Genomic DNA, 72,089 nt, shown 5'->3' on the forward strand with positions numbered 1-72,089 from the left:
GTAATAATCGGTGTTTTCTAAGAAAGGATGACCCTTGTGGATTCACTCTTGTAGACTTGGGTCATTTGCGACGAGCCATTTATACTTGCAACACATGCTTAGCAAGTATTCTATGTAAGAGACCGTACTGATCATAAGTGGTGTATTGTTGTACCGGGAAAAAGAAGTATCCTTGGCATTGGCGATGTTGATGATGAGGAAGAGTATGATGCTTTTAAGGACAACCCGCCTTTCATCAATCCCAAAATCGATGTAACACGCGATGTAGATGTCGACACAAATTATATGCATGTAGATCACACAAAAGGGATACTTGTCGACTCCTAAGAATGATATATCCACGAGGTATTATATGTACAAGTTTATGAATGTCTTTTATTACTTGGGAGATATTAAACATATTTTTGTGGTTCCTATTCTCATATTATGTATTTTCTATCTTTAAATCTCTGTACGTTACTTTGAAGTTTTCATATGATACTTAATATAATGAGTTTGTTTGAATTTTTAACGTTGACACCTTTGATCTTTTAAAGAACCCCTTATGTTACCTAGTAAAGCATATGTACATCATGTATAAACAAGTCATAACAGTCACTCTAGCGTTCTAGCATCCAGTTCGCAGGTAACACATTATTACTCATTGAAATTGCTTTTTTTTTTATTATTATTGATTTATAATGGTCTATTTTGTTTTTCCTGATTTCAACCAATATTGTTATTACGGTTTTTTCACCATATACCCCTGACAAATTTTTCTTTGCACCGTATACCCTTTCAATTTCCAAATTTACCATATACCCCCCACGTTTCAAAAAATACATCAACATGCCCTTTTACCTAACGGTGTTAGACTTCCGTTAGTCATTAGCTCCTAATCTCCCCTTAAATCCTAATTAATTATCCTAAACCTGCTAACTAATCAAAAAACCTAACCCTAAAAGCCCATTAGCTCCTACCCACCCCCAACTCACTACCCCATCCCCAGCCCCAACCCACAGCCCACAGCCCACCCACCCCCTAGCCCACCCTAACCCTAATTAGCACCACCACCTGACCCACCACCACCTGACCGGATTTTCACACCGACCACCTGACCGAATTTTCGCACCCATCACCTAACCGGATTTTCACACAGCCCACAGTCCACCAGATTTTCAGACTCCATCTTATTTTCGCACAACCCACATCTCCCCCTCCCCCCTTCCGCCACCCGTAGCGCATTTCCCCCTCTCATTCTACCAATTTCAGCCGGCACTCCGGCAGCCATCGATTACGATGCTGCGGGAAGGGGGGGAGGGGATGGGGGATGCGCGATGAATGGGGAAGGGGAGGGGGGCTGCGCGACGACGGGGGAAGGGAAGGGGGGATGCGCGATGACGGGAGAAGGAAGGGGGCTGCGGGGAGGGTGGAGGGATGGCGGGGTTGCAGGGGAGGGGTGGAGGGGGTGGGGTTGCAGGGGAGTGGGGAGGGGGTTTCCGGGGAGTGGGGAGGGGGATTCGGGGGTGGTGGGGAGGTGAGGGGGGTCAGTAGGGGAAGGGAGGGGGGGACAGCTGGAGAAGGGGAGGTGGTGGTGATGAGGGGGTGATGTGGCAGTGGGGGTAAAGGGTGGGGGTGATGGGAAGTGGGGGTAAGGGGTGGGGGTGATGTGGTAGTGGGTTAGAGCCAAAGTGTATTAGATTAGAGTTAGGGTTAGCGTTTAATTTAGGTTAGTTAATTAGGGTTAGAGGGGATTAGGGTTAATGACTAACGGAAGTCTAACACCATTAGTCAAAAGGGTGTGGTGATGTATTTTTTAAAACGTGGGGGGTATATGGTGAATTTGGAAAGTTGAAAGGGTATAGGGTGCAAAAAAAAATTGTCAGGTGTATATGGTGAAAAAACCGTTGTTATTATTAATTAAAGTTGAACATAATTGGCCTAAGGCATAACAGACATAACAACAAAATAAACCTCTTATTTTCTCTTGTTAACCTCCACGCCTGAGGCATTAAAGAACATCTGAAACCCCTAAAGCATAGTGTAAATAAACTTGAAGTCCCCATTACAGAAGAGTAATAGGTCATCAGCAAAGCAGAGATGCACCAACTTCAGATCATTACATATGGCATGAAATCTGAATTCAGTTTGCTCACTAAAATTATCCAAGTATCCTATCCAAGTAATCCATACACAGGGCAAAGAGAAAAGGAGACATGGGATCTCCTTGCCTTAGGCCCCTATGAGCTTAAAAAAAACCACAAGGAGTGCAATTTAGCATGATAGAGAACCTGGGAGTCCTCACACAAACCATTATCAAGTCAACAAACTTTTTAGGAAATACAACCCCCTCTAGCATCTGTTGAAGAAACTCCCAATTGACTGTATCATAAGCTTTCCTAAGATTAAGCTTCATCAAACAACTAACTCTAGTACCCTTCCTTCCATACATTTTCACCAAATCTTGGCAGATCATAACATTATTGAGTATGCTGCTACCAGCAACAAAGGCTCCTTGATAAGGAGACACCACATTAGGAAGTATGCTATTCAGCTTCTCACTAATAAGCTTAGTGATGCATTCATAGAGGACAGAGCAATAGGCAAGAGGCTTGAAATTTGCAACACGTTTGGGGCATTTCATTTTAGGAACTAGAGTTAAGGTAGTGACATTAATCACTTTAAAAAAAATTCCACGCTTGAAAAATCAAGAATGGCATTTGTGACTTCCTCTCCTACTATGTCCTAGTAGTGTTTGTAAAACTTACTGTTGACCCTATCAACTCTAAGTGCCTTATCATCTGGAATGCTAAATAGAATTCTCTTTACATCATCTCTAGTGAATTCAGTGTTGAGCCTTTGAGTGGCCTTCATTCACTTTTTCCCCTCTGTTCATAAGGGCCTACAACATAACTTGTTTTCACTCCTTGCGTGAGTATAAATTTTGATAGTAGTTATGGAAAGCTTTCTCCACCATATCCTTCTCATTCACCTAAACTCCACTAGAATCAGTTATGGAGTGGATTTTATTCTGGTATCTCCTAGCTTTAATAGCGTGATAAAAAAGCTTGGAATTCTCGTCCCCAAATTTCAGCCAAGAGAGTTTAGCTTTTTGTAGGAGAAGAGAGTTCTGATTAAGTTTGACTATTGTGAGTGCATCTTGAGCCTTTTTCTCTCTATCAATCACCATGATATCATCAGGATGATTGTGCATAGCATTCTGAGCAATAACTAAGTCTTTCTTAGCCTTAATCAATGCAACATCCACAACACCAAACCCATCTTTATTCAACACTTTTAGAGCCTGCTTCACACACTTCATTTTTTCATAAACCCTGTACATAGGGCAGCCAGAAATCTGCTTACTTCATTCACCTCTAACAATGGCAAGCAGAGAGGGCCGATTGCACCACATATTGAGAAACTTGAAAGTTTCTTTTGCCCAATTTCAGGTTATACACATAAAATTGCAGGTGTATGATCATAATTCCCTTCGGGAAGGAAATTAGCTTCTGCCATCACATTTTTTCTTGCCATTCACAGTTTGCCAACACCCTATCAATTTGAAAAAACACTCTCCTCTCACCCTCCTGCTTATTATTCCACGTGTAATATCTCCCAAAAGCTTTAACATCAGTCAAGTTACAAAAATTCAGGTAATCAAGCATAGGAGCAATTTCATAATTCCTAATAGGAGCCCCAATTTTATCCTGCAAACTACTAAGGCCATTAAAATCTCCCATTAAATCCATGGAAGACTATTTCCAACAACAATATTTTTTAACCCACTCCATAATTCCAACCTACTTGCTTGATTATTAAACCCATACACAAAGGTGCATATGCATTGCTCACAGTAACTAGGAGTAACACCACAATGCATAAATTGACTAGTATTAGACACAATTTTAACTGTGAATGAGAGGGGACACCAAACCCATTACAATTCTACTATTACCATGGCAGCTATTATTATTATGTGTCAAACACCATCCAGGGCACAGATTTAAGTACACATAACCTAGATTTGTGCTTTTGACCATAGTGATCTCTATGAGGCTGAACAATTTAATATTATGAGATATAATATAGGATATCACCTTATTCTGCTTTGTTCTATTGTTCAAGCCTCTTATATTCCAAGCAAGGAGCTTATCCAATTTAGGAGAGAGGGTTGTCACCCCTTGCCCTCGTTCATTATTTACACCACTATCCTTCTCTCTATGATCACCAATAACAACACCCATGTCACCAGTAGCTTTATCCATATCACTAGCAGCTTCATCCCTATTACTTGAGTCATCACCACCCACCTTCTCCGCTGTTGTAACTTCCACATCACTGCTATTGTCCAAAATATTGAAGCTATTATGTACAGGGACATCACACACTACATCAACATTATCCTTCCTAGCATTCACAGTAATAAAGTCATCTTTATCTAGCACAACTTTCTTTTTCTGGACTCAACCTCTCCTCCCATTTCCTGCCCTACATTCAATAGCATCATATCCATAACCAGAGCATACAACAAGAATAACGCTCGTCAACGACGGGAAATCCTGTTGTTAATAAAGCGTTTCTCGTCGCAAACGCCTTTTACGACGAGATTTCCGTCCCGTCGTCCCTGGTCGCAAAATGCGCATTTTGAGCATAGAATAGGATGTCGTTCATACTCAATCTTCTACCCCACCATAGAGCCATGCTCACTACAAAATATAACACTATCATGAAGCGATTGTTGAACGCCTACTTCCACCATAACACGAGCAAAAGCAAGCTTATCCTTGGACTTTGTAGCCTGATCCATCTTCACCAGAAAACCTACAAGGTCAGCTATCTTAAACAGGCTTCGTTTCCCCCAATATTTGAAAGGTAGACCAGGGAGTCTGATCCAGATAGGAATATTCCTCAACTCATTCTTATCGACATTCATATCAGGATCCCATAATTTTGTAACTAGAGTTTTTTGGTCAAAAACTTATTACCCATCATTTGTAACCTTCAAACTAGACATAAGTCTACTAAACTTGACAATGAAAATACCCTGTCCAATCAAAGCAAATTTGTCAATTCCTAGTTTCCCCCAAATCCTCCTAAAACACCTATCCATAACCGTGTGAGGAGGATTAACTCCTAGCACATAACAGACTACAGTCGAGGACTAATATTCAACTTTATCTAGAATATCCTCAGAGTCAATTACAATAGTAGGATTTTGCAAGTTCACCTGATTAGGAATGATTTCAGTTCCCGGAGCTTTCTCTTCCACTTGAGGAGCCCAAGACATTTGCCGAGGTGTATATGCTACCTTTGATCCACTCCGAAGAACATTAAGCCACTCCGATAACACAACCTTTTTGGTTGAATGCTGAATCTGTTCGTCCATTGTTGGTGGTAGAATAACTTCCGTTACATCCTCCAAGCTAATTTCATCAAGACCTTATTTCTTTTGAATAAGACTAGAAATTTTCAATCCCGAAACACCAGTGACCTCATCAACTAACTTCGTCTTTTTCATCGGCGACGATGATGGTCCCGTCGTTTTCCATTTTCCTTTCTGAGCACTCTTCTTTGCACAATCTCTAGCCATGGCGTCAGCGTAGTTAAGACGAATCGCCTTATCGTGCGCTGAGAGAGAGAGAGAGAGAGAGAAAGAGAGAGAAACATGACACATTTTTTACATGTTCGACAATATGTTTTCATCTATTTCAGTGTATGTGAATTTTTATATTTGGTTTTAGCTTATTTATTTATGTTGTATAATATGAGCACTATAAGAAGGGGGGTGAATTATAGTGAGAGAATAAGCTGTACTTTTTGCGGAATTAAAAGTAAACTTGGGAACAAACAATGGGAACACGAGAGATTTTACGAGGAAAAACTTCCTAGGCCTAGTAGGAAGAAACAACCTCGACCACAAGGGATTTTAAACAACTTTCCACTATAATAGGCCAAAACAACTTGATTACAACCTATTACTTTTCTCTCGATTCTCAACTTAAGTCACTCAACTCAAGTTCCCAACGAACTGACGTTTCTCTCAAACTTCACTCGAAGTTCCTTTCTCTTTCTCTTTCTCTTGCTTCACTCAAAGCTTTCTCACACTTACAAGAGTTCACTCAAACCCTTTTTCTCAAAAATACACTTTGTAAAACAATGGAAGAGTAATAAACTCGATTAATGTAAGTATGAATTCTCTTAAGGAAAAGGCACTGACACTTTAGATAACTTAAGACAAATTAACTAAGTCAGACACATTTTTCTAAATGAATTAGGCGCCTATTTATAGACAATTAAGACAAGACATGTTCTCCACTAATTAGACCATTATCACATGTTCTCCATGATTTTAATTAATTAATTAAATTAAATTAATTATTCCATGAAGTAATAACCCACTAATCCACTACTTCACTTCATAAGAAGCAGTAACATTACGTGGTTTTCAAACTTGGAGAATAATTAAACTTATTTAATTAATTAAATACTTGGAGGATAATTAACTAAGCCACTAAATCCACTAACTACAAAAACGTGTAGCAGTACTTTAGGCGTTAAGTCTAGTTTTAGGAAATAAATAAATAATACTTTAGCTAGTTTTTAGGAAAAATATCTTTTTACAAATCTTTTAAAAACCGGAAAAACAGTTTTATATTTTAAAAATCCGAAACTTTAAAAACCGGAAAATATTATATTTTCGAAAACAAATCTTTTAAATAAAATATAAAAGATAAAATAAAATAAAAAGATAAGATTTGAAAATCAGTTATTAAAATCAGAAAATTTTTAAAATCTTTTCCTAACAAACTTAAACTAAATTCCTAAAATATGGATCTTAGTAAAATACCCTAAAAACTCTAACAAATATTGGGCAACATTACTTAGGCGCACAATTTAGAGTTCTTTAGTAGTTTTCCTAAATTTTAAGTCTTGTTCCTAACCTTGTTCCTATAGTGCCAGGTCTGTTCCTTTCATGGGAACAGAACCAAGTTCCTTTGAGAATTCACCACGAACTTAATTAAGCTTTTACTCAACCTTAACAGAAGATTAATAAATACCCTAATGTATTCTAATCTTCATTCCATGCTTGATTTATCATCTCGAACATCTTTACTTCGATCTTGATTAATTCTCCGTTTAATCTTCAATCAAGTATTCTCTTAGCTCGAGCATGAATTACCTTGCAACAACATAAATAAAATATACTATGTCTTTTGTGGTTAGGTCATCTTCAAAACTCAAGGGTCAACAATTTCCCCCTTTTTGAAGATGGCAACAAAAGGCATATATTAAAAATAATACACATAAGTCATATAAAATAATTTTAACAAAGTATGTAACCAAGTTAAATTAATATTATAGACTCGTTATTATTTATTTTGTAAGTGAAAAGAAACATAACCATGACAAAAATTTACTCTGATTGCCTTATCTTTCCCCCTTTGGCATCTTCAAAAACATAGTCCACGATTTCAAAAAGATGAATTTATTCACTAAACACATCACACCACCAAACTTGTGAGAAATAATTGGTTAGTATAAGCAAATAAAGCATTCAACTCTCAAAAACCGCAATCCAAGAATATTAGCCATTCATTGAGACGCACACATGCAAAAAGATTAAACTAGAATTAGCAAATTAACAAGTTCCATTGTAGCATGATTAAAGGAGAAGGATAGAAAAGACAAATATTAAAAAAGTTCATGTTCCCACAAAAATAAACTAAAGAAAAGTTTAGATTTAGGAGAGGGAGGTTGCTCATCTTCTTCCACCACATCATGAAGCTTTGCCATCACTTTTGATGATTTTCGGCCAATGTATCATTCTTGAGCAATTCTCTCCAACTTCAACAACCAGAGTTCATCATTGAATGGAGGAAGAAAGTTCACCAAGCAGCCATTTACTTGTTGTCCTCCAAGGCTTTGTCAACTTTGTCATACCCCTTTTACCAACCCATTTAAATCCTTAGCTTCCGTAGCAAACTCCATCATTGCTTCCGAATGACCCATAACCAAGAAAACAAAAATCACCTCTAGCATGAGCTAGAGTATATGTAGAACCAATGGTAGGATTTTGAGAAGACGAGGGAGCATTTGAGAAGGATTGGTGCGCTGTTTGTTCCTTAGGTTTGGGAACAGCAGGTTGTTCCTCTGAATGGGAACAACACTGTTTCCTTTGCTTTAGGAACAGAACAGGAGGGTTTTGAGGTAGAGGGAGGGATAGGATCATTTTGTGGTGCTAGGTAGAGGTGAGGCAGATTTTTGTGGAGATGGAGGAAAAGGAGGATTGGTTTCCATGGAACAGGAGTCGGTTCCCTAGAAGGAGGTAGGTTAGATTCATAATCTTCCCTATCAATTACCTAACTTCATCTTCCTCAAAACTTTCCTCGGTATCAAGCAAAGGAAAATTAAGCACTTTCATGTTTTGAACTCTTTGACTAGTCTAGTGCTTTTAAACCGGTTTCACCACCTCTCAACCACCTTCTTCCCTTTTTCTTAGCTTCTTCTTTTTCTTTTTCATTTTCTTTTCTTTTTCGATTTTTCTTTTTCTTTTTCTTTTCTTTTTCTCTTTCACTTCTTTTTCTTCTTCTTCTTCCACATCATCATATCATCATCATCCTCATCATCATCAATTAGCCTTCCCTTGATTACTTCTCCATTCACAACACAAACTTTAATTATTCACACGCACATTCAACATATTTCCCGTGAACACCAATGGTTATGAGTTCCCGAAATTTTCACATTGAACTTAAGAGATTTCGGTTACTAAGCCCATACCAACAACAAACCATTTTCAATACAATGACTCATGTTGAATCATTAAAGAGGGAAAGTTTATGTTTTATGAGAGGCTAAACAATGGTATAATAAGTCCAACATGCTAACTTGAGCACGTTTAGAAGAGACGAGGCAATAAAGCTTTCTTTAGAATGTGAAATAAATTTTGTGGTAGGAGAAAGAAGATTATGATCAAGAAATGTTTTTCCCTTTTGACCACCATATTAACAATCAATTGATCAAAAGAATATCCGAAAATGGATAGGACCACGTTGTTCTTAAATAAACATCAGTTCCTCTCACGGGAACACGCAATTTACCCAAATTTTAGCATTAAAATCAATTTGATTCCTTTCACCAAGTGAAACAATTTCCTTCTTCATCCATGGAAAAGTTTTCACAAAATTCATCCATAATTTAGGAATCAAACTATTTCCATAAAATTCACAAAGAATGTTCCCAACCTTGAAACTTGATCATTGTTAGCAATTGACGAAAATTTACTCTTTTCACCAAGAAACATCAATAAAAAGTCCATGAACATACCTAGTTGCCGTGGATTTTTTCACACAACTCTGTTGTTCCTCTCTCGGGAACATCGATTCCCCCTCACTTGTTGCATGTGTTCTTCAACCTCCATTTCAACGTTCTTCATTGTTCTTCCTTTTCTTAGAATTCTTGTGATGAATTGGAGAAATATCCATGGGTGTAGGTGATTCAATTTAATGGAGGAAGGAGAGGGTTTTTCGGCTTTGTGGGAGGAGAGAGAGTGAGAAGTGTTTTTGGATTCATGTTTTGTGGAGGTTTTCGGTTTTATGAAGAAGAAAAAAGAGTTAATTTTTTGGTTTAAGGAAAGAATAAAAAAAAAAAACCGTGTATGTACACGTTTTAAAAAAATCTTCACTAATTAAAAAAATATCTTCAACTAACTTGAGAGATATAAGGAAAAAATCAGATTTTTAGGAAAAAATCTGAAAGAATATTTTTGGTTTTTGATATTTTGAAAAAAAAAAAATCTAACTTAATACGTGGGAACAGCGTTTGGGAACAATGAATGGAAACAAGAAATTTTGCTACTTTGGAACACCATTAATTCTTTTAATCCTTTGTCATCACTTAAGGCATAGAATTGTCTTATGAACAATAAGGGGAATATTATTGGACATTGGTGAGCAGTTTTCAGACATTTTTACTAATACATGAAATAATCATATAAGATTGTGATGTATTTAAGCAAATAAAAACATCGAATTGCACATCCAAGACATAATGCCAAAGAATTAACACAAAGGGGAAATTGTAGCAATCATTTCAACTTGATCAAGCCAAGTTCAAGTCTCAATTTTTCAAACCTATCTCTATTTAAGGGCTTTGTCAAATGTCTGCAATTTGACGTTCAGTCTCACAGAATTCCATTTTAATAAGACCCTTTTCAACATTATCTTTCAGAAAGTGATGCCTAATATGGATGTGTTTGACTCTTGAATGATGCACGGGATCTTTAGAAATACTAATAGCACTAGTATTATCACAATAGATGGGAACACATTCAAAGTAAATTCCATAGTCACGTAGTTGTTGTTTTATCCATAGCATTTGGGAACAACATGCTGCTGCTGCAACATATTCAGCCTCAGCTGTAGATAAAGCAACTGTGTTTTGCTTCTTGGTGCTCCAAGAAACTAAACTATGACTAAGGAACTGAACCATACCTGATGTACTCTTCTTATTGACCAGATCTCCTGCATAGTCAGCATCCGCAAATCCTTTAATTCAAAGGTATCACTTCTCGAATAGAATAGGCTTAAATCATCTGTTCCCTTGAGGTATCTTAGGATTCTCTTCACAGCTGTGAGATGAGATTCCTTTGGATTGGCTTGAAACCTTGCACATAACCCTACACTGAAAGCAATATCAGGACGACTTGCAGTTAGATATAGTAATGAGCCAATCATACCTCGATACTTGGTTTGATCCACACTTGTTCCTATAGAATCTTCATCCAATCTGGTTGAGTTCCCATAGGTGTATGTTTACTTTGGATGCTTCCAAACCATACTTTTTCAATAGTTCCTTTATGTACTTTTGTTGATGGATGTAGATTCCTTCTTCTGTTTGCTTGATTTGCAACCCCAAGAAGAAGTTGAGCTCACCCATCATACTCATTTCAAATTCTTTACTCATGAGATTAGCAAAGTCCTTGCACAAAGATTCATTAGTGGCACCAAATATAATATCATCAACATATATTTGAACAACTAATAAATGTTTTCCTTTTGATTTTAAAAACAAGGTTCGATCCAATTTTCCTCTTTTAAACTCATTTTCAAGAAGGAACTTAGAAAGTCTTTCATACCATGCTCTTGGAGCTTGCTTTAACCCATAAAGAGCTTTGTCAAGCTTAAAGACATGATTAGGAAATTCTTTATTTTCAAAACCTGGAGGTTGTTCTACAAATACCTCCTCATTAAGATAACCATTTAGAAAAGCACATTTTACATCCATTTGATACAATTTAAAACCCATGAAGGCAGCAAATGCTATGAAAATTCTAATTGCTTCCAATCTTGCAACTGGAGCAAAAGTTTCTTCATAATCAAGCCTTCCTGTTGATTGTATCCTTTCACAACTAACCTGGCCTTGTTTCTTATTATAGTTCCGAACTCATCAATTTGTTTCAACACCCATTTAAACCAATAACCTTGTTTGTTTAGGTTTAGCTTTCAAGGTGCCAAACTTTGTTTCTTTCAAATTGATGAAGTTCATCCTGCATAGCTACAATCCAATCAGCATCAGTGAGAGCTTCTTCATGTTCCTAGGTTCCAACATAGAAAGAAAAGCATGAAAAGCACAAAATTTTTCAATTGAGATCTCGTTTGAGTTCCCTTTTTATGTCACTGATTATAGTTCCACAGGATGGGAACGATGAGTTTTCCAAGGCTTTGGTTGGAAATCCTGGATGGAAACTTGGTTTCCTTGATCATCTTCATTTCCCTGTACTTGGGAACCAGGTTCAACAATAGTGGATTCATTCACTTGTGTATCATCACCTAGTTCTTCTTCTTCCTCATTGGGAACAGGAACAGGATGTTGTTCCCTTGGCTTTGTTCCCATGACTTCGTCTTCCAAAGTCTCATCAATAAGACTTAATTTTTGTCAATCCTATTTCGAAGTCATTTCAACCTGTGTGCTTGCATCAAATTTATCTGTTTCATCAAAAATAACATGCACACTTTCTTCTACACACATAGACCTTTTATTATAACTCTATAAGCTTGCTACTAGAAGAATATCCTAAGAATACAGCTTCTTCACTTCTAGCATCAAATTTTCCAAATTTTGTTTCCCATTATTATGAACAAAACATTTACATCCAAATGTTCTGAAATATGTAATATTGGGCTTTTTACCAAAATACAGCTCATAAGGAGTTTTATTTAATAAAGGTCTTACCATGGCGATTTTAATATGACAAGCAGTATTCACAGCTTCTGCCCAAAAGTTTTAGGAAGACCACTAGCTATCAACATAGTCCTAGCCATTCTTCTATGTTCTATTCTTCCTTTCAACAACACCATTTTGTTGAGGTGTTCTGGGGCGAGAAATTGTGATCTAACCATTGTCTCTACTAAAGTCATCAACTTAAATTTTCAAATTCTTTCCATGGTCGGATCTAAGGTGTAGAATTTTGACCACTCAAATTTTGAACTTTCTTTGCAAAGACAAGGAACTCATCATAAGTCTCGTCCTTGCTAGAAAGAAAAATAACCCAAGTAAATCTAGAGAAGTCATCTACAATTACAACACATATTTCTTTCCACTCCTACTTTGTATCCTCATAGGTCCACATAAATCCATATGATTAACTCTAAAGGTCTTGTGGTACTTACCACATTCTTGGACTTGAAAGAGGACCTAACATGCTTACCTTTTGCGCATGCATCACAACATGATCTAAATGAAACTTATGAAGGGTAAACCTAAAACTAGTTCTTTAGAACGAGTTTGTCAAGCAAGAAAAGCTAGCATGACCTAGACGCTTGTGCCATAAAATGAATCATCATCAATAACACTAAGGCATGTGAACTTGTTTTTGGGAACAAGGTTGAGATCCACAACATATGTGTTCCCTTTCCTTGTTCCTTCCAAAATGAATATCCTTTGTGCTATTGTTGACAATAAACATTTTTCACTATTAAACTTCACACAGTTCCCTTTATCACAGAATTGGGAAATACTTAACAAGTTATGCTTTAATCCATCAACTAGAAAACATTATCTATGGAATGTGACGATGACTTACCAACTTTCCCATGGCAACTATGTTACCTTTCTTGTTGTCACCAAAAGTCACACTTCCACCATTATAGGCTGAGAGTGAGAGAAATCTTGATTTATCTCCAGTCATATGCTTAGAACAACCACTGTCTAGGTACCATGTGTTGTTCCCCCTCACTCCAACCTGCAAGAAAACTAATTGTTAGAGTTAGGAACCCAATCTTTCTTGGGTTCCTTTCCTTCAGGAACAATAGATTTCTTTTTCCAAATTACTCTACTTGTTTCCAAGTTCTCATTAATGCGACCAAGTCTTTTAGGACAAGAGTTCCTAAAATGACCAGTGTTCCCACAAAACATACAAACTTTATCACTTGGTAAATCAACTCTCTTTTTAGGTTTTTCAAATTTCTTTTTGTGATTAAAACCAAGACCTTCGTTTCGTTTTGTTTGAGGGTTCTTAATCCAGTTTGGAATAGGTAGCATTTTCTTTTCATTTCTCATTTGGTGCAGTTCCCCTACAAGTTCATTTTTCAATTTCCAAAAATGAAACATGATTTTTCAATTCGTTTATTTCAGATTTGAAACTTTGCAAGGGAACTGACTTAATGTCAAATGAACTTACTTCAGGAACAAACTCTTTTATTGTGATAACTCAAAGCTTAACAAGTAGTTCTCATTTTTAAGATTTTCGAAATCCTCTTTTAATTTAAGATTTTTGTCAAACAACTCGAAAAATCTTTTCTCAATATCAATTCGAACACTTTTAAGCCAAGAGGTATGTTCCTTTGCAACATTAAAGCATTTGACATTGTTTTAGTTTAATAGTCTCATCTTTGCAATCATTTACAGCGTCAACAATAAACTCAAATAACTTTTCTTTACTTAAAGAATTAAGACGAGTTTTGATGGTGTCTAGACTTGCCTCAAGAGATTCAATCTCTTCATCAGATTCGGAATTGTCAAGAGCCATAAGACAGAAGTTTGCAGTCTCCTCATTTGGTTGAGGATCATCTTCTTCTTCGGAGTCAGAGTCTCCCCATGCAGCAACCATAGCTTTCTTCATGTCAGATCGAGTATAGGATTTTGTATTCCTTGTTCCTATCTCTGCTTCGTTCCCTTCCTTTGCCTTTTTCTTGTTCCCATTGGGGACAATCCTTGATGAAGTGCTCAGAACTGCCACACTTATGACAAACAAGTTTGTTAGAATATTTCTTATTCTTACCTTTGTAATCTCCATTCTTCATGTTCCTAAACATTCTTTTGAATTTTCGGACCATGAGAGCGGATTCTTCTTCATCAGTTTTTGAGTCTTCACTTTCATCAGCTTTTAAGGCAATCGATTTTTGCTTGGACATGTCTCCATTCTCATTGTCCAATTGCAACTCATGAGTCCTAAGGGAACCAGCAAGTTGTTCCAAATTGAACTTAGTAAAGTCCTTAGTTTCCTGTAAGGCAGTTACCTTAGCCATCCATCGATCCCTAGGAAGGCTCCTTAGGACCTTTCGTACCTGTTCCTCAGATGTAATCACTTTCCAAGAGATGTTAGCTCATTAATAATATTAGTAAAGCGTGTAAACATGTCTTGGATAGACTCTTTTGATTTCATTTGAAAAAGTTCATATTGGTTCATCAAAAGATCTATTTTTGATCTCTTAACTTCACTCGTACCTTCATGAGTGACTTCAAGAAGATCCCAAATTTGTTTTGCGGTTTTACATCCCATGACACGATTGTGTTCATGAGGTCCAAGACCACAATGAAGCAGTTTTATAGCAAGAGCATTAATTTCCATCTTTTCGAAATCAGCTTTATCAAAATCAGATATAGATTTAGGAATTACCTCATTCTTGTCATTAGTGGTAGTGACTTCAAAATCACCTACCTCTATGACTCTCCATACCTGGTAATTGTCGGCTTTGATAAAGATCTCCATTCTGTTCTTCCAGTAAGTGTAAAACTTACCATTGAACATTGGTGGCCTCTGCGTAGAGTACCCTTCTTCCAGTTTCTCTCTAGTATTCATATTTTTCAAGATCTTGAACTCAACAGGGTTTCCTGAATTATTAGAGTTCCCGCTCTGATACCAATTGTTGTATAATATGAGCACTATAAGAGGGGGGGTGAATTATAGTGAGAGAATAAGCTATACTTTTTGCGGAATTAAAAGTAAACTTGGGAACAAACAATGGGAACACGAGAGATTTTACGAGGAAAAACTTCCTAGGCCTAGTAGGAAGAAACAACCTCGACCACAAGGGATTTTAAACAACTTTCCACTATAATAGGCCAAAACAACTCTGATTACAACCTATTACTTTTCTCTCGATTCTCAACTTAAGTCACTCAACTCAAGTTCCCAACAACAACTGACGTTTCTCTCAAACTTCACTCGAAGTTCCTTTCTCTTTCTCTTTCTCTTTCTCTTGCTTCACTCAAAGCTTTCTCACACTTACAAGAGTTCACTCAAACCCTTTTTCTCAAAAATACACTTTGTAAAACAATGGAAGAGTAATAAACTCGATTAATGTAAGTATGAATTCTCTTAAGGAAAAGGCACTGACACTTTAGATAACTTAAGACAAATTAACTAAGTCAGACACACTTTTGTTCTAAATGAATTAGGCGCCTATTTATAGACAATTAAGACAAGACATGTTCTCCACTAATTAACCATTATCACATGTCTCCATGATTTTAATTAATTAATTAAATTAAATTAATTATTCCAGATGTAATACATCCACTAATCCACTACTTCACTTCATAAGAAGCAGTAACATTACGTGGTTTTACAAACTTGGAGAATAATTAAACTCATTAAATTAATTAAATACTTGGAGGACAATTAACTAAGCCACTAAATCCACTAACTACAAAAAAATCGTGTAGCAGTAGCTTTAGTCGTGTAGTCCAGTTTTTAGGAAATAAATAAATTATTTACTTTAGCTAGTTTTTAGGAAAATATCTTTTAAAATAACTTTAATAAAATCGAAAAACAGTTTTATATTTTAAAACCAAAATCTTTAAAAACCGAAAAGATATTATATTTTGAAAACAAAATCTTTTAAATAAAATATAAAAGATAAAAAGATAAGATTTGAAAATCAGTTATATAAAATCAAAAAAAAATTTTAAAATCTTTTTCCTAACAAACTTAAACTAAATTCCTAAAATAGTGGATCTTAGTTAAAACAACCCTAAAAACTCTAACATACATATTGGGCGCATACATTGAGTTAGGCGCACAACTTTAGAGACACTTAGGTGTTCCTAAACCAATTTTAAGTCTTATTCCCTAACCTTGTTCCTATAGTGCCAGGTCTGTTCCTATCATGGGAACATAACCAAGTTCCTTTGAGAATTCACCACGAACTTAATTAAGCTTTTACTCAACCTTAACATGAAGATAATAAATACACCCTAATGTATTCTAATCTTCACTCCATGCTTGATTCTTCATCACTCGAACATCTTTACTTCAATCTTGATTAATTCTCCGTTTTAATCTTCAACCAAGTATTCTCTTAGCTCGAGAATGAATTACCTTGCAACAACATAAATAGAATATACTATGTCTTTTGTGGTTAGGTCATCTTCAAAACTCAAGGGTCAACAATTTAGAAGGTGTCTTAGCACCCCCGGGAATGCATCCATGGACTCACTGACCTACAAGAACCTGAGTCATCATAACAGTTGATGGGTTACCGCTGATGCTCATATATACTTAGTTTAATGTGTTAGATTGTAGATTTAATTGAAATTACAAAATATAGTTAATTTAGAAACAAATATAGGTCATTTAACTCATTTTAGGCCATATTGCTTGAAAATGCATGAATATGAGTAGGTTTAAGTTAGTTTGAGTTATAAACACATCAAACATCCTATATATACTTAGTTTAATGTGTTAGATTGTAGTTTTGATTGAAATTACAAAATATGGGCAAGTTAGAACCAAATATAGGTCATTTAACTCATTTTAGGCCATATTGCTTGAAAATGCATGAATATGAGTAGTTTTAAGTGAGTTTGAATTATAAACACCATAAAAATCCTATATATACTTAGTTTAATGTGTTGGATTGTAGTTTTGGTTGAAATTACACAATATAGGCAAGTTAGAACCAAATAGATGTCATTTAGCTCATTTTAGGCCATATTGTTTGAAAATGCTTGAATATGAGTAGCTTTAAGTTAGTTTGAGTTATAAATACCTCAAAAATCCTATATATACTCAGTTTAATGTGTTGGATTGTAGTGTTTGTTGAAGTTACACAATATAGGCAAGTTAGAACCAAATAGAGGTCATTTAGCTCATTTTAGACCATATTGCTTGAAAATGCATGAATATGAGTAGTTTTAAGTTAGTTTGAGTTATAAACACCTCAAACATCCTATATTTACTTAGTTTAATGTGTTGTATTGTAGTTTTGGTTGAAATTATACAATATAGGCATGTTAGAACCAAATACAAGTTATTTTACTCATTTTAGGCCATATTGCTTCAAAATGCATGAATATGAGTAGCTTTAAGTTATTTTGAGTTATAAACACCTCAAACATCCTATATATACTTAATTTAAGGTGTTGGATTGTAGTTTTGGTTGAAATTACCTAATATAGGCAAGTTAGAACCAAATAGAGGTCATTTAGCTCATTTAGGCCATATTGCTTGAAAATGCTTGAATATGGTAGTTTTAAGTTTGTTTGAGTTATAAAGACCTCAAACATCCTATATATACTTAGTTCAATTTGTTAGATTGTAGTTTTGATTTAAATTACAAAATATAGGCAAGTTAGAACCAAATATAGCCCATTTAACTCATTTTAGGCGATATTGCTTGAAAGTGCATGAATATGAGTAGTTTTAAGTTAGTTCGAGTTATAAACACATCAAACATGCTATATATACTTAGTTTAATGTGCTAGATTGTAGTTTTGATTGAAATTACAAAATATAGGCAACTTAGAACCAAATATAGGTCATTTAACTCATTTTAGGCTATATTGCTTCATAATGCACAAATATGAGTAGTTTTAAGAGATTTTAAGTTATAAACACCTCAAACATCCTCTATATACTTATTTTAATGTGTTTGATTATAGTTTTGGTTTAAATTACATAATATAGGCAAGTTATAACCAAATAGAGGCCATTTAGCTCATTTTAGGCCATATTGCTTGAAAATACTTGAATATGAGTAGCTTTAAGTTTTTTTGAGTTACAAACATGTCAAAAATCCTATATATACATAGTTTAATGTATTAGATTGTAGTTTTGATTGAAATTACAAATTATAGGCAAGTTTGAACCAAATAGAGCTCATTTAGCTCATTTTAGGCCATATTGCTTGAAAATGCATGAATATTGCTTCTATGGTACACACCGCCGCCCTTTAAACCTTAAACACCCATCGTCATGAATCTTAAAGTCAGCTTCCTTACCTTGCCTAATTTTCTCCTTGATCTTATCTAGGTGCTCATCCCCAACTTGACCCTCATTGATCTCATTGAAAACTGACAAACCCAAAGATAGAGTACTAAGTCTTGCCTCACCTTCCCCAGGATTTAAGAGTTCTAGGCTCAACCTTTGCATATCTCGACATAAGTCCTCAGGGACTATCAAGGTATTCAAGCTATGTCTCGATTTCCTACTCAAGGCATCAACATCTACATTTTCTTTCCCCTCATGATACTTGATGTCTAGGTCATATATAGTCGTTAATCAACTCTAGCCATCTTCTTTGCCTCATATTCAGGTCTTTTTGGGGGTGAAAATATACTTCTAGCTCTTATGGTATGTGAATATCTTACAAGTCACTCCATAGAGGTAATGTCTCCAAATTTTCAATGCAAACACTATGACAGCTAACTCTAGGTCATGGCTAGGGTAATTAGCCTCATAAGGTTTCAATTGACGCAACGCATACACAATTACCTTCCCCTTCTGCTGTAATACACATCCTAGACCATTTTTCGAAGCATCACTATATACCTCAAATCCCTCATTCATATCAAGCAGGCTCAAAACAGGTGCAGAGGTTACGTGATCTTTTAAACTCTGAACGGCTTTTTCACACTTTTCACTCCACTCAAATTGGGACTCCTTTTTCATCAGGTTGGTCATAGGCATAAATATAACAGGAGCATTGGTAACCCAAATGGCATTATAGTGAACTCATAGTGACCATAACGTGTTCTAAAGGCAGTCTTAGGTACATCCTTATCAGCTACCCTCAATTATTGATATCCTGAACGTAAGTCAATCTTTGAGAACAAACTCGCTACATTCAACTGGTCGAATAGGTCATCTATTCTAGGTAAAGGATATTTGTTTTTGATGGTTACATTATTCAACTCAATATAATCAATACATAACCTCATGCTACCATCCTTTTTCTTCAAAAAAAACACAGGAGCTCCCCAAGGTGATGCACTAGGCCTAATATAACCTTTATCCAATAGTTCTTGCAATTGCATTTTCAACTCACTCATCTCATAAGGTGCCATTCTAAAGGGTGCCTTAGATATAGGTATAGTTCCAGGTGCTAAGTCTATGGTGAACTCAACAACTCTAGCAGGTGGCGTACCTGAAATCTCACTCGAAAACACATCCATAAACTTATTCACAATTGGAACATCCTCAAGCTTTACTTCAACTCCCTTACTCACATCCTGCACACTACAGAAGAATAACTGACACCACTAGTGGAAAAAAGCCCATCTGATGCGGTCAAAACGGGCTTACGGATGTGGTTTTGGTCCGCATCAGATGGGCCCGCAACAGCTACTAAAAAATTTGATGAGGTTGAAAACCGCATCAGTGTAGCAAAAACTGATGATGCAGTTTTCTAGAATAACCGCATCAGATTGTGTATTTTGAAAAAAAAAGTTACACACAACAGATAAAGGCAAGCCAAAATCTGTAGAGAAATTGAACAATATGATAGCGAAAATCTGAACATACAAATTTAGTATAAATTAGTAGAGAGATTTACAAAATCACCAAACCCGAAATTTGTAGAAAATGTTAACTAAATTACATTATAATTACAAAAAAAACAATGAAAATACAAACAAAATTCCAAAATAATAACAAAAAACAACACGAAATAAAAGAAACAAGAACTAAAGAAATTTTAAAAGAAATCTGATTATTACAAATGCTAGGTCATGTTCGTTAGATATTGAACAGAAATCCAGGAATTAGAAAAAAAAAATGAAAAAAAACCTAAAACAAACGGTAGGTCGAACAGAAATCTAGAAATTAGAAGAGGGAGTTCAAATCTGGTTAAGCAATTTCCCAAGTGGCGGAGAAGAGTGAGTTCGTTGACTGGCTAAGACACAAAGCGACAGCGACAAAGCGTGATGCGTTGTCGTGTTCGTTGGTGGCGCGTATTCGTCGTTGTTCGTCGTTGGGAGGAGAAAGGAGGGCGGAAGATTATGGAGATGGTGTTGTTCATCGTTGCAAGGAGAAAGGAGGGAGGAGGGTTGTGGAGATGTGAACCGGACTAAGGGAGGAGGGAGCATGGAGGAGGGAGAAGGGAGAAAGGAGGGTTTAGGGTTGTGGAGATGTGAACCGGACTAAGGGAGGAAGGAGGAGGGAGAAAGGAGGGTTTAGGGTTAATGAATGTTAAGGATGACGTGTGTTTTATTTGGGGACGGGGACTAGGCCTTGAGACGAACTGAGCCATGAGGGATTGGGCGTGTGTTTTATTTGGGCTACAATATGATGCGGTCCCCCTAAAACCGCATCGGTTTATATAATCTGATGTTGTCCACAAGAAGACCGCATCAGATTATACTCCCAACTTCCCTCCCATTTTCAGTGTCCATTTTCGGATGCAGTTTTATAAAAACCGCATCTGTTACTAAGTGACATATAAGGTTTTTTCCACTATTGCACCCCTTTTTCATCAACTTCCGCACTTGCTTGGCAGAAATAATTCTAAACTTCATAGGTTTCCCAAAACGTCTATAGGAGGTCAATTTTCCCAAAGGGTTTCTCAACTCTACCTTCTGGACCTCACAATCGATATTGGCCTTGTAATGACTTAACCAATTCATTCCAAGAATCATATCTAGGTCTCCTGAATTAAATTTTATTAAGTCAGATGCAAAAACGCATTATCCTGTCTTCAAAGGCAGATTTCTAAATAACTTGGTACACCTTATGATCTTTCCAGTGGGAATACTAATAGACAAGTCAATTTCTTCATAATCTACTATCCGCAGACTTTTTAGGACAGATGATGATGTAAAAGAATAAGTTGCACCTGAATCAAATAATATTTTAACAAGGATTGAGTTAATAGAAAAATTACCAGAAACTACGTCGGTAGATTTCTCAGCTTCCTTTGGACTCATCACGTACATCTTTCCCGCAGGCTTACTCTGGTTGGGGTTCTCACTTGCAGGCTTACTATAGTTTCCATGATTATTCTGCTGTCCTCCAGGCTTAGGACCTTGGTTTCCTGATTGGTTGAATCCTGATATGACCTGATTACCACTCCCCTGGCCTTTCTACTCCTTACCATGCTTAGAGTAGCACTCGTACTCCCTTATGACCCTTCTTTTGGCAGTAGTTAAAAATCATTAGATCTCCCTTACAGTCTTTCCCAGGATGGTTTTTTTTACACTTCTTATAGTGATAAAATCTTTCAAGTCTACCCTGATTACGGTTATCCTGGTTGTTTCTCCCTTGGAAATTCCCACTATCATTTCGATTTCTCTTGAAATTCCCTTGGTTTCCCCAGCATGAAAATCTTTCCTCTTTTCACATACTACTCTATTTTTCTTATCTCTCCTTGATTGTAGACCATAAATATGAGATGCTCTCCCATACACAATATCTAGGGATGTAAAGGTCTGTCCTCCTAATCCCAACTATCAGTTAAGCCTTACTCAAACCTCTGAGCCTTAAGTTCCTCAGTGGCTACAACCTCAGGTACAAATCTAGACATGGCTATGAATTTGCCGTAGTACTCAAAGATGGTCATACTACCCATTCTAAGGTTTTTGCTTCCTAAAAAAGGTAGGGTAAATCTTCCCTCTCAGGGCAACCACAAAGGCATCCCAATTGAATCCTTCAACAACACTCAATCTAGCTCCACTCTCTCTCCACCATAAATCAGCCTCATCTTTCAGATATAGCACAGCTTGACCCACTCTCTTATTTTCAGGGCATTTTACAACCTCAAAAAGTTTCTCAAACTCTCTAATCTAGTTTTCTAAGAAGTTTGGGTCAGTTACCCCTTATAGTATGGTGGCTTGACCTTACCTAGTCTTTCGAACATTTCCCCAGCAGTCTCAAGACGCTTAGCTCTCTCCTGAGTCAATTTCTCGGCCAAGAGGCGAATAGCAGCTGCCATGTCGTTGTTGTTAGCCATTCTACTTCGGGAACTGAAAGTAATATAACTCTACTTTAGATTTCAGTATAACTTACATGTCCAACTAAGAAGGCAACATTTGATTTGATCATTAAAGACCGCATCATCAAACAATTTCTCAACTAGTTTCAAGTTCAACATGAAATGTTCTCTAATAATCACATAATCATCGATGTAAAATATATTCACATCAATATGCAAGTAAAAACAAGCAAGAATATAATCACATATAATAAAAATATTCCCATCACGTGCCCAGAGGTTTGAGAACATAACACTTAGCAGGCGAGAAAAATATAAACAGTTAGCAAAGAAGAAAAATAATCATGCATCGTTAGCAGTGAAGAAAAAATAATCTTCATGTTGAACTAACTATTCAATGTAGGCATATAATATTTCTATTCTATATGCCCTTCCTATACTACCCATTCTCACAATGCAACAATTAAAACTTTAAAGGCATGAAAATAAATGCAGACACTTTTATAAGATAATAATAATTAAGTGTCTAAAAAAATTTCGACATAAAAAAAAATTCGGGCTTATAAAAGTCGAAGGAAAGAAAAAAAAAATTCGATTCTACAAAAAATTTCGGAAATTCGAAATTTTCAAACTATCCAAAAAATTTCAAAATAATAAAAAAAATTCGAACAACAAATATTTCGGAAAAAAAAGTTCGGACTATTAAATAATTTCTAAAAAATTATAATATGATATATTCCTACAAGTTTTTCAAAATGAATAAGTATGAGCAATTCTAATGGTTTATTCAAATAAGTAGTAAGTTAGTTAGTTAGGTGCCTAAAAGCTTTGAAAATAACTTAAAGCTCCCAGATACCACTTTGTAACACCCCGATAATTCTCTCTTTTCAGAAATACCCTTATAATATAAAAGTAGAGAATTACCCAAGTATTATTGCCCGTGTTATAACGTATTGGCTTATTCAGAATTCTGCAGCTGAAAACATATAACTAAACTTCAACCTTTTATTATAAGTAAATAAATGAGTAATTTGAAATCAACCATTCTAAATAAGTCAACTCAAATAAACTTAATAAAGTACGTTCCTACTAATGCAGAAAATAAAATATACTAGTTTACACATATACTCTCCATTCCCATATTTTCAATGATGCCCATCTACGAACCTGTAATGTCAATTCTTTAAAGAATCTACTCACTAAAATTGGGTCATCACAGGATCAATAAGCAAAGCCATGATCACAATCACAAAGAAAGCACGTAATCAGCAAAGCTGAGTACTCCATACTAATACATAAACATTCCTAACATGATACTAATAAATAACATGCAAGGATAAATAATAATATAATCATATAACATTATGCGGAGAACTTAAACTGAATTAAACTCTAAACATCTTTTTATTACTCAAATGGAATTGGACTTGAGTTGTCCTACCACTAATGCCTTCACTAAAGAAGACGAAATACGGGAGCGTATTCCAGAATGACTTGCGATATTGAGGAACCTTTGAAAAATAATAATAGGGATGGTCATCAATCCATCTCCCAAAAAAAGCCATGGGCTACCACCATGTACTCTAAATCCTAATGTCTAACTCTAGACGTGCACCAGTCTAAAGTCTATAACTATCCTCGTTACACATTATGTTATTTACATGTTATTACTTGTTATCACGCACATACAAGCAACACATAAATACAAATCAAACATTCACAACTAAACTTATTTTATCTTCGGATTTAATAAGTGATCACAACTTACAACCAAAGATTACTTCCTTTTAAAACTCAATCCTTCTTATTTGTTGAACCTAGCCAACAATCCAACTTACCTTTAAAAAGGCCCACAATCCTCATAAAGTAGTGACAATAATACTTGTAAGGGAACACATGAATAACACGAACCAATCTCAATAACATATATCAATTCCCCCATGTGAATTAATAAATAAAGTTTCCATTCACATACTTGCATCAATAAATCCATACAAACATGACAATCTTTAACTCATAATAAATCTCATAATGAACATACTTGCACACATGCATAAAACATGTAAAAATCAATCATACTAGAAATTACATATGAACTTATAAAGTTCCTATACATGATACTACAACTTTTTCTCCTTAAATCATGATACTAATCACGTAGCACACAGGTATGTACGTACCTTGTGTAAACTAGTTGGCAGGCCGCTTTTAATTCCTTAAAAGCCCCCTATTGATTATTCTCGACCTAGAAATCAATATAAATTAAAATCAATACTCTTAAATAAAAATAAAGGAACATTAAAATATTTAAAATTCCCTTTAAACATATTCAAAAGTTGATTTTACTATCAAAACTTCAATTAGTTTTAATTCCTAGCATAGTACTACCATACTAGTATCAAAATTCTTAAAACTCCATTAATAAAATCTTTTATGGAATTCCAACAACTTATAAAATCATAAAACCCTATTTAAACATATGTAAACATGTTTGAATTCATAATCTAAACCAATCTCATAGTGTACAACATACTACTATGATTTTCTAATAATTAACACCCTAAAAGTCTAGGCTTTAATGATTAAAACCTTAATCTAACAATAATAAACAAATCTGAATTTTTATTCTTATACTATATAATATATATTGTTATTTCCCTAGGAACACTACAAGAGGGGGGGTGAATTGTATGTGTATAAATAAACGTAACTTTTTGCGGAAATTTAAACTTAAACAAATAAACAAGCTAGAGGAACACAAGGGATTTTTACGAGGAAAAACTTCTTGGGCCCAACAAGAAGAAACAACCTCGATTACTAGGGATTTTAAACTCAACTCTTTCACTAATTAGGCCAAACAACTTTGTTACAACCTAATTCTATTCTCGAGCCACACCTTGAGTTCCTAAACTCAAGTTCCCGAGCCACTATTCCCTTAACAGTAGTTCCTCTCAACTTCACTCGAAGTTTTCTCACTCTTACTAGCTTTACTCAAAGCTTCTCTCTTACAGAACTTCACTCAAAGTCCCCTTACCCCAAAAACCAAAATACAATTGATCGAAATAAGCTTAATGGAATTAGAGTAAGTAAGCAAAGAACAAATGGCTATTATGAGAGAATGAAGGCACTGACACTTAATTAGTTAAACTCACTTAATTACTTAGTCAGACACAGCTTGAAACTTATTTAGGCTTCAATATTTATAGTAATAATAATGTAGAACGTGGGAAATAAAAATGTGTTCATGTTTAAATCATTATCCCATGTTGTTCCTTCCCTTAAGGAACACGTTCCTTAACACACCCCATGATCCCATGACCTCTTTTTGAACGTGGGCATGTTGTTGTTACTGCTCCTAGATTATAGGAGTTGCTTGAGCTTTTATCCGAAAATCAGTTCAACTTTAAAACAGATTTAATTTAAAACGGAAATTAAATCTTTTAAGAAAATATTATCTTTAAATAAAATCTTTAAAAACCGAATAATAGTTTTCTTATCTTTTTCAAAAAACAAAATCTTTTTCTTAAAAGATTTTCTATTGAAACTGATTTTTACTTAGAGAAAAACGGTTACCTATTATTTAGGCATGACTTACTCAACATCATAATTGAACCGTTTATTCTGCTTCACGCATAAGTCTAGTTCCTCTTTAATTTTCAAGTTCCTTTAACAGATTTGATTAGTGCCATTTAGTTTGTTCCTTAGAAAGGAACAAACTCTCAGTCTCAAATAAGACTACCAATGTTCCTTACCACAACAAGAATGTCACCCTTTTCCGTCCGCAAAAATCGGACGCTAAAAACGCGGGATCGGACGCTAAATCTATTAGCGTCCGTTAACGGACGCTAAAAGGCTGATAAAAAACCCCTAGTCGCTAATTCTTCAATTAGCGTCCACTAAGCGGACGCTAAAAATTTAGCGTCTGAATTTTCAAATTTAGCATCCGACTTCAGAGACGGACGCTAATTAGCATCCGACTTCAAAGTCAGACGCTAATTAGCGTCCGACTTTAGCGTTTAGCGTCCGCCTCTGAAATCGGATGCTAATTAGCGTCCGACTTCAGAGTTTAGCGTCCGCCTATAGAGTCGGATGCTAATTAGCGTATGACTCTAAAGTCGGATGCTAAATTTGAAAATTTAGACGGTAATTCTCTTTCTTGGCTTGTATTTGTATGGTGCAATGTTGATACTTGTTAGTAACCACTTTTCATTGGTTATTGTGTTGGGTTAGACTTGTTACTATCAAATATAATAATGCAAATTTAGAGGAAAAATTATAATTATTATTATATGTAATAAAAGTAATTACACAATATAAATAGAAATGATAAATCAAAATTTGTGAATAATTTACAACCTTACTTAAATAAATAATAATAAAAAAATCTATCTAATACATTAGAAAGAAATCATTTCTTCTTCAATATACAAATTTTCAATCTTCAACCTTTCCAAAGTCATCCTATCAAACCCAAACAAACCTGCAAAAGAAAAAAAGAATCACAATTAGTACAATATTCACTATATTAAAGTCATAAATATCCTCACATACTATGTCATAATGCTGAGCTTATTTTACACACGATAAGTTTGGGAACTTTTTTTTAATGCTCTAATTGAGATATTAATTTTTTGGCTATTAGACGGTTTCTATCAATTTGCCTAACTTTGAATCATTGACATGAGTTATTATGTTGTATCCAATGAATGTGAATCTTTTTAAGTACTAAACTGCTGATCCTAAAAGAAGAAAAAATTCATTTAGCTAAATACTCCTACGAACAGATAAAAATATCTACTGTGATTAGGAACTCATAAAAGAAAGATACAGAAGAAACTGATAAATCTGGCAACCACCAACTGATGGACAATCAAACATTAATTATGGATTCACCAGAGGCAGTGCCTCAACCTTCAGTATTAGTTCCACCAGGCAAGCTGGAGATACAAAATTTTACAGGACACATTCATTAACCAATTCATAGGCATTACATACAAAATTATGCCCATAATAACAAGGCAAAGTTTATTCAGCCATAAAACCACTTTTATATGAGATTCAATTCATCTGTCCAAACAAACATAATAAAACTCACAAACATGAGAAGATAAGATTTCAGTACAGCACTTACGAAACAGATCTACTCTGATGAAGACTCACTCTGTTTCGTTGGTGCAGACTTCAGAAGAGGAATACTCCAATTCCCAACTCCAACAAGTTCATTCTGCCAATAATGTTTCCACCCATCAAACACATATGTTGACATCAATTGAAATTATAAATTTAAACAGAAGCATAGTGCTCGACCAAATTCATTTTAAGTTCCCTTCTAACTCGCCAAACTGTTATGTTGAAACTATTTAATGAATTCATTTGTTTGCATTTATACTTAATGACTGATCTCATGAAAAATGATATTCTTTTTATTAATAAAAGCATGTTGATTTGAACATAGTTTTCCTTTGATTGGAATAAAATTCTATCTACATATTGAATATACTCAATTTTGGTTTTTAGACAGATTGATTCCTATGGAAAAAGATTAGTTTTTGAGTAACTCTATGATGTAAAATCTATATTGTACAAAATCTCCAAATTACCGTGTGGTTTTCTGTAAGTGTCTATTGTTATCTCTCAGTTAATGATTGTTAATCGATGTTACCTAGTTCTTAACAAAGAAAATTACAAACCATTTTAAAGTTGAACGACTCACTCTATCCCTAGATAAAAGATAAGTTTCTTTCTACTAATTACTGGTTAAGAAACAAAAGGAAACCAGAAACTGTTTCTTTTTACCTGTCTAGTATCTTGGAACGCAATTTCCGTACTGCAGTTTTAAAACTGCCTGGTTTCTCTTTAGCATGCGCCTTGGCTTTCTGAGAATCGCCAAGCTTCTCAGTCCCAATCCATTCATTTGCCCTGCCAGCTTCGAACAACCCAAATTAAAATAGATGAGAGAAAAATGAACTTCATTTGTCAAAACAATTTAAAGTGCTCAACCTCTCCAAACGACTATTATCAGCATAGTTTTCCAAAAGACTCTTGCATCAACCACTCAGTGCACCCTCCAAGAGGAAATAATGAATCTGCACTACCTTACTGATTTGATCCCATTCATAAAAGATATATACATGTGCACCAAGTCAATCATCACCTCTAGCAACAGCCCTTAGATATTTACAGATTCCTAACTCAAAATCTAGTGATTCACTTCAACTTAACAGAATGCATAATCTATAAACACATTATAGATCTGTATACAAATAACTTACATATTTGATGAATTTCTGTTCACATTATAAAAGAACAGATTTGGAAACATACACATTGGCCATCCCAAACCTGAAAAGTGAATCAACCCCTAAATCAAGAACAAGTAAACGACCCTCTCGGCGTTAGTTAGCGATTGGATGTTTCCCAAATAGACAATCTTTAGCATATGGCACAGTTGAGCTAATTGTGATGAATTAAAGTGATCTTATCAATAAGCCGACTACAACTACATAGAACTACTTTGAATAGAAAGGTTACTAATTCATCGATAAACTTAGAATAATTTCACAACCAGCATTACAGTACTAGTTGATAATAATCACCAACCTTCATCTATATATACAGACAGATGCAATCATACAACAAATGGGACATTAAACATCAATGTTAATAAAATCATATATTTTCATAATTAAACACTTCATACAAGAATAAGTAAGTTGAAGCTATGGACACGCATGAGATGTCGTACAACATTGAAGTAAACACTCTAATGAACCTACACTGTATGCATCTCTTTCCTCCTTATTAGGGGCAATATTAAAAACATGATTAACCAGATAGGTATCATATGCCCCTGACAACGTTTGCTCTAAGACTCTATTTGTAAAACAATTTTGTCGAACAACAAACATATGTAACATTTCCAATTCCATAGAAATTAATGCCAGGTGAAATAAATACAAAAACACAGTCAATTGATGCATATTCTCTAATTTCAGGAACTTGTTACTTATTCTTGTTGCACCAGATCAAAAAGATTAGATCAAATCTTCTTTAGCTATACTAAACAAGTCAAGATATTCATAAATACAAATTGAAACAAGACAGATTAGCATGATGATGATCAAATATCAATCAGAGAAAACGAAAAAAAAAACGAAAAACTAATTTCTGATAAGGGAATTAAGAAACCCTAAACATATATCTTATAAGGGTTTAGAATTAAACAGTACATCTATATCTGATATTTTTCCAAAAATAACCCACCCCTAAATTGATTTAAAAATAAATTATACAGATTGATTCCTAAAAAGCGAAGAACGAAAAAAAAAACGAACAACTGATTTCCAAAAAAGACGAAAATTCATGCCTCAAAAAAAATAAAACCAAGTAGCCGAAATTAAAAAAACAAAGAAAATCGAGAAAATAAACTGCATAATCAACAATCAAAACTAAAAAAAAACAAATTTATTAGTTAAATCTAGTAGGAATACCTGATTTCGTGAGATTTGAAAGAAAGAGAGAACGAAAATGTGAGATGAGAGTGAGGAAGAGAGAGAGAGAGGCGTGGGTTAGGGTTGATGAGAGTGAGGTCGTCTGGACGTTTTATATATATATATACCTCTTATTTAGCGTCCGTCCCTCGGACGGTATTATAACTAGACGGACGCTAATTAGCGTCAGTTTAAAATAACGGATGCTAAATCTCAAAAAGCGGACGCTAATTTGCATCTGTCGTTTACCGGACGCTAATTTTTAATTTACCGTCCGCTTTTATCGTCGGACGCTAAATTCAGACGCTAGAAAGGCGGATTCTTGTTGTGTACCAACATTACTTGTTCCTTTTACAATGGAACTAGAAAATAAAACGCCTAGCTTTTATTCTTCTTGATCCAATGCCGCTCCAGTATCAACTTCTAGAAACATTTTTACTTAGTCTTTGAAATCCTCTCTTGACTTCTTCCTTCACTACTACAAAAAGGCCAAGGAGACCATCTATAAGAGACCGGTTGAGGTTATTAACCCGTTTCTTATACATATGAAACCATTGATTATCCAAAACCAGTCTCTTAAGTTTAACTACTAGACTTATTGATAAAATTGTTATGAGATAGGAGACTACATATAAATAAAACCGGTTTCCTTGAAACATTAAAATTTTTAATTCTATTTATTTTCGAAATACCTAATACGTGCTAGCTATTCATATTTTTTTTAAATTGTTTTTCTTCTTGAAGCAACAATAGTGAGCATTCCTATAAAAAAAATACCACGATGCAGTATACTTCCCCAAAACCTCAAACCAGTAAACTACCCTCCCCATAATCTAAATTCTCTCAACTCCATTAACTGCCTCTTCTTGCTCATCACAGTCCACCTAATTACCCTAACAATTCAAGTGAACAACATGCTTATAATAGGGTAAAACCGACAAATTTCTTCTTCCAAAAGGTCATCCAAACAAATCGCACAAACTTCGGACCCTTTGAATCCCGACTTTGGGAAGGTTTTAAGCAATTCTGAAAACCCTTATGATAAATAATATTTGGGTCGTCATTGGTTTCGCCGGTGCCGGAGAGCTCATCAATGGCGAGGCGTGGAGTGTCGGTGATCACTTATAAGATCCTCACTTTGTCGATCGGTCGTTCTTACTCTTTTCTTCTCACTATCTGTTCTTCACTGATAATGTTAATTACTCTGCCATTATCGCATACTCGCATCTATAAGCATTTCTCGTTATTTTTTTTTATATCTAATTATTGTTTTTCTCATGATTTAGATCTATTTGATGTTTTTTCTGTGTTTATTTTGATTTTATATTTTCTCGTTTTTTTTTTCAATCTTATATTGAAGATGGATCAATTCTTTTACGCTAATTTCTGGTGTAATTCAATTGAAATAGTAGAGTTAAATTTCACTTAAAATCGCATTTGATTCTTTTTATTTCGTGTTCATTTTTGATATAATACGACTGGTTTACCGATCCGATTGAACTTCTTAGGTTTACTTACTAATGAAATGACAATTGCAGTTGATCTTTCTGTGATTTGGTGATGTATTTAAAGTTTTGCATTGTCTTGTTTACTGATCAAATTTTCCAATTTTGATTAGCGGTTGTAATAACTTCTGTTCCAGACATTGATTGGGTCTATCCAAGTTAGTCATGTTCTCTGATCAAATTTGCTCGTGTATATTTGTTGTAGACCGTAGTATATGACTTTGCTGTTTAAGAAAATACAACATTCTTTTTCTGTCTTTTGTTTGGGGAGTTGGGGGAGGGGTGTTGTTTCGCTGGAGTATAAGCGTAGGTTATAAGGTACATGGTGTGTACGTAGAGGCTAGAGCTAGGTACACCTGGAGCTAATTTTTACTCATTTCAGAAGACGTTGCTCATTTGATGTTTGAATGTTGCTTTTGCTTATATCAAAATTATAATTTCAAAGTCACTTTTGCTGATTTTAAACATTTCATATTTATTTTTACTCATTTCCAAGTTATTTTGATCATTTGACTAGGTTTACCCAGGGCTAGAGCTACGTACGTGTACGGTATATGTGTTGGGTGGAAGTAGGTAGTAGTTTTATGGTTGCTTACAAACTTATGGCAATTGCAGACATAGGTAACAAAATTTTAATTGTTATTTGTCACTTATGTCATCATCAAGAAAATAGTACATATTCCTAAGTGGAGCTGGAGTTTACCTGCATGCATATGTGCAACTAGGGGTGATAATGAGCCTGACAAGCTCGCGAGCAGCTCGGGCTCGGCTCGGTCAAAGCTCGGTTAAAGCTCGGCTCGTTGAAGCTCGGCTCGAGCTCGGGCTCGGCTCGAGACTTAAACGAGCCGAGCCGAGCTAGGCAAAGCTCGGCTCGTAAAGCTCGTGAGCAGCTCGTTTATTATTTTATATTAAAAAAAAAAATATTCTTATTAAAAAAATATTTTATATTAAAAAAATTTAATACTAATTTATATTTTAATTTAGATTACAAATTATATATTTTAATTTGTGATCCAACTTCACCTCTACTCCACTAGGCACTAAAGTCCCACATTGGTTAAGAAAACAAGGATCAACCTTATTTTCTTTATAAATAGCTAGTATTCCTTACTTCAACTTAAAGTTTAATTTTGTATCTCCTTGGTTGGGAAACAAAAACTATACTTTATTTTCTTCATAGAGGGAATGAAGTATAATTTTAAATAGTTTATTAATTTATCCTTAAAATATTTGATAATTTTTTCTTTAGCAAAACATGGAGTCCCACATTGAAATTTTAACAATGCTAGGAGGGATTCCAAGTTATAAAAGCATATGTAAACAAAACAAGGGTATAATGAGTTTGTTTTCTTAACAAAACATGGAGTCCCACATTGAAATTTTAGCAATGCTAAGAGGGATTCCAAGTTATATAAGCATATGTAGAATGAGTTTGTTTATCTTAAACAAAACTAAAGTTCCACATTGAAATGGGGATAGTGAGTTTGTTTTTCTTTAACAAACCATGAAGTTCCACATTGAAATCTTAGCAATGCTAAGAGGGAAATCAAGTTATAAAAGCATATGATGGGTGAGTGAACAAGCTCACCTACTTCGAGCCAAGCCGAGCTCATTAGTCGAGCCTAAACGAGCTCGCGAGCCGAGCCTAAGCGAGCTCGCGAGCCGAGCCTAAGCGAGCTCGCGAGCCGAGCCTAAGCGAGCTCGCGAGCCGAGCCTAAACGAGCTCGCGAGCCGAGCTCGAGCCCCAAATTTCCATCACGAGCCGAGCTCGAGCTCGGCTCTCCCAAGCTCGGCGAGCTCACGAGCCGAGCCGAGCTTGGGAAATTATAAACGAGCTCGAGCCGAGCCCAGTGCTATTCGGGCTCGGCTCGCTCGATAAGCACCCCTATGTGCAACTTGGAATTTCTTGGTTCAAAGATTTATATCGATGCTTTCATGGGGTATATGATAAAGTTCAAAAATGTATGCCAAAGTATATGCACCTAAAAAAAAATTGAACATTAAGGTGAAACTTAATTGATGATGTTGATCTTAAATAATGGACAGCTGAAAAAAATGGTTACATGTTGATCTTAAATGATTTTTTGATGGCAAAAAAAAAAAAAAATCATTTAAGATCAACATGTAACCATTTTTTTTTTCAGCTGTCCATTATTTAAGATCAACATTATCAATTAAGTTATGGTAATTCTTCTTTACACTTGAGTATTAAGTATTATGTTTCGTATGGATTAGAGTATTCATGATTGTTGCTTGGCGATTGAGAATGAGTTTGAGATTCAAATTGCTGCAATTGGACAAGTGCACATACCGTGGTCAACGGAAGTGACTTTAAATGGAAAGGGATAATTGTTATGGTGGTTTTGGTATTTATTTTTCAAATAGTGAAAACAAAACTTGTTCGATAAAACTTTTTTAAATAACTAAATCTATGTACATTTCATAAACTGGAAACTTTGTTGTTTTTTGAATGAACATAAACTGGAAACTTAAAAATTAGGAATCGTTTAGAAAATCGATTATGGTTTAGAAATTCGATTATTCTTGCTTTGATTTTTTCTTGCCGAGTTTGTATATATGAAATTTATAAAATATAGATATAATAGTTCTAATTATAATTCTTTGTAATTATTTTGTAGTTTCTTGGGATTCCTAGCACTTATTCGAAAGAGATGATTGACGAGCTAAGAGATACATGGGTGAAATATTTAAACAATCAAACACGAGAAGATGGAGATTAAAGACCATGGTCAAGTTTCAATTGTACATATTATTTGCTCAAGTTATAATTTTAATTTTCGTAGATATCATTAGATTATAGAAATTATTGATGCTTTCACTAGTGAAATTTACTTTGTATACAATTAAATGTAGAAAATATTTTTTTACATTATTAATAAAGCAAGTAGGAATTTATGTTCCATAATATTATTATTATTGTGGTGATTTATAGATTTCTTTTTTTAAAAGGCGTATATACAAGGAACCGCAAATACAGGAGCAGATAATGTATGTATATTGTAACATTTTAATTAAAAAAAGAAAACATGTAATACACCTAAGAAACCGATTGTGGTTAATAACTGGTTTCAAAGGGTAAGGTAAGGAGAATGGTTATAACTGTTAACTGGTCTCCTAACCTCTTTTCACAGTATATGTACACTTATCTAAGAGACTGGTTTTACCTATCAACCGATCTCCTAAATAAACAAAGAAACCAGACATTATAACCGGTCTCTTAACCTAGGACACCTTTGAGATGGAGATGTGTTATAGTCTGGTTTCCTAGGCCATTTTCAACCGGTTTCCTAGGCCTTTTTTTGTAGTAGTATAATTGACTTAGTATTCTCCTTGTTCCTTTCACTGTTACCTTAAAAATCATACACTTAAATAACTCATTAGTTCACTATTTAATTTGCATCTTTGTTCTTTTGTCATCATCAAAACTAGGGTTCAACAATTTCCCCCTTTTTGATGATGACAACAAAGGTACAAACTAAGGAAATAATAAATAATATAAGTGAATGAAAAAGATAAAACAATAAAGCAGAAAATGAAAAATGAAACACAATTAAGTAACCTACTTAATGTTTGATTTTGATTTTTTATTTACCTTAACCTATTTTTGATTTTTTTTACCTTAACCTATTTTTGATTTTTTTTTACCTTAACTTAACTTATTTACAGTTTGTTTCTTAAATCCTTTTCCCCCTTTGTCATCTTCAAAAGGAGTAGGCTCTTCGTGATGTTATAGATTGGTTGTAAAACCTTAAGACCATAAGCAAGCACCAATAATGGTTAAGTTAGAATTGCAAAGGGTAGGCATGCAAGGAAGAAATTATGCACAAATAATCACAAACAAAGACAAAATAGCAAAAGTCATTGATTCATAGCACTTGTTCCTTTAAAAAAAAAACAAAGAAAGAAAAAGATAAGAAACTAAGAAAAATGACAGTCTTGTTCCTCAAAAGGGAAACAGGAACTAAGAACTAAGAAATGGGAGGGGAATTGTGTTCCTCAACTACTTCTTCTTCTACAACATCCTCCAATTTCTTCATCACTTCACCATGGTTTTCACCAACCTTCTTCTGCAAACTCTCAAGGGCGAGGGCCATTGTCTCCATCTTCTTCTGTTGTTCAACCACCGTATTACTAAGAACTTTCATCAAACCCAACATTTTGTCAGTTTTGTCATCCAAGGTCCAGTGAAGGTGATTATAAAATTTTATCATGTGTTGTGCAGGAAGACAAACATCGTTAACCCAGCCACAATCATCCGTAGGAACTTGTTCCTCACCTTTGGAACCAGAGGCAATAGGAGTTTTTGGTGGAGGAACTGGGGTAGGCTTATTGGCAACGTGTTTGCGCCTCTTAGGTTTAGGTTCCTTTGGTGTAGGAATTTGTTCCTCCAGAATCACATCTTCCAGTTCCTCTTCAACTGCCCTAGGCAGCTTCCTCTTGCTAGAGGAACTGGGAGCTGTTCTCCCTTGAGTGAGTACTCCCTCTTGGACAGAGAGACCCAATCCACTAAGGGTTTTCTCATCCAAGATATTACCCTACTTAATGCCTAGAGCGGGCCAACCAGTGAGTTTCACCTTAAAATGATGAAGAAGGGATGTAATCAAGGAGCCATATCCAACAACACAATTGTTTTCTATACAGTGGGTGAGATGTTGTATAAACAAAGAGGGAAAGTTGATTTGTATGCGGTGATCTAAACAGAACATATAGCACATGTCTAAGAGACCCACTTCATTCCTCTTTTCAGTGCGAGGAATAAGTGCTCTCCATACTAAATTGAACAGTACTTTGTGGAGAGGAGAGAGTAGGTTATGGTTTAATTTGTTCTGACCAACAGTTCCTCCAAATAGTTCAACAATTTTGTCCTAAGGAAAATTAGGGAAAGAAACAGTTCCTTTCCTTTTAAAATACAAATCTGTTCCTTTGCAAGGAACTTCCCAAATCTTGCCCAAAGTTTCTTGATTAAATTTGATTTTCTCCCCCCTAACTTCAGTTGTGCAAACACCATCGGTGTTGGAAAAATTCGCACAGATTTCATCCATTGCTAAAGGAACAAGAGCATTGTTAAAAGCATATTCAAAGAGGTATTCCATACCTTGTTCCTTTAGAATGGCTGTTAATTCATTAAATTTTACATTATTTGCCCATTCTAGATCTACACAAAAACCTAACACATACCGTGATTCACTTCTTTCAACCCGTTTCTTTGAAGAAGAAGTAACAGTTCCTTTGGAAGCAACAAGAGTGATTTCTTCTTCCCCCTGAGTTTTTTCTTCTTCCCCCTGAGTTTTTTCTTCTTCCCCCTGAGTTTGTTCCGGGGACTCCTCTTCATCATCCTCCCTGATTAATTTCCTTCTTCTAATACTCCTTCTTGGAGATTCTAATTTTGCTCATCAATTTGTTTTTCTTGGTGTTGTTCGGTCTCAAGGGTTTTGGTAGGAGAAGGGTTGTTTTCCATTTTAGAGGAGTTGGGTGTTTTTGAGATTGGAAAAGGTGAATTTCGTGAGGTTTTTGCCATAATGTGAAGTAGGATTGGGGTTTTATGGTTTGTGAAGAGGTGTGAGGAGTTTCGTTAATGGCGAAGATGAAGAGTCGATGGAACACGGTTTCTAGAAAGATGAATTAAAGAAGGAAGGGGATGCATGTAACAGTGATGTTGTACACGCAAAAAAAAAAAAAATAAAAAGAAAAAAAAACGAAAAGAAGATAAATGAGAATCAGGATTTAATTAAATCTGATTCCTATATTTTTGGGATTTTTCGGATTTTTGGAATTTTTATGATTTTTAATTTTTAGAAGAAAAGAAAAACTAAGGAACTTGTGCTATAGGAATAACTAATGCTACATATCAATGTTACTCATATCATGCATGTTTCTTTACCTTAGGAACAGTAAGGGGAGTATTATGTGACATTTGTGAGTTGTTTTACTCCTTTGAATTAATGATTATGTTTTTAACATTCTATTTTGCAATGGTCTTGGGTAGTTAAACACAATCACTTTCTATCACACAGAGTCACTCAAATTAATTCAGACATGGGGGAATGGAATAGGAACAATCACTTATGTTTTATTAATCCTAACTCAAGCCTTAATTTTTCATATCTATCTCTTTGTAAAGGCTTAGTTAGTATATCAGCAATCTGATTCTCAGTTTGACAAAACTCAAGTTTAATCAAACCTTTTTCAACATTTTCTTTTAGAAAGTGATGTCTGATATGTATATGTTTAACTCTTGAATGATGCACTGGATCTTTAGAAATACTAATAGCACTAGTATTATCACAATAAATAGGAACACAATCAAAGTTTATTCCATAGTCACAAAGTTGTTGTTTTATCCAAAGCATTTGCGAGCAACATGCAGCTGCTGCTACATATTCTGCTTCAGCAGTGGATAAAGCAACTGTGTTTTGTTTCTTGGTACTCCAAGAAACTAAACTATGACTAAGGAATTGTATCATACCTGAGGTGCTTTTCCTATTTACAAGATCTCCAGCATAATCTGCATCTGCATATCCTCTTAGCTCAAATGTATCACTTCTTGGATAGTAGAGTCCAAGATCATCTGTTCCTTTAAGATATCTAAGAATTTTCTTCACGGCAGTTAGATGAGGCTCTTTTGGATTTGCTTGAAATCTAGCTAGAGATGGAAATATCCAGTGGATCACCCGACCACCCGCTCCACCCAGTTTATTAAGTGGGTGAAAAACCCGGTTTAAACGGATGATAGCCGGGTGATGGATAACCGGGTGACGGATGCGGGTCGGGTTCGGGTGATATTTTTTCATCCATCACCCGATCCGTCACCCATTTACCCCCACCCGTCACCCGTTTAAAGTAAAAAGGATATAATTTTTTTATTTTTGGCTTTTACTTTTTACAAAAACCCAATGGTCCACAGGCCCAAATTAAGCAAATTAAAGTAGTTAACCCAACCCCATCTTACTTTCTCACTCCTAAAAAAACCCCCCAAAATCCCATCTCTCTATCTCTCGTCATTCTCTCACCCAAAGACCCAAACCCTAAGTCCCCAACCCCTTGTTTCTCTCTCCTCTCGCCTGATGCTACATTGCTACTGCGCTGTCGCTGCACGACCTTGCCACGTGCTGCTGTAGCTGAGCCTTTCTCTTTCGCTAGCTCTACTCTCTCCTTAGTGCTGCAGCACCAGAATCCGAGGCCAACGAACGACACCGGAGTGCTGCCGCACCACCATACATGTTGCTCAGCAATGTCGTAGCTTGACACCATTGAAGCTTCGAAACACCTTTGTCATGTCTTTCCTGCTCCAAGTGAGCAGAGGTGCAAACCTACCTCTTTTGTTCTATGACTTCTTAATTTTTGACCCAAGCCCAAGTTTATCCTTTAATACATATTTATAAATTTGAGCCTAGATCTGATTAAGTATTCTATTAAGCCATCTTAGTTCTATTTGATTATTAACCATAGTTGTTGGGCTTTGATATGAATCACTTAGTTATATAGCTAATTGGACTGATTTTATAAACTGGTTTTTGGTTCTGTTAATCTAGCTAAACCACCTAGTTTAATCTAATTTAGTTCATCCGATTATCACCCGATCCATCCGTTTCACCCGTGGGTGATGGATGGATGGATTCGGGTGGATGTTTTACCGGGTGATGGATGGATCGGGTGGGGTGGATGGATGCAGGTGATGGATGCGGGTGATGGTCCACCCGCCCCGAACCCGATCCATTTCCATCTCTAAATCTAGCACACAAACCAACACTGAAAGCTATGTCTCGATGACTAGCAGTTAGATACAAAAGTGAACCAATCATTCCTCTATATCTTGTTTGATCAACACTTTTTCCTATAGAGTCTTCATCTAATCTAGTTGAAGTTCCCATAGGAGTGTGATTTATCTTTGAGTTTTCGAGGCCATATTTCTTAATAGTTCCTTTATATTTTTTGTTGGTGAACAATTATTCCCTTTCAGTTTGTTTGATTTGTAGTCCAAGAAAGAAATTTAACTCACCCATCATACTCATTTCAAATTCATTACTCATGAGATTGAGAATTCTTCTACACAATGTTTCATTGTTGCTCCGAATATGATGTCATCAACATATATTTGAACAAGTAAAATGTCAGTTCCTTATGATTTTAGGAACAAGGTTTTTCAACCTTTCCTCTTTTAAAATTGTTTTCTAAAAGGAACTTAGATAACTTTCATACCAAGATCTAGGCGCTTGTTTTAACCCATAAAGAGCTTTATCAAGCTTGTAGATATGTTTGGGAGATTTTTTTTCAAATCCTGGGGGTTGTTCAACATATACATCTTCATTTGAATAGCCATTTAAAAATGCACACTTAACATCCATTTGATATAATTTAAATCACATGTAAGCAGCAAATGCAATTAAATTCTAATGGCTTCTAATCTAGCTACAGGAGCAAAGGTTTTTCATTCTATTCCTTCTTGTTGATTATAACCTTTTACTACAAGTCTAGCTTTTTCCTGACAATGTTCCATATTCATCTAGTTTGTTTCTAAACACCCATTTTAAGCCAATTACTTTTTGTTGTTTGAATGAGGGAACTAGATGCCATACCTTGTTTCTTTCAAACTCATTTAATTCAGCTTGCATGGCAGTATCCAATCAGAGTCAGTTAGGGCTTCTTCATGATTTCTTGGTTCCATCATTGATAGGAACGCATGAAATGCACAAAAATCCCTTAACTGAGATCTAGTTTGCGTACCTTTGGATATGTCACTAATTATGAGTTCCATAGGATGTGACTTTTGTTGTTTCCAAGGTTTTTGATGAAACTCTCTCATAGGAACAGGTTGTTCCTCGTGAGTTCCTTGAGTGGATGAGGAATTGTGATCAGTTGTTCCTCTGTTAGCCTCGGTAGACTCTGTTCCTTCATCTTGAGGAACAAGAACATCTTCTTCTCTTTGAGGAACACGAACATCATTGATGTAATCATTTCCATTTCCTTCGTTCCTTTCTTCTTTTACATCTTTTTCTTCATTTGAATATGCATTTTTCTCACTTGGTTGTATCAACCCAATTTCATAGTCATCAACCTGTACGCTTGGATTGTATTTGTCAGATTCATCAAGGATTATGTGAATACTTTCTTCAACACACATAGTTCTTTTTTTATATACTCTATAAGCTTTACTATGTGATGAGTATCCTAAGAATATTGCTTCATCACTCCTTGCATCGAATTTCCCAAGATTATCTTTTTCATTATTATGCACAAAACACTTGCAACCAAATGTTCTAAAATAAGTGATATTGGGTTTCTTTCCATAGTAAAGCTCATAAGGAGTTTTGTTAATGATAGGTCTCATCATGGCACGATAAATTATGTGACAAGCAGTATTAACAGCTTCAGCCCAAAAGTTCCTTCAAAGTTCACTAGCAATTAACATTGCTCTTGACGTTTCCTCCAAAGTTCTATTTTTTCTTTCTACAACACCATTTTGTTGTGGTGTTCTAGGAGCAGAAAAATTATGATCTAGGCCATTATCTCTGCTTAAGTCATCAAATTTATAATTCTCAAACTCTTTCTCATGATCGGATCTAATGTGCATTATTTTATGACCACTCAAGTGTTGAACTCTTTTAGCAAAGACAAGGAACTCATCATAAGTCTCATCTTTACTAGTGAGAAAAATAACCCAAGTATACCTAGATTAGTCATCTACAATAACTAATACATACCTCTTTCCACTTCTACTTTGAATTCTTATAGGTCCACATAAGTCCATATAAATTAGTTCTGATGGTTTAGTGGTACTCACTATCGTCTTAGATTTGAAAGAGGATCTAACTTGCTTACCTCGTGCACATGCATCATAAACTTGATCAATATGAAATTTTATGGATGGTAATCCTAAAACAAGTTCTTTTGATCTAAGTTTCTCAAGTAGTGAAAAGCGAGCATGTCCTAGACGCTTATGCCAAAGAAGTGAATCATCTTCAATAACACTAAGACAAGTTAAATTGACTTTAGGAACAAGGTCAAGATCCACAATATATGTGTTCCCTTTCCTTGTTCCTTCCAAGATAACCTTCTTAGTTTTAATTTTGATGATCAAGCATTTTTCTTTATCAAATTTTACAGTATTTCCCTTGTCACAGAATTGAGAAATACTTAATATATTATGTTTTAGACCTTCAACTAAAAATACATTCTCAATGGAGTGTAGTGGTGACTTACCAACCTTGCCCATGGCAACTATATTACCTTTCTTATTGTAACCAAATGTTACACTACCACCTTCATAGGATGTGAGTGAGAGAAACTTAGTTTTGTCTCTTGTCATGTGCTTGGAACATCCACTATCAAGATACTATGTGTTGTTCCCCCCCACTCCAACCTCAACCTTTTCTTCATCTTCTTTTTCATCAATGTTTGCCATGAGGCAAAGGTTTGTTGTTTCTTCAGTTTGTTGTTCCTCTTCTTCTTCCGTCTATGAATCTCCCTGAGCAACTATCATTGCTTTTCGCACGTTTGCCTTAGAGAAAGGTGCCGTGGATTCTTTGTTCCTTTCAGCAAAGCGTTCCTTGTTCCTTTCTTTGGTTTTGTCATTTTCCCAAAGTGGACATTCCTTGATGAAGTGATCTGTACTACCACATTTATGACAAGCAGCTTTGTTAGAAAATTTCTTAGTTTTACCTTTGAAGTTCCCATTCTTCATGTTCCTATACATCTTTCAAAATTTTCGAACCATGAGGGCTGCTTCTTCTTCTTCTGAGTCTGAATCATCTTCATCATCTGCTTTGAGAGCAATGGATTTTGATTTGGAGCTTTCACCATATTCAGTATCAAGGTGAAGCTCATGAGTCATAAGTGACCCTGCCAGCTGTTCTAAGTTGAACTTAGTGAAGTCTTTTGTTTCTTGAAGAGCAGTGACTTTAGCCATCCATCTGTCCTTAGGAAGACTCTTAAGAACCTTTCGAACCTGTTCCTCAGATGAAATAAACTTTCCAAGAGAAGCTAACTCATTAATAATGTTAGTAAAACGAGTAAACATATCTCGAATGCTTTTTTAGTTTTCATGGAGAACAGTTCATATTGATTCATAAGTAAATCAATTTTGGATCTTTTGACTTCATTAGTTCCTTCATGGGTTACTTCTAGTAAATCCCATATTTGCTTTGCGGATTTGCACCATGATCCTATTATGTTCATGGGGTCCAAGTCCACAATGCAACAGTTTAATAGCCATGGCATTTACTTCCATCTTTTCAAAATCATATTTGTCATAATCAGAGAGGGATTTTAGAGTTACCTCATTTTTTTCATTTGTAGTTGTGACTTCGAAATCACCAACTTAAATGACTCTCCATACCTGATAGTTTTCAGCCTTGATGAATATCTCCATGCGGTTCTTCCAGTAGTTGTAGTACTTCCCATTGAACATGGGAGGCCTCTGCGTAGAGTAACCTTCCTCAAGTTTTTCGGTGGTATTCATTGTTCCTTGGATCTTTTTCTCAATAGGGTTTCCTATTTGTCGTGAGTTCTAGCTCTGATACCAATTGTTATTTCCCTAGGAACACTACAAGAGGGGAGGTGAATTGTATGTGTAGAAATAAACGTAACTTTTTGCGGAAATTTAAACTTAAACAAATAAACTAGCTAGAGGAACTCAAGGGATTTTTACGAGGAAAAACATCTTGGGCCCAACAAGAAGAAACAACCTCGACCACTGGGGATTTTAAACTCAACTCTTTCACTAATTAGGCCAAACAACTTTGTTACAACCTAATTCTATTCTCGAGCCACACCTTGAGTTCCTAAACTCAAGTTCCTGAGCCACTATTCCCTTAACAACAGTTCCTCTCAACTTCACTCAAAGTTTTCTCACTCTGACTAGCTTTACTCAAAGCTTCTCTCTTACAGAACTTCACTCAAAGTCCCTTACCCCAAAAACCAAAATACAATTGATCGAAATAAGCTTAGTGGAATTAGAGTAAGTAAGCAAAGAACAAATGGCTATTATGAGAGAATGAAGGCACTGACACTTAATTAGTTAAACTCACTTAATTACTTAGTCAGACACAGCTTGGAACTTATTTAGGCTTCAATATTTATAGTAACAATAATGTAGAACGTGGGAAATAAAAATGTGTTCATGTTTAAAACCATTATCCCATGTTGTTCCTTCCCTTAAGGAACACGTTCCTTAACACACCCCATGATCCCATGATCTCTTTTTGAACGTGGACATGTTGTTGTTACTGCTCCTAGATTATAGGAGTTGCTTGAGCTTTTATCCGAAAATCAGTTCAACTTTAAAACAGATTTAATTTAAAACTGAAATTAAATATTTTAAGAAAATATTATCTTTAAATAAAATCTTTAAAAACCGAATAATAATTTTCTTATCTTTTTCGAAAAACAAAATCTTTTTCTTAAAAGATTTTCTACTGAAACTGATTTTTTACTTAGAGAAAAACGGTTTTACCTATTATTTAGGCATGACTTACTCAACATCATAAACTAACCGTTTATTCTGCTTCACGTCTAAGTCTAGTTCCTCTTTAATTGTCAAGTTCCTTTAACAGATTTTATTAGTGCCATTTAGTTTGTTCCTTAGAAAGGAACAAACTCTCATTCTCAAATAAGACTACCAATGTTCCTTACCAACATTACTTGTTCCTTTTACAATGGAACTATAGAAAATAAAACGCCTAGCTTTTATTCTTCTTGATCCAATGCAGCTCTAGTATCAACTTCTAGAAACATCTTTACTTAGTCTTTGAAATCCTCTCTTGACTTCTTCCTTGACTTAGTATTCTCTTTGTTCCTTTCACTGATACCTTAAAAATCATACACTTAAATAACTCATTAGTTTACTACTTAGTTTGCATCTTTGTTCTTTTGTCATCATCAAAACTAGGGTTCAACATATATGAATCAAGATTATTTCTTTAAATAGTAAATTAAAATCAATAATTATGATTAACATAAAAATAAATCATAAAAATATAGTATCTAATGAAATCTTGAGGAACAATAAAAGAAATTAATTAACCAACAAAGCAAAGAACCTAGAAGGATGAAAGGCGCCAAAAACAACAGGCCACGCAGTAACACTTCAACACCCATGATTAAAGATTTGAAGGTTTTGTGACGTTTCTTGTTGAATAAGAAACGTTACTTGAAGAAGAAGAAAAGATTTGAGAGAGAAAGAAAAAGAAAAACGTGAGAAGAGAGAAGAATAGAGGGTTGGCCGAAATTCTTGAGTGTGAGGAGAGAGAAAATAAATCTTTGTGTGGGTAAAATAATTGGGTATTAAGATATTTATAAGGAGGCTTCTTTTGGGTTTAGGAAAAGGAGATTGGGCTCAATTAAAATTGATGATGAATAGGATAAATAAATTAGAACTCCTAACATCAATATAACTCCTTTTTCCTAATCTACTTAAAAATTTGGGTTCCTCACCTTCACTTAGACTTCTTTTCCAATATAAATTAGTATTTTAAAACATTTATCAAAACATGCTTAATTAAAATACTTCTTACTTTCTTAAATTCTTAAAATAATTTCATTTGACTTTTAAAATAGTCAGCCTTCTTTAAATAATCAAATAAATCATTTAAAACTAAATTATCTTTCAATATAATTATATAAATACAGAAATATATTTATAAAATCCTGTAAAAGTATAGGGGATTACACACTATACGTGCTCTAACCAATAATCCTAGATGTGGGCTTTGTGAGGATGAGGATGAAACTACTTTAAATGTTCTACACAACAGTAAAGCGGTGAAGGAAGTTTGATGTCAAGTTGGTAGACCAGCAAGTGCAGCTTCATTTAGATCAGGCAACCTGCAACACTGTACACTGGATTGTAAGAAACATCAAAGTTCAAGCTCATCAAGATTTCTCACCTGAAACTAGGCCATTTTTTTCTCAATTGTTTTGTGGTGTATATGGCGTTAGAGAAATTGTGTTACCTTCAATAACACTAGAGATCTCCCAATTGACATTCTTAGTTTTTTAATAAGTTAGTTCGAAGAAGCTTGGCGTGTGTTAGGGGATTCGAATGTAATGGCTAGTGAAGGAGTTGCAAGGAGGCAGGAGATCTTCGTGCGTTGACAAGCACCACCTATTGGTTGGCTTATCCTAAATGCTGATGGTGCTGCCAAAGGCGCCCCTCGTGCAGCTGGTGGGAGTTGTTATGTAGTGTAAAACTAGCAAACTTATATCACACTCCCAAAGATGGGTTCTTAAAATTGGAGACTTATGCAACAATGATTGGTTCAAATCCCGAAGCAAACTCCTGACCAGCAACCTGCACAAAAGGGACCCACCATGGAGGTTTGGGTGGTATTTCCCCCTCCGATGCTTAAGTCAGATGTCAGGGATATAAAGGAACTTTTAGAGAGAGAAAGTAGAGAGAGAGAGAGAAGAATTTATGACAGAGTAACAGTACTATGCTCTGAAAAACGTACCTTTCACCCTGAAATCAAGGACTATTTATACTGTTTGAAATGACTGCTGTGCCTTGATGTCACCCTAATTTGGGAGCATCTGATTGGCTAATCAAAGTAGTGGGACACGTGGCAGTAATTAATTGGTCAGCCCACCTCACTTTCATAAAAAGGTGTAGATCATTTTTACCGGGCCTAAGTACAATTTTTGGGGCCAGGAGAGGGGCCTCTAGTACACTTTCTTCAGAGAAACGTACTTTTAGGTCTGCCTCTTCCAGACCCTTTGTACTTTTACTCCCCTGCATGTATGCCACATGTAGGGCTCTGATGGGGCCACGTGGCAGCACGATAGCCGTTGATTTTTTAGGCTACAACAGGAGTGGTGTCTTTGGAGACAACACGGGTAAGATGTAGCTCGCTTATTCGATTAACCTTCGATAATGTCGAGCCTTCATGGTTGAAATAAGAGTTGTACATTTTGGTTTGGAGATGGCTAAAAGAATGCAAATTAAGAAGTTTCGAATAGTACAAATGGACAATGAAGCTGCTATTTGGGCTTTGAAAAGGCACAAAAATTTATGGTGGCGAGTGTTGCTATGTCATTCTGCAATGCAGGAAGAATATAGCTTCGCCGGATTGGGAAGTTGAGATTACACATTGTTACAGCTACAGATTAGCTGGCGAATCAAGGCCTCATCCAGAACAACAAATTAAAGTTGATTCAAGTATCCTCTTTAGCTTTAGGAGGAATTTTATTTGTGGACATGGTTGGTCTGGCTATGCTACGTTTCATCCCCTTAATTTAATTTTGTACTTTTGTTTTGTTTATTTCGTTCCCGAGGTCCTCCTCTCGCTTTGCATCAAAAAAAACAAAAAAAATTAACCCACTCGATCATGGGCTTTAAACACTTGAGCTTGACTTGCTTCTGAGCAATTAACATCGTTCTCAGTACCATTAAAATTGTACCCTAGCGCATTAGATCACTAAATGCATATACCATATATATATATGTATGGTAAAAGAACCATTATATTCCACTTAGCTTTGAGTTCTCATAAGCAAACACGGAAACACCACAACTCCCCTCCTCATCTCTACATTCATCTGTTGACCACTTTCCATATTTTTACAAAGAAAAAAATGGCCAAACAAGTTGCATGCCTTCTCTTTTACCTTTCTATTTTCTTCTGTTTTTACCCTCTAATGACCATTTCCACAACTGTAAGAAGTGTATCCAAAGAGCAAATTGCATGCACAATGTGTGAGGCTTGCGAGAACCCTTGTTCACCACCAGTAATCACGGTACCGCCCCCTCCGCCTCCAGCCCAACTCGACTGCCCACCACCGCCGAAACCAACCTCCTCAGTACCATACAATTATTATAGGCCCCCTCCACCTTCTGATTATCAAGTTCCCACCTTCAGCTATTACTCTCCTCCACCTCCCATGGGCGGAGGCAGTGGTGGCGGGCCTGTTGGTGGCAGTGGCGGCGTTAGCTATGGTGCACCCGCGCCTCCTAATCCAATTGTGCCTTATTTCCCTTATTACTACAATAATCCACCCCCTTCAAAAGATCACTCAAGCTCCACTTCCTTGAATATCATGCACTACTTTGTTCCTTGTCTCTCCATTCTCCTGTCTTTGTTCTTAAGTTAGAAGCCCAAAAGATACCCAATTTTCCTCGTCTATAAATCCTCGAGAAAATTTAGTATACATCTATTAAGTCTTAGGTTTCTCTTCATCAATATTGCTTTATGTAATGCGTCGTAAAAATGATTATAAATTTATAGTGAACAAATTAAGTGCATGAAGGTTGATAATGCAGATCATAGCTAGTTGATTGACCTTCAAGCCATCAACTAAAAGAATAAGTTGTAATACTTGGGCATTGAAGAAAAGAGATCGTTCATGCATCAACATCAGCAATCCAACGTCTCACTGTCTCAGTGCAAGTGCACGCACAGGTTAAAATAAGTATACATAAGTTGATATATAGTTATTTACCACCTACACTATATACTTATAAGATGCTTTGTGATAAGGTCTTTCATTTTTAGTTTTTTTGGTCTCCCTTCGTGTTCTGGTGAAATTTTGTAGCACCACATCATAATTCACATTGCAAATTGTGTTCTATATTATGTTGGTTCTATATGGTTGCATTTCAACTGAATGTTCAATTTGGTGATGCACGAGATCAGCATCAGCCTAATAAGTACATGCATGTTTGACATTCCGAGATTAGTGATCAAGTGTAAGAAAAGTTTGTCTCATAAAATATAACTTCTTTCATATCAAAATAATTAAATTTTTTTACTTTTCAAAATTTAATAGTAAACTACTTATATGGTAATATATACTCCATAACTTGGAAACTTTTCTAACTTTATGTATGTAACCAAATTATTTATAGTTGAAAAGTAAAGACCACTTGGGAAACGATGAGCCAAATGTTAATTATTTTGAAAGGAAGTAAAATCATGTCCAATACAGTAAGTACAATGTATAAGTGGTATGGTTTTGAGTTAGGCAATCAGGATCTGTATTTGACAAGCGTATTCTATTAACCTAATTACAAAATTAAACATCAAAGAGTTCGGATCACTTTCAAGAACAGATTCGATATCGAATTTCTTTAATATGTGTATTCTAAAACATTGAATGGATAACCGCATACGCCTTCAAACCTCAATAACTGTATCATCAAAATATCAACTATTCTAGCAAAAGTGATACAAGTTAGGAACATCAATATTCATAATTGGACGGTTATACGCTCAAAAGCGAATTCAAACACTATTTTGACGGTGATCTGCAATAATGACTTTATTAGTCATTGATTGCTCATCAAAGCATTATTGGCAATCAATTTACATGGGCTCCCATATGATGCAATTGAAACAGATTTTGGAGGTACGTAGAGTGTAGTAAGGAGTAATATAAAATTATTATAAAGTACATTAAGTTCCCAGATCAGAATCTTGATGAACCGATGACGAAGGTTCCGAATGCAGAAAACAAGAACCATTCACATGGGACGGCCTCAACCGCATGTATAGGCGCCGCCGATGAAATAGGGTACTAAATACTAATGAAACGTTTACGGTTGCCATACGTTATGAATTATGATCAACTCAAAACAATGAAATTATTCCCCATTCTTTTCACTTGACATTTATGCACCAAAAATAATAGTTGCGATTCAATGTTCGGAAAATATGTAAAAAACTATTTATTATTGAAAAATTTGCCAAAAAAAACCTTTCAAAGGTTCAGTTTTGCGAAAAAAAAAAACCTTATAAAGCATTATTTGCGAAAACAAACTAAAAAGTAAATTATTTTTGCATGATGAAACCTAAAAACTCATTTACCGGTGTTGACCATAACACTACAAGAAATTATTTCAAATAGGGCAATATTTATTCATCAAAGAGGGCAACTAATTACTTGTCTTGTCTAATAGTATCAAAAAAGGCAAATAAAATCCCCCCTCTTTGAAAATTAATAAGAAGACAATTTTATCGTTTTGCCCTATTTGATACCTTCTAAAAAGTCAATATTAAGTTTGCCCTTTTAATACTACTTAATAAAGCAACTCCATAAGTTTGCCCTTTTAGTGACACCTAATAAGGCAATTTATTTGTTTGATATCTTAGAAAACATTTAAAAGACAATTAAAAAATTTTGCCCTCCTTGAAAAATATTTAAAAAAGCAATTTATCTAACTTTGCCCTATTTGAAAATTAGTTAAGAGGGTAAAATACTGAATTTGTCCTCCTTGGTAAAGAAGGAAAAAAAAAGAAAAAGAAAAGGGCCCTTTTCAGTTTACTTGCTTTAATACGGTAATATTAGCTTGAGAGCTTGAGATTTCTACTCTACTAATTACTTCCAATTTCAGATTTTCTCTCTTTTTTCAATCTCTCAATCAACTTTTAATTCAATTTCTCTCTCTTTTCAATCTCTCAATCAACTTTTGTTCAATCTAACTGCAGTCGATCGAGTTTGCTTCAATCGATTTCATCAGTTCGTACATCTGAGGTAAATTTTTCGCTTTCAATTATTCGTTATTTCAATATTCATATCAATTTTGTTTTTTAGGGTTTTCTACTGTATGCGATTGAACATCTTCGACTTGTTATAGATTCTTGTTTCTGCAATTTGTTTATGCGATTGAACCGTCTCTCTGTCAAATTCCATCCATATTCATTCAATTTCTTCAAAAAAAATTCGGTTTCTTCAAGATTCATTCACTTTCTTTCAATCTCTTAGAAAAATTTGCTGACGTTATTCGTGATTTTCACGATTGCTTACTGTATTCATGATTATAGCGATTGCTTACAATATTCGTGATTTTCGCAAAGCATAGTTGATAATAGAATTCATTTTTTCGCAATTGCTAACACAATTCGTATTTTTACTAATACGATTTTGTTTAATCGGATATTGTAAACTATGATTTTGTGTTTGTAGAATAATCTTGCTAAGTTTCTGCAATTAATTGATATTTCAGGTTATAATTTGCAGAATTTTCATGATTTCTGGCGATTTAGTGCTCCATTGTTTTGGAGGTTAGTTCTTAATCTATAGCAACTTATTTGTTTGGTTATAATTGATAAAGATTTAACGTTAGTTGATGCAATTCTTCCTCTCTTTTTTACTAGCTTCGGTTCATTATTTCTTACCACAGTAACATTCTCATTCCCAAACAATGAAGTGGGCAGGACAGTTTTGTGCTCTTGAAATGTGAAGAAATTGCAGTATTTATACTGGTTATATATCACTAGCAGCAACTTATTCAATGGATAATCATGGGAGAATACTTTAGTTAGGAGTAGGATTCTATTATATTATAACCTAAAGTTTTATATGGATAATTACTTATTCAATGGATAATTACATGCATGGTGGGATAACGTTAAAAGGCAAAGTGTGGCTTGTTTTTTCCAGGCTGATATTCTTTCTTAATTTCAACTTGATGTTGAATTAGTGACTCTACTATTCATATAAAGAATACTTAATTACTAAAACATAAAGTAATGCACTTGAGATTAACTACTGAAAATTCTGAGCTGATTGTGGTACTGAAATGATCTACGTACATGTTTAAGCCAACTAAGAATGGAGGAATGGCAGGCAGTAGTGACTCTTTTCACTTTCATAAGGCACACAGTGTACATTAGTGTCCAGCTGTTATCTGAATCACACTATCTGTAATTCTGTATTACTTGACATCTCCTCCTCCTCCCTTGAGATTATAGCTGGAAAACACAAAATATTTCTTATGAAAGAGAGATGTCTGTAACTGCAGGGACATGGATGAGAGGCTAAAGGAAGGAAGAAATGAGATGAAATCACTCAGATATATTAACCAGACCTTGCCGGGGGTGGTAACCACTCTCCTGGTCTAGGGGCCGGGAGCGAGTGTTTGGGGCCTGGTCTAGGGGCCGGGAGCGAGTGTTTGGGGCCTGGTCTAGGGGAGCAAGTATTAGTATTATTAGTATTACATATTGCCATATTGGTATATGTATTGTGAATTTTGATGAATGAAAAAAATGTTTGCAGTTTAATATTGTTTGTTGATACTATTTTAATTGTTTACGCTTTGTTTAATATAAGATCTATGTATTTTGTACTTCGTGATTGAGAATTGATTTCTCTTCAATTTTGCTTTATCTGATTTTACATAATAGATCTGTTCTTGTTTTCTGTAATAATAGTGTACTAAAGTTGTCTAATACTGTATATATTGATGCTCTTAACAAATAAAGGATGCTATGCAACTTGCAATTGGGGTGTATAATTTGATGCTCTTTAAATATGGGAGATAGGTTGTCAATTGGAGTTTGATTTTAATACAGTGTCATGCTTCTTGGATCAATACTTGGATCAGATTTCACGGGTTTGATGGCTTTCAATACAGAGTACTATATTTCTTGTACCCATAAGGAATTATTTGTTGTTGTTTCTACTGACAAGTATTTTATCTGCAGATGGTTCTGACATTAAATTTGAACTGCTGTTATGGTGGCCATGATGGCGAGGTGAGTCGACTTTTTCGGAGTGCTATTTATGCAGTCGACATCAGGCTGGTGGGTAGCTTGCTAAAGAGGAGGTTATCGAGAGAAAAAAGATGACTGATGCTAAGAGAATTTTATGATCTGCCATTGCTTTTGTGGAACTAAATTACGTACCTTGGGAAATTTTGTTATTAGGACTGATGTTTGCTAATACTTTGATGGAAATTTGAGATGGTATGGACCTATATTTATATAGATTTTGAGGAGGTGGCTTGTGATTTTGTATCTGTTTAGGATTATGGTTACAAGTCGTATTATATTTATAGAAGAGACAGATGTTTCTAGATTCGTAATGCAAGTAATTTTACCAAGTTTAATTCTAATAGGAATTGGAGATCATATGTCAATTTCCAATAAATCCCTTACTATACCGCCATTCACAACCTTTTTTTAGATAATGACTAACAAAGTAAAAAGAGGGCAATATCTTATTTTTGCCTTGCTTGATAAAGTACAAAGAAGGCAATATTTTATTTTTGCCCCGCTTGATAAAGTACAAACAGGGCAATATCTTATTTTTGCCCTGTTTGTTGTAGACCAAATAAGACAATTGTGTTTGTCTTCCTTGTTTTTGAGCAAAGAGGGCAAAAGTATTGCCCTTTCTGATGATCATAGAGGACAACTTTATTTGCCTTAGTTGATGAAGCAAAGAGGGCAAAATTTGTTGCCCTTTTTTAATTGGATCAAAGAGGGCAAAAACATGAGTTTTGCCCTTGAAACCTAATACAACGGGGCTACAAGGGCAACGGAAGGGCAATTTTAAAATTGCCCTCGTAGCCTATGAAGGCAAATTTTGTATCAAAAAGGGCAATTTTAATTGCCCTCCTTGAAGCTGTTTGTTGTAGTGTAAACTTTCCGGCGTTGACCACTTCTATTTCCCTTTCTCCTCCATAATCACCCACCTAGCCACTACTACCAACACCTGCCGCCAGCCTTTTATCCACCCGGTCACCCCTGCAGCCCTCACTTCACCCTCACCCCCACCACATGCATCCCACACCACCAGCAGTCCCCAACCCTCCTTCCACCCCCTTAGACGGCATCCCCCACCCCCGTACACGACAGCACCACACCGTACCCTCCATCCCCTTCCCCCCTTACCCTCTCTCCTCTCTCTTCTTCCCTCCCCCCTCTCTTCTCCCTTTGTCCACCCCCTCCTATTGCGAACACCCCCCCGGCAACCCCCCTCTCTCCATTTTCGTCATCTGAAGGGATGAATGAAGCGAGAGAAGAAGGGGTAGCGGTGAGGGAAGGAAGAAGGGAAATGAGATAGGGTAGGGGCAAAAAGGAGGATGGGGGCTGCCGCCTGAGGTGGTGGAGGGAGGGGTTGGGGCTGCTGATGAAGGCGGGCTGCAGGTGATGGGGGCTGGGCTGGGGGTGAAGTGGGGGCTGCAGGGGTGGGGGGGCTGGTGAAGGTGTTGGTAGTGGTGGCTAGGTGGGGATTATGGAGGAAGAAGGGAAATAGAAGTGATCAACGCCGGAAAATCTTTGGTCAACATCGGAAAGGGACATTAGGTTTCATCTTGCAAAATTAATTTACATTTTGGTTTGTTCTCGCAAAGAATGCTTTATAAGGTTTTTTTCGCAACTTTGAACCCTTAAAAGATTTTTTTTGACAAATTTTCCTTTAATATATGTAAAAACACCTATATTGAAAAAAAATTGAACTACATGTCTTCATGTTTTCTATTGGTCATTAATCTGTCAGTTGGATGCTTTTCAACGTATCCCCCCAAATAAAAAAAATGGTATCGAAAGTTAAATTGAAAAATAGTGAGCCGCCCAAACCTAAAGCCCTGGCCTACTAATTATATACATATATATGTATACATATATATACATATACATATATATACATATACATATACATATATATATACATATACATATACATATACATATATATATATACATATACATATATATATATATATATATATATATATATATATATATATATATATATACATACATATATATACACATACATATATATATATACACATACATACATATATATACACATACATACATATATATATATATATATATTATATATATATATATATATATATATATATATATATATAATATATATATATATAATATATATATATTTGGCAATATATTTCGACAAATTGCGTTAGTAGATTCTCAACTTGAAAAGGTCCAAAATCGGATAACCTTGGATCCATGTAATAATTCTCTTGTTGATAGGCAAGAACGACTACTAACTAAACGAAGAGATATATTTTCGTTGCAAGCTAATTATTGGAAGCAAAAGAGTAGAGATAACTTTTGGCTAAAAAGAGATTCTAACTCCTCGTACTTCCATGCTAGTGCGACAATTAGCAAAAATCGTAACACTTTTAAAATGTACAAAGCGAGTAATGGTTCCATTGTTAATAATCCTTCGCAAATAGAAGAGAAAATTACGAAATATTTTAGGTTAAGATTTCTCGCAAATCCTTACGATTTTCGCAAATCAAATGTTTTTAGCAATAATTAAGGAAGTCACTAACAAAGAAATTAAAGCATCTTTGTTCGATTTAGCACCAGACAAAGCTCTGAGCCCGGATGGGTTTCCGCCATATTTCTTTCAGAAGTATTGGACTTTAGTCGGCAATTCGGTAATCAAAGCAATCAAAGCCTTTTTTCATTCTGCTATTAGAAATTAATCACACATTTATTACGCTGATTCCTACAATAACCTTGAATCAGCAAATAATTTTAGACCAATAAGTTTGTGTTCGACTTTATATAAAATTATTGCCAAAGTGTTAATGAATAGACTCAATGTTGTGTTAGGAAGTATCATTCCCCCACTTCAAGGGGCTTTCGTTCCTAAAAGAATAATTCAGGATAATATTCTCCTTGCCCATGAAGTGTTTAAGTCGTTTAAAAATAAAGGCGGAAAAGAGGGATGGTTAGCTAGTAAATTGAACATGGAAAAATCGTATGATAGACTTGAATGGAATTATGTTTTGACTACTCTTAAGAAATTAGGTCTTCATTTGTCAGTTTATTAAGTGGATTAAAAGTTTTATCACTACAGTGTCCTTTTCTATGCTTTTTAACAATATCCCTAGTAGCCAATTTATTCCGTTGCGTCATTTAAGACAAGGGGATCCTTTATTCCCATATTTGTTTATATTGTGTGCAGAGTTATTAGCTAGGAAGGTTCATCGACATAGTTTTTTTAGAAATAAGGATCTAGGTGTTAAAATCGGGAGATCAGGAATTAAATTTCCTTTTTTAACATTTGATGATGATACTCTACTATTTGCAAAAGCTAATTCTAGGTCTTGCTTTTTCATTAAAAATATTCTGGATGAGTATTGTAGAATGTCGGACCAGTTGGCCTTTTTACTTTCATAAATCCGATTTCCAATGTACAACAAATATGTCATAATAGGATTGTGCTTTTTACAAAAATATTCTTCATATGGATCATTCCCTTTCATTGGGTAAATATTTAGGGTGTCTAATTATTACTGAAAGAGTAACTAAAGAAACATTTGGTGAAGTTGTTGATAAGTCCCAAAAGCAGTTATCAAAGTGGAAAGCGAATGCTCTTTCCCAAGCAGGGCGTACGATCCTTATTCAATCAAATTTGTCCACTAAGTCCAATTTTCAAATGCAAAGCTTTCTGCTCCATACGGCATATTCGACTAGTTTAGATAAAATTAATAGAATTTTTTTTTAGACAAAAATGTGGATAGGTTAGGTCCAAATCTTATTGCTTGGGATAAAATTTTTAAACCTAAGTGTTTTGGTGGTCGTGGTTTAAGAAAAGCCAATGTAAACAATATTACACTTCAATTGAAGTTATATGGAGAATCTTAAAAGAGCCGGATAACATTTGGGTATTTATGGTTACAAGGAAGTATTTAAAAAATTATAGTTTGTGGAATCATGTCTTTCATATGTCAGCGTCTTCGCAATGGAAAAAGCTTTTATCGCTAAGGTCGACGTTTAGAAAAGATTTAAGGTGGCAGGTTGGGAATAGGGTTAGTTTTTCTTTTTGGTTTGACAATTGGGTCTATATGTCTTCATTGGCGGATGTGTTTCCGGATGTTCATCATGAAGAATTAGTCAAGGGTAGTGAATTTATCTCTGAGGATAAACAGTGGATACAGGATACGTTAGCAAGTGTAGTCTCGTTTGAAGTTATGCCGGATATTAAAAGTTTGTTCCTTCCTACCTCCTGTATGGATGATAATTTGGTTTAGGGGTTGACTCCTCAAGGAGACTACTCGGTTCAGTTTGGGGCTAAGTTATTGCAAGGCTATGGTATTTGCTATACCCCGAAAGTAAATTATTGCAGCGTCAGTAGATGTAGAGGCTATGAAAGCTGCAATTTGGGAGGAGCTCAGAGAGGAGATGACACATAATTTCAACGCCATTTTGGAGCAAATGGGTTTACCGACTTTTGCTGCATTCGAGAAGGGTAGTGGTATTACACCTACCCAGCCTGATCCACCTGTAGTACCCAAGTTGAAGGTAATCACTTAATCCCTTTGCTTTGTTAAACAACTATTGTTCTTAAATGCATGAAATTCTTATTAATGTTGTTTCATAGACTAACTATAAATAGAGTTTTTTTAAAGGAAGAGACACCATGTGAACTATTAGCTCGAGGAAATGGTTATGATAGTTTCATTCTCGTAGCTTATGGCCATGCACAACCCCCTAGTGACAGAGTATGATTGCATAACCAGTTAATGGATGATAATCACTATGTGCTCAGCCTCAATGGAGTTGTGTCTGGTTTCGAAGAATTACCTCTTCCGTTGCCGAAGCTAGAAGTTGGTCTACAGTCACTGAATGATGCCCTTAATTGGCAGTTATGTTCTATGGCCACGTGCATTAGTGCAGTTTTCAGATGAGGTACAATGATTAACATATATATATATATGTATATATATATATGTATATATATGTATATATATGTATGTATATATATATATATATATATATATAGTATATATATATATATATTATAATATAGTATATGTATATATGTATATATGTATATAGTATATATATGTATTATGTATATAATGTATATATATAGTATATATATAGATATATGTATATATATGTATATATGTATATATATGTTATATATGTATATATATGTATATATGTATATATATGTATATATGTATATATATGTATATATGTATATATATGTATATATGTATATATATGTATATATGTATATATATGTATATATGTATCTATATGTATATATGTATATATATATATATATATGTATATATATGTATATATGTATGTATATGTATATATGTATCTATATGTATATATGTATATATATATATATATATGTATATATATGTATATATGTATATATATGTATATATGTATATATATGTATATATGTATATATGTATATATGTATATATATGTATATATATATATATATATATATATATATATATATATGTATATATATATATATATGTATATATATATATATGTATATATATGTATATATATGTATATATATATATATATATATAATATTATATATATTATATTATATATATATATATTTAATATATATATATGCGTGTTTTCTTTTATAGTTCCTATGATTGTCAGTAATATCTTTACTTTTCACTAATTACTAGGTTTCGGGGAAGGCCGACTCACATGACAGAAAGGGAAAGAAGACATGTTCACCTGATAAGAAAGAAAGTTTACGTGATGAAGGTGAACGAATTGTGGTGAAGGAAAAAGTTTCTATGACAAAGAATCCACTTATTATCGATCCAGAGGTGGCGCGAGGCCTTAATATTCCATGCTATTGGTTACATAAGTTCGCTAGCGAATTACCCAATGATAGTACAATTGAGGTTCCTTTAGGAGAGCAACAATTCCACTACTTTGAGGACTCATTCACATTCATTTCTAAGGTTGATATTAAAGAATTCTTATGTGGGGTAGAGTTGAATGTTTCCATGATACAAACATTTATGACAATACGATTTCTTTTAATCAATATGATTTCTCAGGTTATTATATAATGAATTGATTGCAACATCTAGTGATGAGTCAATGTTTGGTTGGTTATGTCCAAACATAATACGATATGACAATTGCTTACAAAACAAAACCGAAGTGAAAGAGTATCTCGATATAGGTACTAATCAAATCATTGTTAAATAGGTAGCCTAAATGAAACTCAACATATGCGCAATTATGAATATTACACATTATTCATCATATATATATATAAACAGTTAGTACATCTAATCTTATAAATATGTATTGATGTAGTGTGATGAAGCATGTTAGTGCAACATGACTTCGAGCATCAAATGCTCCTGTTTACAAATCAGTCGAGATAAAATGACTAATTTATTTGTCCTTATATAGAAACACTTTTAGCCACATAGTACACATCTAACATGAATGTCATTGGATGCGTCCTTTGGTGAACATTTAGTTTCCACAACAAGATGATGGAATTTCATGTGGCTATTACGTGCTAAGATACATGTTCGATATTGTCAATCGTTGCACTAACGTCGGTAATCTTCAAAAGGTATGTAACTTATTAGTATATGTTAGTTTAGGCCTATTTTAACCTTTTACGCTTCCAAATCATAGTAATCGAGTCCTTTAACCCCAAAGTCATTATGAACATAATACTATGAGGCATGCATAATATAACTATTGTGTAGATTTTTAGGCTTGCAATTGTTGTAGGTTGAATTTCGGGAACGAAAAGGTCATTTTAGGCCTAGTTTTGCCTTTTCGCTTCCAAAGCGTACTTATCGAGTCATTTATGTAATCCCCCACAATTTTTAAAGAATTTTCATAAATATTAAAGTATTTATGTAGTTATATTTAAATCCAAATGAGTTTGGAAAATGATTTGACTTTTAAAAAGGGTTGACGATTTTAAAAGTCAACTAAAAATATTTTTCATAGCTTAATAAAATTTGTAATGTTTTAATTCAGCATGTTTTAATAAGAATTTTAATTATTAAAAGCGTATTTGAAAATGAAGCTGAATGGAATCGAAAGCCCAAAAGTGATAAAAAGGGAAAGGGTTATTTGATGACTAAAGTCCTAATGAGCCCATCTTATTAGTCATCAAAGTTTCATTTACTAAAATCTCTTTTCCTAAGCCCAAAAGGAAAAGCCTCTATTTAGATATCCTAAAAAAACCCAAATTTTATCCTACACACTTTATTTCTCTCTCCTCTTCACACGTGATTTTCTCTCTCTCTTCACTCGGCGCTTTTCTTTCCTTCTCTCTTCTCCTTTGTGTGCCATTCTTGATCTTCTCTCAAAAGTTGTTTCTTCTTCTTCAAGTAACGTTTCTTGTTGAACAAGAAACGTCACAAATCTTTGATTGAGCCAAGAAACCTGCTGCCGCCGGTCCTCTACTGCTGCTATTGCCGCCGGCGCCTTCCTCTTCTCCATTGTTGTGGTTGTTTTTCTTTCTTCCTCTCTAAGATTCCATTAAAGTAATAGTTTTTATATTATTTTATTATTTATTAGCATGTTTACGATTTAAATTATTGTTTTATATGCAATATGAATTTCGGCTATATATATATATAATTATAATAAATTTCAGATTTATTATATTAAGTTATTTTCAGTTTTTATCATGAAATTTATAGTTTTTAGGGTTTTTAATCACTAGAAACTATATTTATAAAGTATAAATCATGAGATTTGGTTAGTATATAATTTTATATGTATTAAATATATTTTCAGAAGATTTATCAAATATTATAAGTGATGTACTTTCAGGATATAAGTATTTTAAGGGTTTTAAATGATTTTTAATCACTAGAATAGTTGTACTATACTAGGGATTAAAAATAACAAAAGTTTGGTACGTAAAAACGATTTTAAAACACGTTTAAGGGGGTTTTGATCGTTTTAAAGTTGCTGTAAATTTTTAGTACGAGATATTTATTTCATTATTTTATTTTCTAGGCGGAGATTTCGTAGTAGGAGACTTTTAGCGAGTAAAAGTGGCCTACAGATTTGTTTATACAAGGTACGTACATTGTCTACGTGCTATATGATTTAGAAGCATGCTCTAAGAATGTTTTATTTATTAGTATCATGTATAGGACTCTATTTGTTCATATATATGATTACTGGAATTGTTTTACATGTTATTTTGCCTGTGTGCTACATGTAAACTAGAAGTATTTATGAGTATAAATGTTTGTATGGAAGTTTGATGCAAGCAGGATAAGTCAAGTTTATGTATTAATTCGTGAGTGAATTAATGTAAGTTAGATTGAATCATGTTTTACATGGATTCTTGAGTATTATTATTATCTTATAAGAACCGTGGATCTTATTTGGTAAGTCACAAGTTATACCTATATAAAGGTAAAGTTTACTGTTGGCTAGGTTCAACAAGTAAGTTGGTAAAGTATAAAAAGAAGTTAAAGGAGTCTTGATTGATAAGTTGTGAACACTTGTTAATCCAAAGATAAAAAGGAATTCTGTTATGATTGTGAGATTATTAGTTATGTGTTATTTGCTTGGTTGGTGTCAGCACAAGTAATAAAATATATTCAGCGTAAAGTGAAACGAGAATAGGCTATAGACTTTAGACTGGTGCACGTCTAGAGTTGGACACTAAGGGTTGGAGTACATGGTGGTAGCCCATGGCTTTTCTAGGATTCAATTGATCACCATTCCTCATTAGTTCAAAAGTTCCTCGATATCGCAGGTCATTTTGGAATATGTGGTAGCTCCCGTATTTCCTATTTTCAGGTTGAGACAACTCGTCCAATAACTATTCCATTTAAAGAAATAAATAACATTGACATTACAGGTTCGAAGATGCATCTCATTGGGAATCTGGAATGGAGAGACTCTTGTATTATTAGTTTCATTTAAGTTGTTTTCATAGGAGCTTATGTTTCAGACATTTAGTTCGTTTTAAGTTGGTGTGTTTAGTTTCTGACAATTGTTATTGATTTCATAAGTTTTAATAAAGTTGATTTTTAATAAGTTATTTTCCGCTGCAAAGTTCTGAGTAAGCCGAAACGTTATCACACGGGCGATAATGCCTAGGTAATTCTCTAAGGTTTGTTATAAAAGTATTTTCTAGAAAAGAGAATTATCGGAGTGTTACAAAGTGGTATCTGGGAGCTTTAGGTTAGTTTAAGACTTATAGGCGCCTAACTAACTAGCTTATTAAGGGACTTTAGCTTATTAAGTTACCTAGCTTATTATTAGTTATTTGAAGGAAACCTTAGTATTGCTCCTACGTTTTCATTTCGAAAAGTTGAACATGAATATTTGTTTTACCAGAAATTTTCTTATATACACCGAAATTTTTTCGGATAAATTAAGGGTTCGAAATTTTTAAGTTTTCGGCGAAAAAAAAAATTTCTCGAAAGAAGTGCTGAGTCCGAAAAAAAAAAAATTTTTTTTTTTAGTCAAGTCGAAATTTATCGGAAATTGTTGGTTCGATTTTTTTTTTTTTATTATTCGAATTTTTTTTTTTAGACACTTAAGTAATGTTATTTATAAAAGTGTCTGCATTATTTTTCATGCCTTTAAGGTTTATAGTATTGCATTGTGAGAATGGGTAGTATAAGAAGGGCATATAGGATAGAAATATTACATGCCTGCATCAGGAAGTTAGTTCAGCATCATTATTATTTTTCTTCCCTGCAAATCTGCACATTATCATTTCTTTCTGTAATGATGCATTATTATTATACTTCCCTGCTATTGATGCATGAATATTTTTCTTCCCTGCTAACTGTTTATAATTCTTGCCTGCAAAGTGTATATTTACATGCCTTTGTTTTTGTTTACCTCTTGTTATTTGTGGGAACACGTTAGAAAGAGTGCTAAACCTCCTGGTGTATTGTGTTGTAGCTCTACGAATATGGCTGCTAATGTAGGCAATTATTTTAACCCCATCGTTCTGACTGACGATGAAGCCGACGACTTTAATGCACCCATTGACCCTAGAGAGTATGAAGACTTGCATTGGACAATGCGTTGTATTTTGAGGAAAGAATTTGCTAGGGATGATGAAGTCATCATAGAGATGGACCGTGCTAGAGGTACTACTAGGGAGGATATTTATGATGCATGTTTCAGGTATGAATCTGAACCTGAAGAGGACGAAGACACCATACCTATTAGAAGGTCTAAGATTCAGAGAAAGTTCATCGATTACTATGAGGATGAAGAAGAGGATGAAGCTAGTGATGAAACCTTCATACCTGAGCAATATAAGGAAGACAAGGATAAGGATGGCAATGTAGTGCCATAGGTTATATATACTTATATACTTTTTTTATACATATAGATATACATAAGATTTTAGTTATAAGAATAATGTTGGATATGTGCCAAGAAGACAAAGGTGTTTTATAGAGTTATCATTCTACGAAAAATATAGATACTAGTGTGTTATTTTATTTCACATTATTTTTTCCTTCTATGGAAGAATAAAAATATAGCTTATTTTATTGGAGGAGTAAGAATTTATTTTGGGCACGTAATGAGAAATATTTTTTATTTATTTTATTTTCATTATGTGATTATATTTTCTTGCTCAATTCCATTTCATGTTGATATGAATTTATTTACGTGAACAATTATATGAATATTAGAGAAAATTTCATATTGGAACTTAGTGGAATTGTATGTTAATGCGATCTTTAATGATCAAATCAAGTGTTGCCTTGCTTAGATGACTATGTAAGTTTTCTGGAACCTGAGTAGAATAATATTACTTTCAGGTCCCGAAGTAGAATGGCTAAAAACACTGAACTAGCTGATGATATTTGCCTCTTGGCGGAGAAACTGAATCAGGACAAGGTCGAACGTCTAGAGACTGCTGGAGAGATGTTCGAAAGACTGGCCAAAGTGAAACCACCTTACTTTAAGGGACAATCCGACCCTACCTTCCTAAAGAACTGGATTAGGGAATTTGAGAAATTATTTGAAGTAGTGAATTGCCCTGCTAATATGAGAGTAGGCCAGGCTGTTTTATATCTAAAGGATGAGGCCGATTTGTGGTGGAGAGAAAACATGGCTAGATTGAGTGTTGCTGAGGGATTTAATTGGGAAGCCTTTGTAGTTGTGCTGAGAGGAAAGTTTTACCCTGCTTTTATGAGAAAACAGAAAGCTCAAGAGTTCATCAACCTTAGAATGGGTAGTATGACTATCTCTGAATATTATAGTAAATTCATAACCTTGTCTAGGTTTGCACCTGAGGTGGTAGCTACTGAGGAGCTTAAGGCTCAGAGGTTCGAACAAGGATTGACTGATGAAATCCAGCTGGGATTAGGGGGTGAAACCTTTACATCTTTAGATGTGGTGTATGGGAGAGCTTCTCATATATATGGGTTGCAATCAAGGAGAGATAAGAAGAATGGGATAGTTGGTGAAAAGATAAAAGAAGTTAGTACTGGGGGAAACCAAAGTAACTTTAAGAAAAACCGGAATGGAAATGGGAATTTCCAAGGAAGAAACAACCAGGATAACCGTAGTCAGGGTAAACCTGAAAGGGTTTACAATTGCAGGAAGTGTGACAAAAACCATCCTGGGAAAGACTGTAAGGGAGAGCTAGTGACCTGTCATTATTGCCAGAAAAAGGGTCATAGAGAGTATGAGTGCTTCTCCAAGCACGGGAAAGATCTAAAGACTCAGGGAAATGGTAATCAGGCTAGATCAGGGTCCAATCAGATAGGGAATCAGGGTCCTAAGCCTGGAGGTCAGAATAACCAAGGAGACTATAGTAGGCTTGCTAATGAAAATCCTACCCAGAACAAGCCTGCGGGAAAAGTGTTCGTGATGAGTCATAGCGAAGCAGAGAGGTCCGCTGATGTGGTAACTGGTAATTCTCTATTAATTCAGTTTTCGTTAAAACGTTATTTGATTCGGGGGCGACCTATTCTTTTATTTCGTCTTCTGTGCTAAAGAGTCTGGGATTAGTAGAGTATGAGTTAATTGACTTGTCTATCAGTATTCCTACTGGGGAAGTCGTAAGTGTACTAAGTTTTCAAGAACCTACCTTTGAAGATAGGAGGGAGTGTCTTTCCATCCGATTTAATCGAGTTTAACTTGGGAGACTTAGATGTGATTCTTGGGATGAACTGGTTGAGTCATTACAAGGTCAGGATTGATTGCGAAGTTAAAAGTAGTGTTGAGAAACCCTTCGGGAAAATTGACCTCATATAGACGATTTGGGAAACCCAAGTTTGGAGTGATCTCTGCTATGCAAGTGCAGAAGTTGATGAGAAAGGGGTGTGAGCTATATTTTCTGTAGCGTGCAAGATGTAGTAAGGAAGCTGAGTTAAAACTTGAGGATGTTCCAATAGTGAATGAGTTTATGGACGTATTTCCGAGTGAAATTTCAGGTATGCCGCCTGCAAGAGCGTTGAGTTTACCATAGACTTAGTTCCTGGAACTGCACCTATATCTAAGGCACCTTATAGAATGGCACCTCCTGAGATGAGTGAGTTAAAGACGCAATTGCAAGAACTTTTGGATAAGGTTATTCAGACCTAGTGCGTTGCCTTGGGGAGCTCCTGTATTGTTCGTGAAGAAAAAGGATGGGAGTATGAGGTTATGTATCGACTATAGGGAGTTGAACAATGTTACCATCAAGAACAAGTACCCTTTGCCTAGAATAGATGACCTATTCGATCAACTGAATGGAGCGAGTGTGTTCTCGAAGATTGACTTACGTTCAGGATATCATCAATTGAGGGTAGCGATAAGGATGTACCTAAGACTCTTTAGAACGCGTTATGGTCACTACAGAGTTCACTGTAATGCCATTTGGGTTAACCAATGCTCCTGCATATTTATGGACTTGATGAATAGGATCATTCATGAGTTTTTGGATAAGTTCGTAGTGGTTTTCATTGATGACATTTTGATATATTCGAGGAATGAAACCGAGCATGATGAACATTTGAGGACTATTTTGGAGACTTTGAGAAAGAACCAACTATATGCCAAGTTCTCTAAGTGTGAGTTTCGTTTGGAGAAAGTAGCATTCTTGGGTCATTTTGTGTCTAAGGAAGGAGTCTCAGTAGATCCTGCTAAGATTCAAGCTGTGAGTGAGTGGCCAACTCCAAAGAGTGTGTCAGACATTGGGAGTTTCTTGGGTTTAGCTGGCTATTATAGGAGATTTGTGGAGATTTCTCAAGATAGCAAGACCTATGACTAATTTGATGAAAAAGGAGTCCAAGTTTGAGTGGAATGAGAAGTGTGAGGAAGCTTTTCAGATCTTGAAGGATCGTTTAACCACTGCACCTGTTTAACCCTACCTGATGGGAATGAGGGATTTGAGGTCTATAGTGATGCTTCGAAAAATGGTTTGGGTTGTGTGTTGCAACAGAATGGTAAGGTAATAGCTTATGCGTCGCGTCAATTGAAACCTTATGAGGCTAATTACCCTACCCATGATCTAGAGTTAGCTGCCATAGTGTTTGCATTGAAGATTTGGAGACATTATCTTTATGGAGCAACTTGCAAGATTTTACAGACCATAAGAGTTTGAAGTACATTTTACCCAAAAGACTTGAATATGAGGCAAAGAAGATGGCTAGAGTTGATTAAGGATTATGATCTAGATATCCAGATCATGAGGGGAAAGCAAATGTGGTTGCTGACGCCTTGAGTCGAAAATCGAGTCATAGCTTGAGTGCTTTGATAGTCCCTGAGGAGTTGTGTGAGATATGCAAAGGTTGACCTAGAAATTTTAAATCCGGGGAAAGTGAGGCTAGACTTAGTAATCTTTCTTTGGGAGTGTCAGTTTTCGACGAGATTATTGAGGGTCAAGTCGGGGATGAGCACTAGACAAGATAAGGAGAAAATGAAGCAAGGTAAGGAAGTAGACTTCAAGATTCATGATGATGGGAGTCTAAGGTTTAAAGGGAGGTGGTGTGTACCACAGAAGTGCAATGACCTTAAGAGACGTCTTATGGACGAGGGGCACAATACTCCATATTCTGTGCACCCTGGGGGTGACAAGTTGTAAAAGACCTTAAGGTGATCTATTGGTGGCCGAACATGAAGCGAGAGTAGCTGGATATGTGTCTAAGTGTCTAACCTGTCAGAAAGTGAAGATAGACCATAAGAGACCCATGGGGAAAGTTCAATCGTTAGAGGTTCCTGGATGGAAGTGGGATTCTATTTCTATGGACTTTGTGACTGCCTTACCCAAACGAGGAGTGGAAATGATACCATTTGGGTTATTGTGGATAGACTGACCAAGTCCGCCGTGTTCATACCTATTAAGGAGACATGGAAAAGAAGCAACTCGCTACAACCGATATCAAGCATGTAGTGAGATTGCATGGAGTTCCAAAGGACATTATCTCGGATCGTGACTCTAGATTTCTATCTAAGTTCTGGAAAAAGGTCCACATAAACCTTGGGAAAACATTGAAAATGAGTATCGCCTTTCACCCTGCGACCGATGGTCAGACTGAGAGGACTAATCAGACTATGGAGGATATGTTGAGAGCTTGTGCATTGATTTTCAAGGAAGTTGGGAGGACCAATTAGATTTGATTGAGTTTCTTACAACAATAGTTACCATGCGAGTATAAAGATGGCACCTTTGAGGCATTATATGGACGGAAGTGTAGAAGTCCCATTTGCTGGAATGACTTTAGGAAAATATAGTTTTGGGGACTGAATTTATTGAGGAGACCGTCAAGAATGTCAATTGATTCAGGCTCGAATTCAAGCTGCGCAAGATAGGCAGAAAGTTATGCAGATTAAAACGCGGAAGATGAGTTTGCGTGTAGGTGATAAAGTATTCTTGAAAGTATCACCCACCAAGGGAATTATGAGATTTGGGAAAAAGGGCAAGCTAAGTGCTAAATATGTAGGCCCATATGAGATTTTGGAGCGCATTGGGAAAGTAGCTTATAGATTGGCATTGCCAATGGAGTTTGAAAAGATGCATGATGTTACGTAGTGTAAAACTAGTAATTAAATATCACAACTCCCAAAGATAGGTTCTAAAAACTGGAGACTTGTGCAACAATGATTGACTCGAATCCCGATGCTAACTCCTGACCAGCAACCTGCAAAAAAGGGGCCCACCCTGGAGGTTTGGGTGGTATTTCCCCCTCCATTGCTTAAGTCAGATATCAGGGATGTGAAGGAACTTTTAGAGAGAGAAAGTAGAGAGAGAGAGAGAAGAATTTATGGCAGAATAACAGTACTCTGCTCTGAAAAACGTACCTTTCACCCTAAAATCAAGGACTATTTATACTGTTTGAAATGACTGCTGTGCCTTGATGTCACCCTAATTTGGGGACATCTGATTGGCTAATCAAAGTAGTGGGACACGTGGCAGCAATTAATTGGCCAGCACACCTCACTTTCATATAAAGGTGTAGATCATTTTTGCTGGGCCTAAGTACAATTTTTGGGGCCAGGAGAAGGACCTTTAGTACACTTTCTTCAGAGAAACGTACTTTTAGGCCTGTCACCTTCAGGCCCTTTGTACTTTACTCCCCTACACATATGCCACATGTAGGGCTCTGATGAGGCCACGTGTCAGCGCAATAGCCGTTGATTTTTAGGCTACAACATTTGCCCCTTAAAAGAGGGAGTTATTACTTTCTAGGTGCCAAGACGGTTAATCTTCCTCTTTTAACCGACCTGGAACTGCCCTTCCCTTTTTCAAAAAAGAGGCGCGATTTTGCCGGTCTCCACAGGTCAACCCCCATGCATAACGGTTACTTTTTACTGGATGAGGGGGTCATTTTCACCCATCTATAAATATGTGCCTTAGTCGCTCCTGGAATCATTTTAACATTGCTGAGAGATTTTCTAGAGAGAGAGACTCTGCGAATTTTTACTGAACTTTTTAGAGAGAAGAACTACTCCCGTCCAAGCTCTTGCAATTGTTACTTTGCTCGTCCGAGGTCTCAAGTCATCTTTGACGTTCGTCCGAACTTTTCTCTACAGGTATATTCTCAACTCTTTATCTTGTTTTCACACATATTTTAAGAAAATGGATTCGTCCTCTTCCTCGAACAATTCCGGCTGCTCAAGGGTTGGTACTAGCCCTAGAACAGAGGGCCTATCTTCTTCGGCATCTTCTAGAGTTGGACCCATCTTGGCCGGACATGCATTCTTTTTCTTTTCTCATGGCCGGCTAAGTCAGACGACCCAGTCTTTACCTGTGCAGGGTAATCTGGCTCGCGTCAAGCAAACAGCTCGTATCAGACGAGGAGTTAACCTGCCGGCCTCCAGCTCGGAAATGGAGGCATCTACTGGGCGAAATCCTGCTGACGGAGAGCGAGAAGTCCAAAGCGCTCGTCCAGCAGTTCCAAATCCTTCCCCTGAATATGTTCAGGAAGAACAAGAAACCAGAGGCTCTCCAGACCCCAACCCGTCCATACGCGAGACGGTCTCGGATGAGCCAAAGACGGCCAGCTCTTCCAACCCTGCCAGCGATTCAGAAGAGCCATCGACAACTTCGTCTGAAATAAGACGGCGACTAGGTCCCCTTTCTGACCCTAGATTCATCCTGGCCGATAACACTTGGCTGGGGCGATTAGGCTCGGACCTTAGCCCCTTTTCAATGGCCATGCCCATGCCGGGCTACAAATTCGTTCTCCCTGGCCGAGAGGATACCATCCTTAGTGCCCCCTCAGGCCATTTTGCCGTTTATCGGCTGGCATTAGATGCCGGCCTTCGCTTTCCTCTCCACCCTTTCATCGGCCAGCTTCTCCATTATTATGGTATAGGACATAATCAGCTTGCCCCAAACTCTTGGCAAAACATCCTTACCTTTCTGGCCGTTTGCAATTTGAAAGGGAAGAATCCTTCTCTGGCCGCCTTCACCCACATTCATTACGTCGCCAAGGTTCCTAGAACCGTCGAAGGAAGCTGGCTGAGTGTATGCAACCGTCAAAGCTTCTTGACGTCTTGAGATAAGACATCCAAGATGCACTCTTAGAAGGGTGAGTTCCTTTTCGTCCAGGCGCCCAGCAAAGCGGTGGCTAGTCGGCTTTGGTATTTTAGCCGATCTAACACCAACACTGGACGGATGGCTTCGTATCTGGAGCTAGAGGATAGCTCTGCCGAGGAGATGGTGGAGTATTTCCGGATTTCGGAGTATTCCATGGAAGACGTATCTTTCAAGGGTCCGTCCAATTGGATCCCTTTTAAAGAGATGTTTTATTATGATAACTTCCTTGTCGCTGCCGGCTTGCGGCAGGACGAGGACAGAGGTATAATTACTAATAATCCTCTAAATAAAATTCCCGGCTTGATTATCATCCGTCTAACACCTGTTTTTTTTTCTCTTTTTTGCAGATTCAGCCAGAAGTAAACTCAGGAAATGTTGGATAGGAGATATGAGTTCGTCCAGATTTACTGATACTCTCTGGAAGGAATACAGCAAGTCGGGTGCTGAAAAGAGGGTTGACACCCTGGTAAGATTACATTTATATATATATATATATATATATATATATATATATATACATTTTTTTTTTTGGACGTCCTACTTTCATGGAGGGTAAACCGTCCTTACTGATTCAAGACGTTTTGCCTCTTCGAAGAGCAAATCGTCTTGGATGTTTTTGGGCGCTCTGCCTTTGGAAAGAGCAAGTCGTCCGAAATTTATCTTTGACGCTTTGCCTCTTCGAAGAGCAAATCGTCTTGGATATTTTGGACGCTTTGCCTTTGGAAAGAGCAAGTCGTCCGAAATTTATCTTTGACGCTTTGCCTCTTCGAAGAGCAAATCGTCTTGGATGTTTTGGACGCTTTGCTTTGGGAAAGAGCAAGCCGTCCAAAATTCATCTTTGACGTTTTGCCCCTTCGAGGAGGAAACCGTCTTGACTGATTTTGGACGCTTTGCTTCAGCAAAGGGTAAGTCGTCTGAAATCCCTCTTTGACGCGCTGCCTCTTCAAAGAGGAAACCGTCTTGGATGCTTTGGACGCTTTGCTTCTTCGATGAGCAAGTCGTCAAAAATAATATTTGAATGCCTTGCACTCTTAATCTGTTTATCAAAATATGTCCTCAGAACGAGTCCTAACTTGCATCTTTTTCCAGAAGAACGCCCCAACGTCCAAAGCGTTGGCGGAAAAGGCGGCCTCAAAGAAGAGGTCGGCCCCAACTGGCGAGGTACCTCCTCCTAAAAAATCCAAAGGCTTCACAGCCAAGAAGAAGAAACCTGCCCGGCCTCCACCAAAGGTGGTGATCAATATCCCGGCCGAGGATGCTTCTCCGGCCACTGAGGAGAGGAGCCTGATCCCTTACTCCGCAGCCGAGCAGACTGAGCAACCAGAGGCCCTTGCTCAACTGGAAGTATTCGAGCTGAAACCGGACACTTCTGTGGACGGGTCAGCTTTTTCAGGGCCGGTTGCCAAGTTGGTAAAACAAATGCCGGAAGCTTATAAGACGGCTTCCCTTTCTTCTGGTGAGTCCTATTACTCAAACTTTGTTAGGACCTTGCGCGTTGGCGGACGGCCAATGAGTCCCTCCAACCGTCAGACGGTCGTAATACCCATCAAATATGCTAACAAGTCAACTCTTTTAGATAAGGGAAAGGGCAAAGCTGAGGAGGCTCCAGCCGGCTCTCCCGTCCTCTCTGATGACGAAGCTTCGGCCGCCTTTACGAGGATGAGCCCGGCCAAAAGGGAGAAGCTCAAGCTGGAGCTCTTAAAATGCTTCCCTGAGCCTTACATAAAAGGTTTAAGGGGAGCCTCTTCAGGTCATGTTGGCTACATGTCTCAGCTGGCTGCAGAGGTAAGCTTCTCTTTGGACGCTCCAATTCCATACTTGGGATATATATTAATTTTCCTAACATTCGTCCTGACTTTTCTATCCTCCTTCCACTTTCAGCTCTTTGCTCGCAGCATGATAACGGAAGATTGGGCGAAGGAGCTCAGAAAAGAAAACAAAAAGCTCGTCCAAGATGTGACCGCGGCCGCTGACCATGCTCAGTTCGTTATTTCCGAGCAAGAGGTGTTGCATCAGTAAACCAAAATTGCTTTGGGAAAACGGTCAGCCGAGCTGGAATCTCAGATCAAAGTCTATATCCTTCGGTTGACGGAGATGCTGGACGAATGGGCATCTTTGGAACGTGCCCTGACGGACGAGAGGAACTCAGTCATGACAATGGCTGCTGATTTTTACAAAGAGAACCTCGTCCTGAAGGTAAAGAACCAAGCCCTTCGCGCTGAGGTTGCGGACACAGTTGCTGCTGTTAAGGAGGCTATGAATACCGTCATAGATACTTCAAAAGAATGGGCGGTGCAGGCCTTTGGCATGATGGCCGAGGAGGAGGATATCCCCAGATATGCTCGTCGGCTGGAGTTCCAAGAAGCCTTACACAAAGCCACCATATCTGGAGCAGACCTTCCCGTATTTGAAGAATCTTCTGAGGACGAGGAAGGAGAAGACGATATGGAGGCTCAGGACGAAGAGGACAATGATCCTCCTGCCGCCTAGTCTTTTGTTGTATCTTGGCCGTGGGCCACTTGTACCTTTTCTTTTTTGTATTTTTGTTTTTAGATTAGATTGTAATCATCTTTTTTATATATGAGAAGCTAACTTTTTCAATCTCCACTGTGCTATGCTTTTCTGTTTTTGACGTCTTACATTACAACCAAATATTTATACAAAGTACAAAAGCAACTCGTCATAATATTTGGCCGATCTAATCAACTCTTTTGGCTGATTACATTAACAACCTTCATTAATGTCTGAGTATCAAAGTAATTCGTCAATAAGTTTTTGTTGGCCCATTGGCTCCTTCATGGACGTTCCTCATCGCATAAACTTGTTTTAAATCTTAAAATCCTGCTAAGTTAATAACTTGTTCGACCGGAACTTGGACAATTATTCGTCATTGGACAAAGACTTTAGTCAATTTATAAATTATGCCCCTATATGCCCCCCTTCTTGGACGAGGTGTTTTTATATCCTTCCACTGTTCAAGAAGGAGTTAAGGCCATAATTTTTAAACAACTTGGACGAGCGGTTTATTCCGGAAGCAACTCGTCCAGGCTAATATCCCGACGGGTTGCCTCTTCGGAGAGTAACTCGTCCAGACAACGACTGGACGAACTACCTCTTCGAAGAGCAACTCGTCCGAATGATGGTTGGACGACCTGATTCTTTGGAGGAAA

The 72,089-nt window shown here is 35.9% G+C and overlaps 2 long non-coding RNA genes across 3 annotated transcripts; one reads left to right on the forward strand and one right to left on the reverse strand.

Moving 5' to 3' along the window:
* Positions 1-26,672: 26,672 nt before the first annotated feature.
* On the reverse strand, positions 26,673-30,217 carry LOC104899437 (uncharacterized). 2 transcript variants are annotated; one of them, XR_008970414.1, is made up of 4 exons: positions 29,903-30,217; positions 28,209-28,754; positions 27,544-27,636; positions 26,673-26,892 (listed from the first exon to the last, which is right to left on the reverse strand). It is a non-coding gene; the product is annotated as an uncharacterized LOC104899437 (long non-coding RNA). The 2 variants fall into 2 exon arrangements; XR_007276522.2 differs by lacking the exon at positions 29,903-30,217 and having other exon boundaries at positions 28,209-29,134.
* Positions 30,218-30,652: 435 nt separating this feature from the next.
* LOC125499661 (uncharacterized) lies at positions 30,653-34,344 on the forward strand. The gene is made up of 2 exons (XR_007276657.2): positions 30,653-32,028; positions 34,047-34,344. It is a non-coding gene; the product is annotated as an uncharacterized LOC125499661 (long non-coding RNA).
* Positions 34,345-72,089: the final 37,745 nt, after the last annotated feature.

Source organism: Beta vulgaris, chromosome 7 (assembly GCF_026745355.1).
Source record: "Beta vulgaris subsp. vulgaris cultivar EL10 chromosome 7, EL10.2, whole genome shotgun sequence".
NCBI classification, from domain to species: Eukaryota; Viridiplantae; Streptophyta; class Magnoliopsida; order Caryophyllales; family Amaranthaceae; genus Beta; species Beta vulgaris.